The sequence below is a fragment of the Eretmochelys imbricata genome, chromosome 1, assembly GCF_965152235.1.
Source record: "Eretmochelys imbricata isolate rEreImb1 chromosome 1, rEreImb1.hap1, whole genome shotgun sequence".
Classification (NCBI taxonomy): Eukaryota; Metazoa; Chordata; order Testudines; family Cheloniidae; genus Eretmochelys; species Eretmochelys imbricata.
This window is the reverse complement of record NC_135572.1, coordinates 242,480,003-242,552,091: the sequence shown is the minus strand read 5'-3', so window position 1 is coordinate 242,552,091 and position 72,089 is coordinate 242,480,003. Positions and strand designations below refer to the sequence as shown.

The 72,089-nt window shown below is 43.1% G+C and overlaps 1 protein-coding gene across 3 annotated transcripts; it reads left to right on the top strand.

The window, feature by feature from the left end:
- Positions 1-29,895: 29,895 nt before the first annotated feature.
- PYROXD1 (pyridine nucleotide-disulphide oxidoreductase domain 1) lies at positions 29,896-70,878 on the top strand. Of its 3 annotated transcripts, none has more exons than XM_077826547.1 (12): positions 29,896-29,996; positions 43,126-43,206; positions 45,240-45,359; positions 47,950-48,078; positions 49,275-49,348; positions 51,054-51,214; positions 52,160-52,260; positions 56,796-56,934; positions 63,674-63,786; positions 67,698-67,820; positions 68,087-68,224; positions 69,204-70,878. In XM_077826547.1, the coding sequence occupies exons 1-12, from the start codon at positions 29,919-29,921 to the stop codon at positions 69,450-69,452; spliced, it is 1,506 nt and encodes a 501-aa protein (XP_077682673.1). In that variant the 5' UTR covers positions 29,896-29,918; the 3' UTR covers positions 69,453-70,878. The 3 variants fall into 3 exon arrangements, with proteins under 3 accessions (XP_077682673.1, XP_077682682.1, XP_077682692.1); XM_077826566.1 differs by having other exon boundaries at positions 29,978-29,996; positions 43,136-43,206; XM_077826556.1 differs by lacking the exon at positions 47,950-48,078.
- Positions 70,879-72,089: the final 1,211 nt, after the last annotated feature.

Sequence of the window (72,089 nt, the reverse complement as noted above, 5' to 3'; positions counted from 1 at the left end):
GATTTCATTCCTACATGCCCGAGCAATATTTTTATACTCTTCCCTGGTCATATGTCCAACCTTCCACTTCTTGTAAGCTTCTTTTTTATGTTTAAGATCCGCTAGGATTTCACCGTTAAGCCAAGCTGGTCGCCTGCCATATTTACTATTCTTTCGACTCATTGGGATGGTTTGTCCCTGTAACCTCAACAGGGATTCCTTGAAATACAGCCAGCTCTCCTGGACTCCTTTCCCCTTCAAGTTAGTCCCCCAGGGGATCCTGGCCATCCCTTCCCTGAGGGAGTCGAAGTCTGCTTTCCTGAAGTCCAGGGTCCGTATCCTGCTGCTTACCTTTCTTCCCTGTGTCAGGATCCTGAACTCAACCAACTCATGGTCACTGCCTCCCAGATTCCCATCCACTTTTGCTTCCCCCACTAATTCTACCCGGTTTGTGAGCAGCAGGTCAAGAAAAGCGCCCCCCCTAGTTGGCTCCTCTAGCACTTGCGCCAGGAAATTGTCCCCTACGCTTTCCAAAAACTTCCTGGATTGTCTATGCACCGCAGTATTGCTCTCCCAGCAGATATCAGGAAAATTAAAGTCACCCATGAGAATCAGGGCATGCGATCTAGTAGCTTCCGTGAGCTGCCGGAAGAGAGCCTCATCTACCTCATCCCCCTGGTCCGGTGGTCTATAGCAGACTCCCACCACTACATCACTCTTGTTGCACACACTTCTAAACTTAATCCAGAGACACTCAGGTTTTTCTACAGTTTCGTACCGGAGCTCTGAGCAGTCATACTGCTCCCTTACATACAGTGCTACTCCCCCACCTTTTCTGCCCTGCCTGTCCTTCCTGAACAGTTTATAACCATCCATGACAGTACTCCAGTCATGTGAGTTATCCCACCAAGTCTCTGTGATTCCAATCACATCATAGTTCCTTGACATCACCAGGACCTCCAGTTCTCCCTGCTTGTTTCCAAGGCTTTGTGCATTCGTATATAAGCACTTGAGATAACCTGTTGATCGCCCCTCATTCCCAGTATGAGGCAGGAGCCCTCCCCTCACAGACATTTCTGCCTGTGCTTCCTCCCGGTATCCCGCTTTCCCACTTACCTCAGGGCTTTGGTCTCCTTCCCCCGGTGAACCTAGTTTAAAGCCCTGGTGTTTAAAGACATGGTGTTCCACACTTAAGGGCAGCAGGGAGGAAGGCATGAGTAGAAGAAAAACAGAAGGGGTATTGCGGGTAGCATCAATAACAGAGATATTTGCACCTTTTTACATTGACTAATGGTGAAATTCATCCCTCCGAACTCACCGAGCACAAGACCTATTTACCACTTCAGTCCTCAACATAGGGTTTAAATTGAATATAAGCCTTTCATGGGTCCCCTGCACAAGGGTGAATTACATCCTTCAGAACCAAATTTTGCAGTCCTTACTAAATCCTTACTCCCAGTGGGAATTTTGGCTGAGTAAGGAGTGCAGGATTTGGCCCACTGATACTATACTTCATATTCACAGGGAAGAATGAGAATTTTATATTTTGGATGGAATCATTTTCTGTAACATATTCATAAACATAAGCAGGAGACTCCAGCTAGGTCAAACAATGCCCATCAGTTTTGATGCTCGCATGCTACATTCCATATATATATGTAGCACTTTCATTACAGTTATTTATATGGCATCAAAGGAACAGGAAGATTGGGTACATCTGACTAATGCTAAGGTTGTAAACTTCACACAGAAGAAATCAAAAACTAACTGTGAACCTCCCCCTCCTCATCCAAATGCATCCATCACTTTCTAATAATTTCAAGTGCAGTTCTAATCAAAAACCTACACCCGTCTCAGTCCACATATCTGCTCCCTGTATCTATTTATTGACAAGAATAACCTTGTAGTATTTTTAAACACACACACACACACACACAAACACACACCCCTTTGTTAACTCTGCAGAGCCAACAAGATCAGAGTGAGCAACCTGGACTCCCTTTTGGCTCATGCATCATACAAAAAAAATAAATAACCTATAAGGTTTCCACAGTTGCATCTTGTCTACACTTCACTTGACATCAAAAGTTGCACAGGTGGGCTGCATAGGGTTTTGTCCTGTTACTTTTGTATGATTAGTGCCAGCTTGAGCTCCAGAATCTCAGCTTTCATTTTATAACTATAATAGTAAATCTCTAATCTTTATGATTGTGAAAAGACCCCACTGAAGAAGTAAAATCTGCCTGAGTCTGGAAATTGACTGAAACCACAGTCCTGAGAGAAGTGTGAATGGCCCTCATTTATCGCTAAGGCTGTTAACCCTGACCCCTAATGATTGTAGCTCAAATGTGAACATTGTTAACTATTTCACTGCTTATACAAGCACGCAAGAACAAGGGAAAATCATATTATGATCTGCACAATCTGCAGTTTGGTGTCACAAACAGAAGAAGCTCAGATTGTTGGTAGAGCTTGAAAAAGTATTACTTTTTATTACAGGCAGCAGTTATGTTAGAAAAAAAATAAGACACCTCACTTGGTTAGGGTTACTGGCAAGGATGTGAGTGCCACAAAGAACAGTCTGACTTTTCAGTTATCAAGGGGAATTTGTAATGCTGGCAGGCAGAAGGAGAAAACTCCCTAACTTTGTAAATAGAGCATGTTAAGTCACTGAGAGCCAATAAACATGGAACCCCATTATGACATTTGTCCAGAGTCACTTTTCAGAGCAGAATTGCACTTTAGGGTCCCAGGTCGGGGGGGGGGGGTCGGGGGGAGGGATAGAAGCTGAATTTTAAGCATAGGCTTAAATCCAAATGAAGTCAAGTTCAGCATGCACTTAAGTGCTTTGCTGATTCATGGCCAGAAAAAGGTGAGGAGATTAAAAGTTAAAGTTCAGTTTTCTGTGTATTAAAAGTTGGTCCATGTAGAACAATGATAAATTTGGTTTCTCTCTTATCTTGTTTTTTAAGAAGCAAACTGTCCTATGCAAAATAAATAAATTAGGCCTCAACTGAGGAAACTACTTCAGCACATACTTAAGACTGTTTTTATTTAAAAAATTCACACATATGCACATGCTCTAACATACCCTTAAATATCACTGACATCAATGGAATTTAAGGACATGGTTAAGCATGAGGTTTAAGTATGTGTTTAAATTAAGCATGAGAATGGTACAGACCTCCTTTGTAAAGTGCTTCATTACTGGGATGATTTAGTTTGTGTTGGTCCTGCTTTGAGCAGGGGGGTGGACTAGATGACCTCCTGAGGTCTCTTCCAACCCTAATCTTCTATGATTCTATGATTACCAAAAGCTTTACTGAATTGGGACCTAAATGAATAAATAAATCATAGTTCAGAAAAAATTCACAATGGGATGATTATCAATAAACAAATAAGAGTATGAGAGTCTTCCTGGAATACAAAACTATTGTTCATAGGCCACTCTTTTGCTAACATTCCCTATTTCTGAGTACCAAGCAGCCTGTCCTTTATATTAATATTGCTTGCAAATAGCCTCTGCCAGGAATGTCTTGAATTCAAATGACTTTTTTCTTCATATAAATATTATATAAAGCTCAATCTTTCTGAACATATATATGGTTCCATTTGACAGAACAAGTTCCCATTACTGTCTGAACTTACTTTGTTCAGAGACTGAGGGTCACAAATATGCAGTTCAGTAGAATGAATCTATAGGGCCACATCTACCTTTAAAAGAAAGCACAATGTTACTACACATTACTTCTTCCAACTGTTTAATCCTGACATTAAAAAAAACCTTCTCCCACAGTGAACTGAAGTTTGAAAAGTGGCTAAACTCCCCCCACCCCAATGCAGACATGCAGTTCAATTTGAATAAAAGTAATAACTTCTTCAGTTAAATCCTTCTTATGATATCAAAATGTAAGTAGATGAATATGTCCTGTGGGCCAAAGTCTATTGTCTTCAGTGAACTTAGTGAGCATTCAGGATAAATTACATCCACTAATTTCAACTATTTCTATAAAGTCTGATTAAAGTCTAAGATGACAATTTATTTAGGAATGAATTTATTTAAACTAAATGGCATAAGAAGTATGTTAACATAGAGTTAAGGTTGCTTGGTGGTGTGTTGTCCCCTGGCAGAACAATGAACTGGCAAAACTCAAACTTCTGAAAACCAGGAAATGCAGTTAAGTTTGCCAATGTAACCTTAACTCTGCCCTCTTTCAGCAATGTCCCAATATGCCCTCTTAACACACAAACGTGTACTCTGCCAGCCCCACTTAATACTTCCTAAATACTAAAATGCACAATCTCTTCAAATCCTTTCACAATCCATTTATTCTCACCCATCGGATTCCATGCAACACTAAAGAGAAAAATTAAAAAGTTGCCCACGCCACCTTCCCTCTGTTCCCCTGGAGTTGGCAGTAGCCAATAGGAATTATTTGGATACACTCCCAGTGCAGCCAGTGTTTTAGGTGTACCTACAATAAATGGGAGAAGAAGAAGTTGGGCCGACATACCACCAAGCAACCTTAACTGTGTTGTCATTTTTTACCATTGAATTTCCTAGTTTTTTTGAACAGAAGAAGAAAGATACGTTTGTTGTAGGAGTTAGTTGTTATTTAGGTAGTTGTACATATTATGTCCTCATTTTGCATACCAAGCCAGGCAGTCCTGTCCCACCCACTCCACACCAGATAGGACCCTCCAGCCCGGCTTCAGCACATCTCCCCAACCACGCCTCTGAGCCATTCACTGTGTTCCCCCTTTCAGCCTGAGCCCCTCCTCACTACTGTACCTAGGCTCCCCAGACACAAGCAGAGAACACTTCTCCACTAAGTCTTCACCCCCTGGAGTACAAAAGTTTCTTTTGCATTTACTATGGTCCCACCCCACAACCCAACTCACGTGCAATGCCTTGAGTGAATGACAGCTATGTTACAATGGAATGGTGTTCCTGGTCATGTTTCGGAATGGTTCGAGTGTGCAGTATGTGTCAGGGCAGGTGAGAGAAATCAGACAGGGTTTCTGTTCCAAAATACTGACAACTTTATGTTGAGAAAGACCTTCTGGCCCTGTCCAACAAAGGTACCTCATCTCCAAGAAACAATGAGGTGTTAGAGCATGTTTCTATGCTTCACAGTACACATTTTCTGGTCAGCCAGGAACCCTCCAACACTTAATAGCTTGATTATTGTCACTAAACCAATTATTCGGACAGTCAGCCAAATCAGAGAAAGCTATCACTGACACAAATCTGAGGCAGTCCAAATCTGCTTTCATAGACCAGGACTAAGGGCCAGATCATTGCCACCCAAATGAATTACCATAATATCTGGTAGCCTGCAACTTCTTCAGTCACAGGTTAGACACTGAGGAGTGGAAAACCATGATGCCAGTGCAGGCCACCTCCCTCCATCCAAATCAGCCTGTAGTCGGCAGCCTTCATGTCATGGTGCACTCCTTGCTCTCTCACCATCAAATTTAGGCCTGAATAAAGACTGGGAGTGGATGGGTCATTACAAAACTTAATTTCCCCATACTAATTTCCCCTTACTGTTACTCACACCTTCTTGTCAACTGTTTGAAATGGGCCACCCTCATTACCACTACAAAAGTGATTTTTCCTTCCTTGGTATTCTACTGTTGAGAATAGCCTATTTCCACTTTAATTGAATTGTCTCGTTAGCACTGACCCCCTCACTTGGCAAGGCAACTCCCATCTTTTCATGTACTGTGTATATATACCTGCTACTGTATTTTCCACTCCATGCATCTGATGAAGTCGGTTTTAGCCCACGAAAGTTTATGCCCAAATAAATTTGTTAGTCTCTAAGGTGCCACAAGGACTCCTCGTTGTTTTCGTTGATACAGACTAACACGACTACCACTCTGAAACCTGTCACCAGGGAGATTAGAGAGGTTATTAAAATAAAAAACTCAATAATAATGGGGGATTTCAGCTATCCCCATACTGACTAGTAGGGCTGGCCTCACCATGAGGCGAACTGAGGCGGCCGCCTCAGGTGCCAGACTGTGGGGGGGAGGGGCGCCACTAGGACCCAGAGTGTAGAAAATTGTGTCTGCTGCTGGTGCATATGTATTCTCTCTGTTCTTAGATGCACAGAGATGGTGGAGTGCTGTGCTGGAGGAAGGAGGGCATGAGAGATGTAAACAGGCAGGCAGGAGAAAAGGTGAGAGGCAATAACAGAAAGCAGCAGGAGCTGCAGGGAGAGAGAGGAGAAGGAGCCTCTTACGTACCTCTCTAGCACCCCAGGAGCCTGGATTGATTAACACCAGCTTCTCAGGGAGCTTCCTGTTTCCTGCTGCTTTCCTGAACCCACTTGAGGAGAACAGGCAGTCAACTGAAGTAGTAGGAACTAGTTAGGCCTTTAAGACGCTGATATCTTCCCTCACTCAGGCCCTGCTACCAGTCTGCTTATTTGTCCCCTTCAACTGAGTGTTGAGAGTCACTATAGCTGGCACAGAACAGCAGTCATGAGTGAAAGAAGAAAATGCCCCTCTGGGGCAGCATTCAGAAAAAGAAAGAAAAGAAAAGCATCAGAGTCTCTTTACTGGCAAAATGTTCTGAAAAGGCTCATTGCCATTGTGAGAATGCTTGCTACCCAAAACCTAGCACTGCGTGGAACTTCAGATCAGTTGTATGTGCCAAACAATGGAAATGTCCTTAAAAATGTGGAGCTGATGGCTGAGTTTGATGCTGTACTGCAGGAGCATCTAAGAAGAGTCACCACCCAAGAAATGTACACACACCCTACCTTGGAAAAAACAATTCCAAATGAGATCATACAGTTACTGGCAACAAAAGTCAAATAAAAAGAAAAGGAGTACTTGTGGCACCTTAGAGACTAACCAATTTATTTGAGCATGAGCTTTCGTGAGCTACAGCTCATTTCATCGGATGCATACCGTGGAAACTGCAGCAGACATTATATACACACAGAGATCATGAAACAATACCTCCTCCCACCCCACTGTCCTGCTGGTAATAGCTTATCTAAAGTGATCATCAAGTTGGGCCATTTCCAGCACAAATCCAGGTTTTCTCACCCTCCACCCCCCCACACACAAACTCACTCTCCTGCTGGTAATAGCCCATCCAAAGTGACAACTCTCTTCACTTTGGTTAGTCTCTAAGGTGCCACAAGTACTCCTTTTCTCTTCACAATGTGTATGATAATCAAGGTGGGCCATTTCCTGCACAAATCCAGGTTCTCTCACCCCCTCACCCCCCTCCAAAAACCACACACACAAACTCACTCTCCTGCTGGTAATAGCTTATCCAAAATGACCACTCTCCCTACAATGTGCATAATAATCAAGGTGGGCCATTTCCAGCACAAATCCAGGTTTTCTCACCTCCCCACCCCCATACACACACAAACTCACTCTCCTGCTGGTAATAGCTCATCCAAAGTGACCACTCTCCCTACAATGTGCATGGTAATCAAGGTGGGCCATTTCCAGCACAAATCCAGGCTTTCTCACCCCTCACCCCCCGCTTTTCCGGGGACACACACACACATACAAACTCACTCTCCTGCTGGCAATAGCTCATCCAAACTGACCACTCTCCAAGTTTAAATCCAAGTTTAACCAGAACGTCTGGGGTGGGGGGGTAGGAAAAAACAAGGGGAAATAGGCTACCTTGGTAAAAGGTTAGTCTCTAAGGTGCCACAAGTACTCCTTTTCTTTTTGCGAATACAGACTAACACGGCTGTTACTCTGAAAAAAGTCAAATAGAAGATTGTGGCAGATCTGAAGTCAGCAAGATATTACTCTGTTATTCTGGACTGCACATCTGACATCGGCCATATGGAACAAATTACTTTAATGGTGCATTTTGTAACAACAACAGAACCTAGTGAAAATGTCCCTGCAATGGTGACTGTCAAAGAGCATTTTCTAGAATTAATTGACGCTGATGATACTACAGGAGCTGGTATGACAAATGTGTTTCTTAAAAAGCTGGAAGATACGGGAATTGCGATAGCTGACATGAGAGGTTAGGGCTACGATAATGGTGCCAACATGAGAGGAAAGAACAGAGGAGTGCAGACACGGATCCGAGAGTTAAACCCTTGAGCTTTTTCTGTCCCATGCAGTTCTCATTCATTGAACTTGGTGGTCAATGATGCAGTATCAGCTTCTAGTGAGACTGCTGAATTTTTTAATGTAATTCAAAGGAGCTATGTATTTTTCTCTGAATCAACTCATCAATGGCAAATTTTGAAGCAACATCTGGGAACATCCTCTCTGACACTGAAACCACTGAGTGCCACAATGGGAAAGTTGAGTGGAGGCGATAAAGCCTATCAAACACCAAATTGGGAAGACAGATGATGCCAGAGTTGCCTTTATGGAGGATAATGCTATGATCGGAACTGTTCGTGGGAGGACAGTGGCAGAGGGAAATGGAATCACCAGAAACATACATAACTTCAAATTTCTGTGTGGCTTAGTGTTGTGGCATGACCTACTGTTTCAAATAAATGTTATAAGCAAGAGACTCCAAGGTGTTGACCTTGATATATCTGGAGCAATGGAACAACTGGATAAAGCAAAGTCATGCCTACAGTCTTACCGGTCAGATGACGGATTTCAAAAAGTTCTGAAGAGTGCACAGAAGTTGGCAGAGGAACTTCACACTGAAGCTATTTTCCCACCCATTCAAGAATACAAGAGTCACCGAAGAAGAAGACATTTTGATTATGAGGCCCGGGATAATCCCATAAAAGACACAAAACAACAATTCAAAGTTGAATTCTTTAACCAGGTGCTAGATTGTGCAATACAGTCAGTTGAAAAACATTTCATGCAGGTCAAGGAACACAGCAGTATATTTGGGATGTTGTATGATATTCCAAAACTCCTCACTATAACTGAAGAAGAACTACACCAGCAATGCAAGGCACTAGAGACAGTGTCGACACATGATGACATGCGCAATATTGATGCGAGTGATTTAGGTGATGAACTGAAAGCCCTTTCAAGATACATTTCAGCAGGATCAACTCCAAAGGCTGTTCTGGAATATATGTGCACAAATAAGATGACCACCCTCTTTCCAAATGCTTTTGTTGCTCTGCGCATACGTCTAACACTTCCTGTAACAGTTGCCAGTGGAGAACGCAGCTTCTCCAAGCTGAAGTTAATAAAAACACATTTACGCTCCGCAATGACACAGGAGAGGCTGGTCGGCCTTGCAAGCATTTCAATAGAGCATGAGTGGGCCCAGACTGTGGACCTTCAGGAAGCAGTTCAAATCTTTGCAATCAAGAAGGCACGGAAAGTACCACTTTGATTATTCAAACAGATAAAAATGCCAGTGTTTACTATGCAGACAAGAAAAGTTAGTTCTCCTTTATTGGAGTAGGTAGCAGAGGGAAGCGATCCTTTCCCCGCACTCACCAGCGGCAGAGTAGAGCGGGCTGGGGCCGGGCTGCTCCACTTCCTGACGCAGCTGGTGAGTATGGGGTCACTGGGAGAAGAGGTGGAATGGGGACAGGCTGGGGGCAGAGCAGGGGGGAAGGGTAAGAGGTGGGGTGGAGGGAATTGTCTGGGGCCCCATACTCCCCTAGGGACAGCCCTACCCCTTGCAGTGGGCGCAGCTCGCGGGAGGGCCAGCTGAGGGATAGGGCTGGTTGCTGGGGCTGGGGCTGCCCGTATGCCTAAGGAGGCCCTGCCCACATTTTGACTACAGCGGGGAGATGCGGTCACCCCATCTCAAAAAAGGTATATTGGAATTGGAAAAGGTTCAGAAAAGGGCAACAAAAATTATTAGGGGTATGGAACGGCTGCCATATGAGGAAAGATTAATAAGACTGGGACTTTTCAGCTTGGAGAAGAGACAACTAAGGTGGGATGTGATAGAGGTCTATAAAATCATGACCAGTGTGGAGAAAGTAAATAAGGAAGTGTTATTTACTCCTCATAACACAAGAACTAGGGGTCACCAAATGAAATTAATAGGCAGCAGATTTAAAATAAACAAAAGGAAGTATTTTTTCACACAACACACAGTCCACCTGTGGAACTCCTTGCCAGAGGATGTTGTGAAGACCAAGACTATAACAGGGTTCAAAAAAGAACTAGATAAGTTCCTGGAGAATAGGTCCATGGCCATTAGCCAGGATGGACAGGGATGGTGTCCCTAGCCTCTGGTTTGCCAGAAGCTGGGAATGGATGACAGGCGATGGATCACTTGTTGATTACCTGTTCTGTTCATTCCCTCTGGGCCACCTGGCATTGGCCACTGTCAAAAGACAGCCTACTGGGCTAGATGGACCTTTGGTCTGACCCAGTATGGCCGTTCTTATGTACTAACTAATGAATCTTTTTGAGACTGTTTATTTCAAGACTTAATGCATTTTAGGTTCTTCATCTGCGTATATACTTCACACATCCCTAGTACATGTTGGTCTTTTATTCCATTCAGCTACTGAGGCTGATTCCTTTTAAATGGACAACATACTAGGTCTTGTCACTGATAATAATGGGACTATGGTCACTGTGACCAATAATCTCAGGTGACACTCCCCCTTTTCCTCCTCCTATAGATACTGGGACACTGTAGTTTAATTACCTGACACAAGTGTTAACTATATGACCTTAGAACGTGAGTGTTCACAGCATTTTTACTAGGGTAAACAATAAGAATGAGCAAGCAATGAAGAAGTCTAACTGATGTTACTTCCTGCTGCAAGGACAAACTGATCTCTAAAAGTTTGGATACCTCTGAAGATGTAGGTTGCTGCAAGCATTTGGAGCAGGTGCTGTGGGTGCCACTGGCCTTAGGCACCTAAATAAGCAAAGCATTTAAGCACATGAGTAATCCCACCCTATTCAGCAAAGGACTTGACTAATTTATCTTTAACCATGTTCTTAAATATCATTGAAGTCAAAGTCATACTAAAGTGTTTTGCTGACTAAGAATGACTAACGCATATGCTTAAATTAAACGTGCTTAAATGCTTTGCTTAATAAATCTAAATATGGATTTCGATACGTAACTTCAGGCACTTGAAAGCATTAGCCAGTGACTTGCCCTAGATTACATAGCAAGTCTTTGGCAAAGCTGGGTAAAGAGCCTTGATATCTTGTGTAAATATGGGTAAACTATTAATAACAAGTGATTTATTCAACAAATTTAACCTTTTTATCCTTTGTGAATTATTTTCACAAAACCAAATTCAATTTGTTGTTTTAATTTTTTCATGAACATTTTGTACAAATATATTTCTGCCTATCAGATATTTACAAGTGATTAACTTGGAATAGATCCTCAGCTATTCACCATTTGAATAACGGTCATCTATATCTCATGGCATTGCTTCCGCTCCCTATTCAGGAGACAAACTTTTAAAAGCAGGAGGAGGGAAAACAGACTTCGAGAGGACAGAATGAATGCGTACTTATGCGACTATTGCCAAGCATTTGACTTTCCACGAACATATTTGCAAACAAAGAGTCACTTAACATGACTATTATCAGAAAATAAATAAAAAGATTCATGTTGAAGCTGTGGTTTGCATACAGATAAGAACATAAGAACGGCCATACTGGGTCAGACCAAAGGTATAGCCCAGTATCCTGTCTTCCAACGGTGGCCAATGCCAGGTGCCGCAGAGGGAATGAACAGAACAGGTAATCATTAAGTGATCCATCCCCCGTCGACCATTCCCAATGATCAATGTCAAAGTACAATTTTTTGCAGTGACCACACGCTTCTCAACTCCCATGCTTCCTTCTGTTAAGTAGCATTGCTGCAAGCTATCTAAAGGTTACTTTTCTCCCAGAAGTGGCTACTTTTAGGTGATGGAGGAAGTGATTCCTGGACACAGAGAGAAAGAGAGAGCTCACCCACACCTACAATCACTTTGTAGAGTTTGTTGAGTGCACAGGGATTTTTGGATTAAAAAAATGCTAGACAAAGGCTTGTTGAGACATCAGAGCAGCTCCACCCAAGGAATTGCAACTCAGAGTCTCTAGCCAATCCGTTACTAGGAATATATTAGGCACTTGGGCTCTTCTAAGTTTAATTTTTACCATTCCTCTACCTTCAAAAGCAAGCCTCACAGCAGGAAGCCTCCCTGTGGCCACACTGCATTACACACACCCTAAATGTTTGACCCTAAATGTCATTATTACAGTATTGCCAACTTCAAGCATTCAAAATCATGACCTATGGTTCTCAAAACAGGAGATTTTTTATAAAAAATGGGTCAGAGGGGGTTCTTTTCTTTGCTTTCTGGTTTGAGTGTTTAGGAGAAAACTCACTTTACATAACCGAGCTTTTCTCTACAACCACAGGGTCTAGGAACTTAGATTTATTTATTCTTTAAGTAAAGCTAAGATTCATAAAGTCTCTTTGTTGCAGCAGGTAGGGCTTTAAGAAAAACACCAAATATCATGAGACTCCTGATAAAATTTCACAATAACAGAGTTGCTTATAATTGCAAAGTACCGTAAGGAACAGACCGGTACAGAGGCCAAGTTGGGCACCACTCTGCGTGGCGTTTCATGCAAGTTATTCAGTGAGCTAGCTGGTATATTTAAATATGATTTGCATATAACTATAAACTTACTCTTATGGTCAAACACACCCTGCCCCAAGCACAGGTGGAGGTAGGACAGAGCTAAACAGAATGGTGACTGGGTAGATGGGAGCTTGTGGGGGTAATCTGGGGGCAGGTGGGTAAGTGGCTGCTGCAGGGTACAGGGCTCCTGGGTGCTGGAACAGGAAGCTCCTGGGAGGGGTGAGGTTGCTGGAGCTCATAGGATGCAGGGGGTAAGAGGCTCCTGGGACATCTGGGTACCAAGTCTACTAATATGAAGGTGTTTTGGGATAAAGGGTGCTAGGGTGGGGCATGGGGTCACTGAACATCTACAGCTGGATGTTGGTAAGTGCTGGGGCGGCTGGAGGTGTAGTGTCTGGGGGGGAGCCTAGTGTACTTGAGGGAGGGGAACCTGAGGCTACCGTTAGAATCTCACCTTGTGCTGTTGCTGCTACCACCACCACCTGAGTGCTCCTTTCGAGCTGGGAATGGAGGGATCCAGCAGCTGCAGCAGCAAAAGAAGAGGCACCTTCCTGCCTGCTCAACAGTGCCACAGCAGCTCTGGTGACCAAACGGTAGAACTGCAGACAAAAGCCTGTGGCCTTCCCACAGCTCAGGAAAACCAGGAGATTGTGGCTGAGGTGCAGGAATGCAGACATGGCTCCCACATGAGTGACTGCCATGTGTGAAACAGATGATACTGGGCAACCCTGAATCTGATGGAAATGGGGCATGACCCTTGAGCACACCTCCTTGTGGCTCTGCAGGTACACAGCCCTCAGCTCCCTCCAGTCTTTAAAAATAGTATTCCCCCTCTCTTGGAATCCAATTTACTTAGTCCAATCAGTTCAGAGCTCCACCTTTAGGTTCAGGGGACTTCCTAGCCCTCCTTCTTAGGGCTGAAGGAATTTCCTGTCAGGGTGTTTTTAAATCAGGAGTTCTCAGCGCTCCTCCTGGAGCTGAGTTATCTCATGCTTACCAGATGAGGAGTCCAAAACTCTCTTTCTGGAGCTGGTTTACATTTCAGGATTACATTACAATCCGTCCTCCCGCCTCCCCACTCCACCCCCAAATTGATAAAGTCACGGTGATTTGATATGTACTGAAAATATTCTGTCAACTTCTCTCCCAGCTGGTCCCCAGTGCTGTAACTAAACATTTTAGTGCCTGGGGTGAGCAATCATATTTGCGCCCTCTGCTAGAGCCCTGAATGGGACTATTTTTTTAATCCCACTCCCATCCTGCCCCGCAATTCCCACTCCCATCTGCTCCTGCATTGCTTGTTGGTTTTTTTTCCATCTACCTGGAACACCTGGTCAGAAAGGGACCCTGGTGGCTCCAGTCAGCACTGCTGACAGGGCTGTTAAAAGTCCAGTCAGCAGTGCAGTGGGGCTAAGGCAGGCTCCCTGCCTACCCTGGCTCTGCACAGCTCCCCAGAAGAGGCCGGCATGTCCCTGTGGCCCATAGGCGCAGGGGCGATAAGGGAAGTTCCACATGCTTTCCCGCCCCCAGCACTGGCTCCACAGCTCCCATTGGCCGGGAACCATGGCCAATGGGAGCTGAAGGGGCGATGCCCGCGGGCACGGACAGCACACACTGCTCAGAGCCACCTGGCTGTGCCTCTGCCTAGGCTGCTTCCAGGAGCAGCATGGAGCCAGGGCAGGCAGGAAGCCTACCTTCGCCCTGCTGTACTGCCGACCGAGAGCCGCCTGAGGTAAGCGCCGTGCAGCCGGAGCACGCACCCCGAACCTCCTCCTGCACCCAACCCTCCCATTCCAGGTCAGAACCCGTTCCCGCACCCTAACTCCCTCCCGACCCCACACTCCAACCTGCACCCCAAACTCCTGCCCCAGGTCAGAACCCCCTCCCGTATCCAAACTCCCTCCCAGAGCCCACATACTGCAACCCCTACTGCACCCCAACCCCCTGCCCCAGTCCACAGCCCACTCCTGGAATCCACACCTCTTCCCACACTCCAACCCCCTACCCCAGCCCTGAGCCCCCTCCTACACCCCAAATCCCTCATGCCCAGCCCCTTCTGCAATATTTAACCACATCACCCACCCTCCTGCTACCCACCCTGAGACTTCCATTTATAAAATGATTTATATATTTATTTTACGAATTTGATTTCTATAGTACCCAGCATATGTCTGTGGGATATTATACAGTATAAATATATGAAAACAATTGTAAAAAAATGGAACAGACAGCTAGACTGATGAAAACAAATGGAATGGGCAGAAGGAAAGATAAAACTTAAGGTATAACTGTTGAAAAAAAGGGAGCAGCATGCTCAGCTATCAGATGCTTCCCGGAGCTTTGAAAGGGGAGGGACGCATGCCTGCAGGGCAGCAGAGATCAAAACAATGAGCAGAGCGGTCACGACAGGCATTGTGGGATACTGGCAGAAGCCAGTTCTGTTGACAAAACAAACAGCAGTGTCTACACTGACACTGTGTCTCTTTAACGTTCTGGCAAGAGGCTTGATGCCTCTCATTGAGGTGGTTTTATTTTGTCGGCAAAACAGCAGAGTTTTGCTACCAAAAGTAGCTTTGCAGTGTGGACACCTCCCCTGTTTTGCTGGCAAAAGGCAGCCTTTGCTGACAAAACTTTGTAGTGTAGACAAGGCCTTAGCCTTTCCTTGCCGTTTTAAGCTCTCACTTGACCCAAGCACACCCCAGTATGGGGGACTGTGAAGATAAGACTGCACTCTTGTAATTCCTGATGGTCGGACCTCCAGTCTCCCACTGCATGTCTCCATCAGGTCACAGCCTGTGTTTTACCCTTGCCTACAGACAGCCCTCCAACCTGAAGCAAATACTCACCAGCAACTACATACCACACAACAGAACCACTAACCCAGGAACCTATCCTTGCAACAAAGCCCATTGCCAACTGTGCCCACATATCTATTCAGGGGACACCATCACAGGGCCTAATCACATCAGCCACACTATCAGAGGCTCGTTCACCTGTACATCTACCAATGTGATATATGCCATCATGTGCCAGCAATGCCCCTCTGCCATGTACATTGGTCAGACTGGACAGTCTCTACGTAAAAGAATAAATAGACACAAATCAGATGTCAAGAATTATAACATTCATAAACCAGTCGGAGAACACTTCAATCTCTCTGGTCACGTGATTACAGACATGAAAGTTGTGATATTACAACAAAAAAACTTCAAAACCAGACTCCAGGGAGAGACTGTTGAATTGGAATTCATTTGCAAATTGGATACAATTAATTTAGGCTTGAATAGAGACTGGGAGTAGCTAAGTCATTATGCAAGGTAACCTATTTCCCCTTGTTTATTCCTTCCTCTCCCCGCCCCCCCAGACATTCTTGTTAAACCCTGGATTTGTGCTGGAAATGGCCCACCTTGATTATCATACACAATGTAAGGAGAGTGATTACTTTAGATAAGCTATTACCAGCAGGAGAGTGGGGTGGGGGGAGAGAAAACCTTTTGTAGTGGTAAACACCCATTTTTTCATGCTTTGTGTGTATGAAAAGATCTTCTATACTTTCCACAGTATGCATCCGATGAAGTGAGCTATAGCTCACGAAAGCTTATGCTCAAATAAATTGATTAGTCTCTAACCAAGACTCTAACCAAGTGCCACAAGTACTCCTTTTCTTTTTGCGAATACAGACTAACACGGCTGTTACTCTGAAACTTGTTAAACCCTGGATTTATGCTGGAAATGACCCACCTTGATTATCATACACATTGTAAGGAGAGTGATCACTTTAGATAAGCTATTACCAGCAGGAGAGTGGGGTGGGGGGAGAAAAAACCTTTTGAAGTGGTAAACACCCATTTTTTCATGCTTTGTGTGTATAAAAAGATCTTCTATACTTTCCACAGTATGCATCTGATGAAGTGAGCTGTAGCTCACGAAAGCTTATGATCAAATAAATTGGTTAGTCTCTAAGGTGCCACAAGTACTCCTTTTCTTTTTTTAACAAACACAAACACACTTATCTTAGCCAGTGATATTTGTAAGTCAGTTATTCTTGTTCTCCCAGCATGAAAATGTTTGGATAACCTGGGATATCACTATCCAAAGTTTGATTATTTCCTCCTCAAAAGGATTTGTCTCTGTAATATATGCCCTAGTGCAGTCAACTTTAGTCTTCCTGTTGACTTAGTGGGCTTTGCACAAGGCTGTAGATTCACCTTTCCTTCTCCACACTCCCATGGACATAGAGATGCACATTGGGAGAATGTATTGTTTGTTGAATGTATCAGTGGAGCGTTAATATCAGATAGTAAAGTCTTGCCTTTTATCTCAAATGTTAAACTTATTTACCAAAAAATTCCTTGGCGGGAAAGGATTATTCATCATTGTGTATGAGCAAGAAAAAGGTCAAGGGCCAGATTCTGATAGCCTTACTCATTCTGAATAACCTCATGGTTAAATGGAACTACTTGTAAAGTAAACTCTTACTCAGGGTGAGTAATGCTTTCAGAATCTGTCCCCAGATGAGGACTGATTTAGTTCTTAAATAGAATCCAGAAGGACAATAAAGAAAATTTACAGAATATTAATGGACCAGATCTTCAGATGATTTAAGCTGATGTATTGCCATTGAAGTCAATGGATCAATGCTGATTTACACAAGCTAAGGGTCTGGCCCAATCCTCCCTCCCGCCTCTCCACTCCACCCCCAAATTGTTAAAGTCACCGGGATGTGATATATACTGAAAATATTCTTCAAAAAATGTTAAAAACAAACACACTAAGATAGGCATTACTTGAAGCATGGTGATTTAAATCAAGAACTTGGAAGATAATGTCCTTTTTATCTTTCATAAGGCTGCATTTTTCAGATCGCAGTAAAAAGGTATTGCTAAGGACACTGTCATCCTGCCAAAGCAAATTTTGATTTTATACTTCGATTAACATATTTGTAGAATTTTACATATTCTGCCCAGAAGGTAGAGTCATGCTGACCTTTTCAGAAGAATTACACTATGGAGGAGAAACCACTTCTGATAGCTTGATGCTATTGAAAAAGTTTTAACAAATGTCCCAAAAGCTTGAGATCAAGTTGAGACCATGCATCACTGACGGAGCCTATATTCAGATGAACCTTGCAAAGGGACTAATGACAAACCATTGCAGCTCAGTCAATCTCTCTACAAATGATTCATAACTCTAATCTTAGAGCAGAAATTAAAAAGTGGGTGAAGGTGGGTGGTAGTGCAGTTAGTGGTTGGGTCCCAGGGATCACAGCAGCTTTCTTTGAGTACCCCTTGCTGGCTTTTCACTGATGTGGATGCAGAGGAAACAACTACATCATATTCTCACAAACTAAAATGTAGTACACTATGATGATTGTTACTGAACCATGTGATAAATTGCATTTTACAATCACCTTTGTCTCCTTCGCCTCCACCTTGCCTAATGATCAGTCTCCACTGGAGCACATTCTGATGTTCCAAACCTCAGAGATTGGCGTCCAACAGCTACTTAAACCAAATTGTTTATGCAATTTGTTCTTGGTTACTTCTAAAGCTTTTTGTTTTGCTGTTCTAATGTCAGCTGGCCTGCCAAGCAATGGTGTAATATTGTACTTTTCCAATACATGTGTAAAAATAAAGGTTTTTATTTTATAAAGAAATTTTATTGCCATCCCTGCTATAGATCATATAATGTGTATTTCAAATAATAAAGGTAAACTCATGATCAGGGACAACTGAGAGGTTGTACACAAAACCCATTGTCTCAGTACAGCTATATACATCAATCCGTACATCAGTTATTTACATCAATCCATACTGTTGTCCCCTCTCCCCATTTCATAAGTGGTCACGTCATTCAAATTATTATGCAGGTAATCAACCTCCTCCAAGCAATCAATGCCCTCCCTTTGGCTTTACAAAGATTGTGAAGAGGACAGCAAGACACAGTAATGAACACAGCACTGAGGACGCAAACTGGTCTGTAGACACCTCCAATGGGATTTAAATCTGCCAAATGTACATTCAGTCACCATGCTACACCTGCGGAGAGTACAGTTAAACCTTCCTTTGTCAGGACCTCTGAGATCAGGGTGCATTTTCATAAGCAAAGGCACAAGGGGCTACATGGTGTTGCCCAGAATAACATTGGGGACAGTAACTCTGTATGACAATGTCATGTAGTGTGAATAGAGTCCCAGCCTGTCCATGAATGTAGACCCCCCCAATTGTTGCAAAATCCGGCATCATGAACTTTTCCAATGCTGCCAACTCTGACATTCATAAATCAGCCTTTGTGGTCCAAGAGGGCCTCCAAAATTATGGAATATTACCCTTTGTGGTTTATGTACCCATGTGCTCCTTCAGGAGGGCAAACTATGGGCACAAGTCCCATCAATGGCCCCAGTGCAGTCTTCAAGAATATATTTTATGCCGGCCATCTTGGGGTAAACCACACACCTGATTGCCTCAGAAAGGTCAGCCACCACTTTATCCACAGTTGACTTTCCAACACGAAACTGGCTGGCAGTGAACCTGTAACAGTTTGGGATAATCAGCTTCCAGATGGTTATGGCAACCTGCTTCTGGACTGGCATTACCACCCTCTTGCATATGTCTTTATGCTGGAGGGTAGGGGCGAATTGCTCACAAAGCTCCAGAGACCTAGCTTTCTTGGTGTGAAAGGTCTGGATCCTCTGTGGGTCATCCCATGTCTGCATGATGATGTGGTCCCACCAGTCCATGCTTGTTGCCCTCCTCCAGCAGTGCCTGTCTATATAGGGCATCAGCAGCTATATGGAGTGTCACGAACAGCATCAGCCAGTTTCATTCTGCTATATCTGTGTCCTCCTCCTACTACTACGCTGTCATTAGCTCTGTCAGGTGCCTTTGGTGGGTCAGACAATGCTGCTGAACTGTTCATCAGCATCTCATGGAAGCTCTGCCCATGTCCTGAAGCAGGAGTGAAACCCAAGCAAAAGAAGGTCTTGAAATGGTGACTTCCGCACATCGCTGGCTCCAGCTGCTGGGAACACGCAGACCAAAATGGCAGCGCGGCAGGATGTGTTGGCAGGCTGTTCAAACGTCCCGTAATATGCAGGGTAGACAGTCAAGGTTTTCCACACCATGAATAAAGGGCTAGAGTGGCCACATTTTGGGAGGGTGCCAGGAAGTCTGGGATATGAGTGGTTGGACTCAGGTCTGTGTACTACAGTGTGGCCACCAGAATCACAGGGCTCACACCTGAGTTAAAAAATTCTTAACCAAGAGTTGACAACCAGCGTAGATACTCACTCTCTGGGATCTCAAACTCAAGTTCTACTAACCCTGGGCTTACATTGCCGTGCAGACATACCCTAAGTGTTGTCTCTTTACCAGGCCCTGGCCTAAAGCCTAACCGAGGAGGAGCTGGTTCTAGTCCCATGTCTACAACAGCAAATCATGGAACCATTCTGTGCCACAGTTTACCCATCTGTAAAATGGGAATAAAATATTTCCCTATTTTACTGGGGTGCTGTGGGGAAAATCAACTAATGTTTATAACGCATTTTGAATTCCTCATATGGAAGCTGCTACAATATACAAGTGTGAAATATTATTTTTATTTTCACTGCATTAATTAAAAATGTACTTAATTCACATAAAAAGTACAGTTGAATATCTAGCTAGCTAGCTACAGCATATATCAAATAGCATTGAGTTATATGTATATTGAGTCATGTAATTTAATATAACAGATTTAAGAACATACGATATTTAAAAATAGATAGCCTGTACATACTGTAATGGCAACAGCAAGTCATCTGTGAAAACCAGAAAAGGAAACAAATCCATACTGACAAACATCAATATCTGTGTTGGACATTACAGTTGTTCATCATGAGGCTTTGGGAAAATGATAGTAAAATGGAGGAGGTTACAAAGGAAGTTTCTGTCTCTACTCTGATGGTTTCATTTGTCAACAGATGAATTTAGCTCCATGACAAGACAACATTAAGGGAACTATTAAGCAACAGATGTGACCAAATGTTATTTGTTTAAAAAATCAAAACTTATTATTGTCAGAGCCACTGGCAACATGACAGGCTTGGAGAGAGAGAATCAAAAGGCTGGTTGCTTTTTAAACTATAATTTGTAAAAAATGCAGTTAACAGACATAAAAGTCTGAGAAAACTTTTTCTTACCATATCTGCCTTGATGAGATACTTCTAGAAGAAAACCAAACCAACAAATGCAAAGGTAAATCTTGATTTTATATATAATGGGGGGGGAGGGAGAATTATACATGTAGGTTCAAATCTCTGATGAACAGTTTACAGCCTGTCCATTTTATGGATGTGGTCATGCCCCAAAGCTGGCTGACCATACCCACATGAGGTCATAGAGTGTTATTAGGAAAGTTAGCTGTGACTGAATTATAGAAATCTGATGTTTGCAGCTCCTCCCAATTTAGCATCATCTGCAAAATTAAACAATATGGCATTTATTTCCTCCTCCAGATCATTAGTGAGTCTGTCATTATAAAATGAATTAAGAGTCTCAGTCCAAAGGTAGGTGGACAACTGGTATCTTTGTTCATGATCTCAACAGAGAAGCCAAGAACTGAATGCTAGAGCTGGTTGGGAATTTTCTGTCAATATGACTTCTTTATGGAAAATGCAGTTTCTGAAAACTGACATTTTCTGCATCACAGTTTTGATTTTACTGATTTTTGAAAAAAAATATTTATTTACTTAGATTTTCCATTAGGAAAATCTAATCAAAACATTTCACTTTGGTGTGTTGAACCAAATAATTTTTTTTTTAATTTCCAGTCAGTCTGACGTTAAGCTGTATCTGCCTAAAGTGATGCAGTGCCTCATGGGAAGTTGTAGTTCAGGTGCCTTCATGCCTGTATTCCTTCCTATGAACCAGGCTCTTTGGCCTGCCTACATCTCCCATGATGCATTACAGCCTCCCCTCTGACCAAGCCACATGGTGCATCCTGGAAGTAAAACACTCTGCAGTGCAACATTCAAAACATAATTCTGCCAGGAAGCCTGGCTTATAGGGAAGAATGAGGGAATGAAGCACTTGAACAACAACTCCCATGTGGCACTGAGGAACATACAGCTTAATATCTAACTGCCTGGAAATTAAAAAATTTTATTTGGTTCAACACACCCAAATGAAATGTTTTAATTTAGGGAATGTTGGAATGTTTCATTTCAATGGAAAATGTTGAAACAAATCATTTTGACACCTCCAAATTGAAAATTTTCAGAACTTTTTGCTACATGAACATTTTTTGATATTTCAACTTTTCTTCACAATTTGGGGCAAAAACAAATGTTGAACTATTGGAATTTCCTGTGGGATGGAAATTCTGATTTTTGCATAGCTCTACTAAATGATTATGAAGACTAAAGAGGCGGTTATTCTAGGTCGGAGGTAAGGCACATTGGCAGGTTATTGTGATGAAGCATATGCTGCTGCTACCCATGCCTTACCTGTTCTGTGAATAGACATTTTTAGTTTCCATGACATTCAATTTAGCACCTCTCAGGAGCAATACAATTAAACAAAACATTTTCTTAAAAAATCAACTTCATCTCCAAAGGTGAAATGCGGCATGCTCTCCACTTCCAATGAGCAGGATTGGGCCCACAAGAAGGGCTTGTTCAATTGTTTATAATTTATCCATCTTCAAACTAAAGTATTTCTACATGCTTTAAAGAGAACAGAATTTTAGGAAACTAGTTCAGACAGACTATTTGTTCTGAAAGCATGACTTCTAAGTGCCCAGTTCAATAGGAAGGCATCAGGAGAGATGCCACTTACAATCTAGATGATGATGAGGGGGGGAAATTCACATAGAAACCAAAGCTATATAAAATGAAAAGAAATAAAAATGTTGTTTCCTGAAAGCAAATCACTTTCCCTGGCTGAATTACAAGCCAGTCAATTTGCTTAGATGGCCCCTTGCTTGACGTGGTTCAGGCCTTGCTGCTGCACAGCAATCACACTCCATCCACGTATAGAAAGAGTGTCAAATAGAAGACAATGGCTGGCAAACAGAACAATGTCAGAACCCCCGATACTGTAAATTTTACCAGCAGGACTAATTTGGACTGTCATGGACAGGCACAATTAACGTGAAGTGACACCACTGTGGTCTGATGATGAGGTAACAAAATAGAACTGTCAGGGTGCTTCTCTGTGCAATGATAAATGATGTCATCTCCACTTCAGAACGTTTCAGATGAAAGGAAAGCTTAACCACACAAATCATGGAGTGAGAATGACAGGAGAGTATTACATCCAACTCCAAGAATGGAAAAATAGCTTAGATTGCCCGATTCAACTTGATGTAGACACAGCGGCAAAATGAGGACAGACACATGCATGGAATTAAGCCACAGGCCACAACTTTCATTAAACTTTAACACAGGGGAGGGGTGCTACTCACCCATCACCCACACTCTCCTATGCCAGGCATTTAATTGGTTCCAGTGCGGGAGTTGCCATATAACCCATAACTAGCACCAGAGTTACAAGGCTCCTTTCCAGATAACCCATACCATGGGGTAAACTCTCCTTAGCCTGCCCCCCAGGACTCAGTTCTCTTTGACTCCTACCACTCTTCCCCCTATGAGAGGGACAGAGGGTGCTGCAGGGTGGGGAATGGAGCCAAAAGAGGAGCCTTTTAGCCCCCAGGTTAAATCTGGGGAGCTGGGGAATGCTGGCCAATCAGTACCTCTCTACACCACCTGGCCAATGGGTGCCCGAGACTCCGAGGGGGAAAAGCTACCTATTGTCCCTTTGCAAGTGTCTCCCTCCCTTGATGCTGGGACTGTCCCCCTTTCACCACCAGCCCCGTCAAGTTCCCCCACCTGTTGATACAAGAACTCTGCATTTGGTTCTGGGTAGATGTTGACAACTTGGTGAGCAGCAAAAATACCTAAGGATCCAGAAGGATTGGCTTGTGAGGCATGATTAAAAATACTAATGGCCAGATTCTGCCTGACCTTTACACAGGTGAACATTATAGGGTGTAAGGAGTTTCTCCTGTTCTCACAACTGCTCCAGAGGTGTATGACAATGGGATATTGAGTAGGCAAAGTCATGACTCCACCCTCAGATGCAAGCCAACAGAGCTACCAGCCACCCAGATGAGGGGAGCATGTTGCACCTCACAAAGGGGTAGTAGCAATGTGCATGCCTAAACTACTAGTGAGTGTGTGTTACTTATAGGTCCCCCTCTGTGCCCAAGCTGCAGAAGATATGGCTCTGTTACAGCTCCACTTAGAGAGCCTTGGCTTTTTAATTCAAGCTAAAGTGGCTCACAGTTTTAGCCCTGGGATGTCCCTGTTTCAATCCCCAGTGTATCTCCAAGATGATTGCTGTCACACAGGCTTCTCCTGCTCAACGGGGAAGCTGCAGGAGGAATGATAGCTCCCTATGGCAAAAAGTCTCCTGGGTGCTTCCTCTAAGGCAGTGAAGCTCTGTACCACCCCCAAAGCAGAGTTGTGCCTAAAGAGCACAAACAATCCCTAACTGACTGATGAATACATTTTGCCTCTTTCAATGAATGTACTCATGGAGAAAGATACTGTTTAACATCGGTAAGGAGGCTTACATTTTTCAGTCTTCTTATTTAAAATAAAATAAAATTGAGGTTAAAGGACGAATTACAGCATCACTAGGGCAAACCAAGGGTAACTCCATTGTCTTCTCTGAAAGAAATCTATATTTACACCTATGTAAATGAGATCAGAATGTGGGCAAGTTGTTTTCACCCATCAATCATGGAATCTTGTTTGCTAACTGCTTTACTTGTAACTAATGAAATTATTATGACAAGATTAAACATTTGTTTGGCTGGTGTTTAATGATCTATCTGTTAATTTCTTTGCAAGTCTAATGTGTCAAGCAAAATTATAATATCCATCAGACAGATGTTTCCTAGCAAAAAAACTCAGAGGGTTAATCTTCTTGAAAACAAAGAATCAAACAATCACTGGTTATTATGTTTCAGGACATATCAAAACAAGCTAAAACATTTAAAGTGTTTAACAGAGCATTGAAATTACAGTACAGCAAACTAGTCTATTTTAAATTCCAGGCAGACTAATAAATAGCCAGAAGCGAGATCATATTTTTAAAAGTCATTCATGTTAGCCAGCTTGAAAATATTACATCCTCTGTCCTTTAAGTGATCCAAGTGTTAACTGACAAGGAATTTCTTCTTGGAATCTCAGCATATGTAACATTTTATGCTGTTTTAATGCCATTATCACTTCTCTGGCCCTCTTCCAAAGGGTCCTCAAATACAAAATAATTTTCAGTTCCTCTTCATCATGCCACAATGGGTGGAAGATCCTTTTTTACCACTGCTTTTTCTCTCTGAACAATCTTTCTACCTGCATGAGGAAGGGAAGAGAGAGAAATTTATGATAATGTATGGTGCTATAGCAGTTTTATTGTCATGAGCTGGAGATTAATTCATTATTAGCTGAAAGCATGTGATGTTACACAGGGCTAATTTGTAAAGTGTATAAAAGCTGAAAATGGCTGAGAACTTAAAAATTGGATCGTAACAGACCATAAATCACAATGGTGATTGAACCTGGTGATATTCTAGACAAAAAGAGCTCTCAACCATGCTTGTAGGTGTGTCCATCACTTCACACTGACTCAACAGACATTCTAGGCTTCAGAGTGACACACAGACAGAGTGACAATCCTGGAACCTTACTTTATAGATTCATGAGTGGTGCATTACTCATATTCCTGGATGAATGTTGCTGTCTCCTCTTCAGCCATGGAGGGCCCTGACTCAGATGAAGTGCCTTGCTACCACTACAGCAAGTATGGGGAAGGGATCCAAGATTGCAGAACCCCATGCAAGGGATGTGGACTACCTTGTATCATGTAGCTGTGTTCTCCAGAGGTTCACTGTAGAGGCGTTTTAGTAGATGGTACAGAATTGGAGCAGGGCTAGTGGATCATCTGTGTCTATATGTATCTGCTAGTCATTCCTTCCCGCAAACTAAGGGCACAAAACCTGTAGGGGCTTTGCAGCCACTCTGTGGTATGTTGAGGTGGATTTCTTCCCATTTCCCTTGTAGATCTTCCCAGTTCACCTCCCAATTAACCTGTTCACTAGAGCCAGGATTTGGCCCTCTCTGAATAGGGCTATTACATTTCACTCTTATGGTTAGATCATGACTATTAGGCAAAGCCCTTCACTGAAGATGGTGCACTGACACCCTACCCCAGGGAGTACTGTAAGGCAGAGTGCCTTCCAGAGCTCCCCAGGGCATGTGGAGAATTCATCTGCTGCTGCACCTCTTTACTGGATGCTGTTTACTCTTCTGGCACCACACCCTCTCCATCCCATGTGCCTGGGTGGGGTGGTACAGTGAATTTCTGTTTGTTTACAATCAATGCTGAGACTGACGCTAAACTCATGAAATTGTTTAAAGAATTGTTTTTAAATACTTTTATAAAAACATTATTAATATGGAAATATGCTCATCGAGCTACATTAATCTTTCACGGTTGCTGTCGATTAGGGGCCAGATTCAGTTATAGTGTGAGTGTGTGCAATTCCATTGATGCCCATGGTGTTGAACCCATTTTCACCAGGTCTGATTTTGGTCCAGATAGTTTAGTAAAGTCTTTATTCAACCAATTTTGTAAATGGTGACAGTAATGAAACAGTTAACATGCATGAGCAAATACACCAAGTTAAAAGAGAAAAGAAAATTTCTTTTCATCTTGCTGTCATATGCCAGTGATAAAAATGTGGGAAGTGTATTTATATCTGATGACACAAGCCTATCCAATTTATTGCATTATTTAGGTTAGGTCATTTATTCAGGTAATTACTGTAGGACAGACTGTGTATGGAAGACAGCATTTAGTTTATGACCAAAATTGCCAGCAATTGTCTGGATTGCGAAATTACCTACAGCACTGGAAAAAAATGTTACTTCTTAAAAACGACAAAGTCAAAACAAAAAAATATTTATTACTAACAACCAGCAGGTAGTCACTGCTTCCAAGACCAAGACTAATTTCCTGACGTCTGAAAATGCATCAGTCGCTAGATAGTTTCAGTATCTGGGTGATGAAATGCATGTCACTGGTATCTCTCACAGGTAAGGTGACCAGATGTCCCGATTTTATAGGGACAGTCCCAATTTTTGGGTCTTTTTCTTATATCGGCTCCTATTACCCTCTATCCCCGTCCCGATTTTTCACACTTGCTGTCTGGTCACCCTACTCACAGGAAATCTGTTTGGGAAGGAGCCTAGTATAGACTAGCATTTAAAGGTAGATGCTAGAACATGTTAGTTATTAAATGAACTCAGAGGTGCTGACTTTCTAATGTGCCGGGGGGTGCTCAACTCTGCCGGATCTGCTCAAGGCCCCGCCCCCATTCCAACCCTTCCCCTATGCCCCCACCCCTTCCCCACCTCTTCCCGTCCTCGTTCTGCCCCCTCCCCCGAGCGTGACCAGTCCTTGCTGCTCCCCCTGACTCCCCAGTGCCTCCTGCATGCTGTGGAACAGCTGATCCTTGGCAGGTGGGAGGCGCTGGGAGGGAGGGGAAGGCGCTGTTTGAAGGGGTGCCGGTGGCTGGGAGGTGCTGGGAGAGGGGAGATGGTTGCCAGTGGGTGCTCAGCACACACCATTTTTTCCCCAGGGATGCTTCAGCCCTGGAGCACCCACCGAGTCGTTGCCTATGCATGAACTAACATTTGAAAAGTCTAGTGTAGACAAGGCAGTGCATATTTCAATACATGCTGAGCTGGTCGAATTAAAAATAAGGCTTCCCTCCAGGCTTTAATTCAACCATTTAATCACATGTTAAAGTTAATGTGCCTTGTCTATACTAGACTTTTCAAACACGTTAAAACACATTCACGTTCTAATAATATACTTTTTATTCTAGTCTACGAAAGACCAAGTAACTGTCAGAGCCAGCTGGTCTAGTCACTAAAGAGTAGTAATAAGTATTTTACATCAAACATTTATATAGTACATTGTATCTGCTAAGATCCCAAAGCACTTTACAAATGTAAATTCCAATCCTGCAGTGTGATGCAGTGAACAGACACTTATACCTATGTGGAACCACTTGCATGACATGTAATTTCAGATGGGTACAACAGCTAACATGATTTTAAAGGTGTTAAACTGTATTTACAGTAGGTGCTAAGTGGAGTGTCAAATAATATTAGTTAACTTGTATTAGCTAACTTGATTTTTAAAAAAACAAACCAACACCATTTTTCCTAGTCTAGACAGATCCTAAGGAAGGGCTGGTGTTAGAACATGACAAATCTTAAAGAGTCACAGCAACTAACGTGATGTTAAACAAAACTTGCTGTCAGTGTAGACAGGGACAAACTGTATCCTATCAGCTGTTTGCAATTAAACCTCTGGTTCCAGTAGGACAAGTCATGAGCAGCTGGCATAGTGTCAAGTCTTGCCCCATCTACATTGAATACAAAGTCATATTTAATGTCATGTTCATTAACATGACATTTCAAGGTCATGGTCCAACACAAGCTAATTTTCTAGTGAAGACAAACCCCACTGCATATCTACACTACAAGCACTACAGCAGCCCAGCTAATGTGCTGCATATTCGCCACTGTAGGGCAGACACTTCCTATATCGATGGAAGAGGTTTTTTTTGTCAATGTAGTTAATCCCCCCTTCTGAGAAGCAGTAGCTAGATTGATGAAATTATTCTTCTATCAACCTATCTGCATCAAAAGTGGGGGTTAAGTCGACCTATGAATCATGCTCAGAGCACAACATTTTTCACAGCCCTGAGCACTGTATCTAATTTTTAAGTAAAAAAACCGAGGAGTACTTGTGGTACCTTTAGAGACTAACAAATTTATTTGGGCATAAGCTTTCGTGGGCTAAAACTCACTTCATCAGATGTATGCAGTGGAATCCAGGCCTGAGAGGGATGTAAACAGAATGTCTTCCTCCAGTTTTAAATAATCAAACAAGAGTTTCCTTAGAACAAAGACCTCGTCTATTACCATTTGGAAGGTGCTCGCCTAATGTAGATAAAGACAAAATATGTTCTCTTGAAAACACAAGATCACTCTCTGGCTATTTATGGCCATTTCTTCTTAGAAGTACATGAAGAACTAAATTGTATATTTAGTAGCACTAGGTGAGGCAAACCCACAGTCAGACCAGGGTTGCTCACTCAGGTGCTCTGATTTATCCCTCCAGCAGAGCCTATAGACATACTGGCCTCAGCCCTCAGGCATACTGCAGCAGCCTTATTCCTGGGCTGGGCCCAGATCAGATGATTAATTTTTTGATGAGCTATTAAGATGTAATCAACTTCAGCCTTATTTATTACAGGGCCTTTTAAGGCTCTCTTGACAAAATGGGGCAAACATGATTAATTCAGTATCTCTTCTACACATAGCACAATTGGTATATAGCTTGGCTGGATTTTGCTGACTGACAAGGAAGCTGAGTCATAGAATATCGGGGTTGGAAGGGACCTCAGGAGGTCATCTAGTCCAACCCCCTGCTCAAATCAGGACCAATCCCCAACTAAATCATCCCAGCCAGGGCTTTGTCAAGCCTATCCAGTAATATCAAGTTGATAAACACAATTAGGAGGGTATCAGTTAGTTTCCTGTAGAGACCAAAAATGTCAATAACAGAGGCCTGGTTTTCCCCAGTATGGGGCAGCAGTGACACTTTTTAAGCAGTGCTTTTGTATCACATAAACATTTTCACTCAATCTGGAGATACAAGAGGGGCCTGCTACTTTGTCAGGCGTATTACAGGCAACCCAGCCGGAGTGGTGGGGGGTTGCTGTTTCTTGTGGTTTGATCACTAGTCTCATGACAGTTGATATTTTCCTGAGCAGCCTCACTTTTCTTTCTTGAATACCCCTGGGGTCCTGTGGGTGCATACGTCTCTCCCTCCGCTTTTCTTTCTTTCTCGTGCTCAAGGCTGTGGAGGTGGACACCGGAGCTTCAATGGGTTGAAAACCAGAAGGCAAAAGCCCCACATTAGATACATGGGGTGACTGGGGGTTTTTTAGGTCTCAGGATTATTTTGGGAGTGGGGTGACTCATGGGCATTTTTTAACTCCCGGGGTTGAAACTACTGTGACCCTGCCCGCGCTGCAAACAACGGGGGAGCGTTGCCTCTGACGCCGTTCCGGGGCAGGATTCAGCAGACTCCAGCCTCGAACCCCGGCCCTCGCTCACGCCTGACCCTACCCCCCGCAGCGGGCTCCGCCTCCAAACTGCCGTCAACGTCACGTAACGCGAAGGGACAAAGTTTGAGCTCCGCCGCGCACCGTACCTAGAACTTCCCCCTCCCACTGTTATTGCTAGATCCAGGCGTCGAAATGGCGGCTCCCGTCCCTGTGCGGGGCCGGTTTGTGGTGGTGGGAGGGGGGATTGCAGGAGTCACCTGCGCCGAGCGGGTAGGTACCGCTCCGCGAGCGACACCCAACCCTTTCCCCGGGCCCCCAACCGGCCAGTCAGTGCGGCGCGCGCGACACCCTTCCACCCCCCTCAGCCGTGCACGCGGCCCCTCTCAATTCTACACCCCCCTCCCCCTGGCACCCGCCTCAGCCGTGCACGCGGCCCCTCTCACCTCTACTCCCCCTTCCCCTGGGCACCCCCCTCAGCCGTGCACACGGCCCCTCTCAATTCTACACCCCCTCCCCCTGGCACCCGCCTCAGCCGTGCACGCGGCCCCTCTCACCTCTACTCCCCCTTCCCCTGGGCACCCCCCTCAGCCGTGCACACGGCCCCTCTCACCTCTACACCCCCCTTCCCCTGGGCACCCCCCTCAGCCGTGCACACGGCCCCTCTCACCTCTACACCCCCCTTCCCCTGGGCACCCCCCTCAGCCGTGCACACAGCCCCTCTCACCTCTACACCCCCCTTCCCCTGGGCACCCCCCTCAGCCGTGCACACGGCCCCTCTCACCTCTACACCCCCCTTCCCCTGGGCACCCCCCTCAGCCGTGCACACGGCCCCTCTCACCTCTACACCCCCCTTCCCCTGGGCACCCCCCTCAGCCGTGCACACAGCCCCTCTCACCTCTACACCCCCCTTCCCCTGGGCACCCCCCTCAGCCGTGCACACGGCCCCTCTCAATTCTACACCCCCTCCCCCTGGCACCCCCCTCAGCCGTGCACACGGCCCCTCTCACCTCTACACCCCCCTTCCCCTGGGCACCCCCCTCAGCCGTGCACACAGCCCCTCTCACCTCTACACCCCCCTTCCCCTGGGCACCCCCCTCAGCCGTGCACACGGCCCCTCTCACCTCTACACCCCCCTTCCCCTGGGCACCCCCCTCAGCCGTGCACACGGCCCCTCTCAATTCTACACCCACCTTCCCCTGGGCACCCCCCTCAGCCGTGCACACGGCCCCTCTCAATTCTACACCCCCTCCCCCTGGCACCCCCCTCAGCCGTGCACACGGCCCCTCTCACCTCTACACCCCCCTTCCCCTGGGCACCCCCCTCAGCCGTGCACACAGCCCCTCTCACCTCTACACCCCCCTTCCCCTGGGCACCCCCCTCAGCCGTGCACACGGCCCCTCTCACCTCTACACCCCCCTTCCCCTGGGCACCCCCCTCAGCCGTGCACACGGCCCCTCTCACCTCTACACCCCCCTTCCCCTGGGCACCCCCCTCAGCCGTGCACACGGCCCCTCTCACCTCTACACCCCCCTTCCCCTGGGCACCCCCCTCAGCCGTGCACACGGCCCCTCTCAATTCTACACCCACCTTCCCCTGGGCACCCCCCTCAGCCGTGCACACGGCCCCTCTCAATTCTACACCCCCTCCCCCTGGCACCCCCCTCAGCCGTGCACACGGCCCCTCTCACCTCTACACCCCCCTTCCCCTGGGCACCCCCCTCAGCCGTGCACGCGGCCCCTCTCAATTCTACACCCCCTCCCCCTGGCACCCCCCTCAGCCGTGCACACAGCCCCTCTCACCTCTACACCCCCCTTCCCCTGGCCACCCCCCTCAGCCGTGCACACGGCCCCTCTCACCTCTACACCCCCCTTCCCCTGGGCACCCCCCTCAGCCGTGCACACGGCCCCTCTCACCTCTACACCCCCCTTCCCCTGGGCACCCCCCTCAGCCGTGCACACAGCCCCTCTCACCTCTACACCCCCCTTCCCCTGGGCACCCCCCTCAGCCGTGCACACGGCCCCTCTCAATTCTACACCCACCTTCCCCTGGGCACCCCCCTCAGCCGTGCACACGGCCCCTCTCAATTCTACACCCCCTCCCCCTGGCACCCCCCTCAGCCGTGCACACGGCCCCTCTCACCTCTACACCCCCCTTCCCCTGGGCACCCCCCTCAGCCGTGCACGCGGCCCCTCTCAATTCTACACCCCCTCCCCCTGGCACCCCCCTCAGCCGTGCACACAGCCCCTCTCACCTCTACACCCCCCTTCCCCTGGCCACCCCCCTCAGCCGTGCACACGGCCCCTCTCACCTCTACACCCCCCTTCTCCTGGGCACCCCCCTCAGCCGTGCACACGGCCCCTCTCACCTCTACACCCCCCTTCTCCTGGGCACCCCCCTCAGCCGTGCACACGGCCCCTCTCACCTCTACACCCCCCTTTCCCTGGGCACCCCTCTCAGCCGTGCACACGGCCCCTCTCACCTCTACACCCCCATTCTCCTGGGCACCCCTCTCAGCCGTGCACACGGCCCCTCTCACCTCTACACCCCCATTCTCCTGGGCACCCCCCTCAGCCGTGCACACGGCCCCTCTCACCTCTACACCCCCCTTCCCCTGGGCACCCCTCTCAGCCGTGCACACGGCCCCTCTCACCTCTACACCCCCCTTCCCCTGGGCACCCCCCTCAGCCGTGCACGCGGCCCCTCTCAATTCTACACCCCCTCCCCCTGGCACCCCCCTCAGCCGTGCACACAGCCCCTCTCACCTCTACACCCCCCTTCCCCTGGCCACCCCCTTCAGCCGTGCACACGGCCCCTCTCACCTCTACACCCCCCTTCCCCTGGCACCCCCCTCAGCCGTGCACACGGCCCCTCTCACCTCTACACCCCCCTTCCCCTGGGCACCCCCCTCAGCCGTGCACGCGGCCCCTCTCAATTCTACACCCCATCCCCCTGGCACCCCCCTCAGCCGTGCACACAGCCCCTCTCACCTCTACACCCCCCTTCCCCTGGCCACCCCCTTCAGCCGTGCACACGGCCCCTCTCACCTCTACACCCCCCTTCTCCTGGGCACCCCCCTCAGCCGTGCACACGGCCCCTCTCACCTCTACACCCCCCTTCTCCTGGGCACCCCCCTCAGCCGTGCACACGGCCCCTCTCACCTCTACACCCCCCTTTCCCTGGGCACCCCTCTCAGCCGTGCACACGGCCCCTCTCACCTCTACACCCCCATTCTCCTGGGCACCCCTCTCAGCCGTGCACACGGCCCCTCTCACCTCTACACCCCCATTCTCCTGGGCACCCCCCTCAGCCGTGCACACGGCCCCTCTCACCTCTACACCCCCCTTCTCCTGGGCACCCCCCTCAGCCGTGCACACAGCCCTTCTCACCTCTAAACCCCCCTTTTCCTGGGCACCCCCTTCGGCCGTGCACGCGGCCCTTCTCACCTCTAAACCCCCCTTCCCCTGGGCACCCCTCTCACCTCTACACCCCCCTCCCCCTGGCACCCCCCTCAGCCGTGCACACAGCCCCTCTCACCTCTACTCCCCCTTCCCCTGGGCACCTGCCTCAGCCGTGCACACGGCCCTTCTCACCTCTAAACCCCCCTTCCCCTGGGCACCCCCCTCAGCCGTGCACACGGCCCCTCTCACCTCTACTCCCCCTTCCCCTGGGCACCCCCCTCGGCCGTGCACACAGCCCCTCTCACCTCTACACCCCCCTTTCCCTGGGCACCCCCCTCAGCCGTGCACACGGCCCCTCTCACCTCTACACCCCCCTTTCCCTGGGCACCCCCCTCAGCCGTGCACATGGCCCCTCTCACCTCTACACCCCCCTTCTCCTGGGCACCCCTCTCAGCCGTGCACACAGCCCTTCTCACCTCTAAACCCCCCTTCTCCTGGGCACCCCTCTCAGCCGTGCACACAGCCCTTCTCACCTCTAAACCCCCCTTTTCCTGGGCACCCCCTTCGGCCGTGCACGCGGCCCTTCTCACCTCTAAACCCCCCTTCCCCTGGGTACCCCTCTCACCTCTACACCCCCCTCCCCCTGGCACCCCCCTCAGCCGTGCACACAGCCCTTCTCACCTCTAAACCCCCCTTCCCCTGGGCACCTGCCTCAGCCGTGCACATGGCCCTTCTCACCTCTAAACCCCCCTTCCCCTGGGCACCCCCCTCAGCCGTGCACACGGCCCCTCTCACCTCTACTCCCCCTTCCCCTGGGCACCCCCTTCGGCCGTGCACACGGCCCCTCTCACCTCTACACCCCCCTTCTCCTGGGCACCCCCTTCGGCCGTGCACACGGCCCTTCTCACCTCTACACCCCCCTTCTCCTGGGCACCCCCTTCGGCCGCGCACACGGCCCTTCTCACCTCTACACCCCCCTTCCTCCGGGCACCCCCTCAGCCGCACACACAGCCCCTCTCACTTGTACACGCCCCTTCCTCTGGGCACCCCTCTCGGCCGTGCACGCAACCCCTTTCCCCACTGCACCCTCCTTCCTTTGTGCAACCCCCTTGGCTGTGCACGCAGCCCCTCTCACCTGTACACCCCCCTTCCCCTGGGCACCCCCCTCGGCCGTGCACCCAGCACCTCTCACCTTTACACCCCCCTTCCCCTGGGCACCCGCCTCGGCTGCGCACACAGTCCCTCTCACCTGTACAGGCCCCTTCCTCTGGGCACCCCCCTCGACCGTGCACGTGGCCCCTCTCACCTCTACACCCCTCTTCCTCCGGGCACCCCCTCAGCCGCGCACACAGCCCCTCTCACCTGTACGCGCCCCTTTCCCTGGGCACCCCCTTTGGCCGTGCACACGGCCCCTCTCACCTCTACACCCCCCTTCCTCCGGGCACCCCCTCAGCCGCACACACGGCCCCTCTCACCTGTACACGCCCCTCTCTCCTCCGGGCACCCGCCTCGGCCGTGCACGCAGCCCCTCTCTCCTCCGGGCACCCGCCTCGGCCGTGCACACATCCTCCGTCACCAGTGTACAGACCCCATCTGAGCAAACCCACAGATGTGCATACAGCCCTCCTCCATCTGTGCAACCCCCACTGTTATCCATACCCTCCCACCCATCTGTGCACAGCCCATCTGTGCACCCTCTACACAGCTGTGCACACAGTCTCCCTCGCTTGTGCACCCCCACAGCTGTTCATACTGCCCCCACACTTGTGTCCCAAAATGATTTTGCTTTTTTTGCTATGGTGTTTTTTATTGTTGACTCATATTAATTTTATGATCTACTGTAGCCCCCAGATCCTTTTCTGCAGTACTCTTACCAGTCATTTCCTATTTTGTACTTGTGCAGTTGATTATTCCTGTCTAAGTGTAGTACTTTGAATTTGACCTTCCTAAATTTCATCCTGTTTGTTTCAGATAATTTTTTCCAGTTTGTCAAAATGATTTTAAATTCTAATCCTATCCTCAAAAGCACTTGCAGCTCCTCCCAGCTTGGTATTGTACACACACTTTATAAGTGTACCCTCTATGCCGTTATCCAAATCATTTTATGAATATATTGAATAGTGTGGGATCTAGGACAGGGCCCTACAGGACCCCACTCTATATGCTCCTCCAGCTTGACTCTGAACCATTGACTATTACTTTCTGAGTATGGTTTTCCAACCAGTTCTGCACCCACCTTATTATAAGTTTATCTAGGCTATATTTCCCTACTTTGTTTATCAGAACATCACGTGAGACAGTATCAAAAGCCTTACTAAAGTTCAGATATAAACATCTACAGCTTTCTCCCATATGCAAGGCTTGTTACCTTCTCAAAAAAGGATAGTAGGTTGGTTTGATATGATTTGTTATTGACAAATCCAGGTTGACTGTTACTTATCACCTCTCTGAAAACATCTACTCATTGTGCAGCAGCAGTTTAAAAAAAAAAAAAAGTTACCCTGAGGAAAGGGTTAGAAAATAAGACAGAAAATATCATAATGCCACTATATAAATCCATGGTACAGCCACACCTTGAATACTGTGTGCAGTTCTGATCTCCCCATCTCAGAAAGATATTAGAATTGGAAAAAGTTCAGAGAAAGACAATAAAAATGATTAGGGGTATGGAACAACTTCCATATAGGGAGAGAGTAGAAAGGTTGGCACTGTTCAGCTTAGAAAAGAGATGACTAAGGGAGATAAGATAGATATGTAAAATCACAAATGGTGTGGAGAAAGTGAAAAAGGAAGTGTTATTTAACGCTTCATATAACACAAGAACAAGGCATCACCCAATGAAATTAATAGGCAGCAGGTTTAAAACTAACACAAGGAAGTACTTTTGCATATAACACACAGTCAGTATGTGGAACTCGTTGCCAGGAGATGTGAAGGCCAAAAGTGTAGGTGGGTTCAAAAAAGAAATAGATGAGTTCATGGAGGATAGGTCCATCCATGGCTATTAGGAAGATGATCAGGGATGCAGCCCCATTCTCTGGGTGACCCTAAGTCTCTGACTTCCAGAAGCTGGGACAGGATGAGACTTGCCAATTGCCTTGTTCGCTTCATTCCCTCTGAAGCACCTGGCAGCGACCACTGTCAGAAGACAGGATACTGGTCTAGATAGTCCATTGGTCTGATCCAGAATGACCATTTTTATGTTTTTATTATCTTCTAGTTGCTTTCAAACTGATTGTTTGTTTTGATTATTTGCTTCATTAACTTTCTGAGTACCAAAGTTAAACTGACTGGTCTGTAATTCTCTGGGTTGTCCTTATTCCCCTTTTTATAGGTAGGTACTATATTTGCTCTTTTCCAGTCCTCTAGGATCTCTCCCGTCCTGTTCTCAGACATAATCATTAATGGCTCAGAGATCTCTTCAGATAGTTTCTTAAGTATTCTAAGATGTATTTCGTCAGATTTGAAATCATCTAACTTGTCTAAGTAATTCTTAACTTATTCTTTCTCTTTTAATGTAAGAGACCATTTACATATAAAATATTTATATTAATGGGGAATTAATTAATTCCTGGCAATGTACATGCAAAGTCTCATCCCGCTCAAGAAGACAAGAAAATCATTGCTCCAAAAATTGTCATGTAGAGTCAACATCTTTTAATTATTGAAGCAAAAGAATTTGTAAGAGTTATTTAATTGTAAAAGACTGTTTTAAGAACTAAAAACTTTTGTATAAAGAACAGGAGTGTTTGGACTTTTTGAAAACAGAATTTCATTTCCTGTGGAACTCTAATAAAATTGAAAGAATATCTCAGAAAATGGGCTGAATAAAAAGCAGGAGTTAGTTTTAACTTTAAAAGTTATCTGGATCTTTCCTGCCACAAGAAAAACAAAGGCAATTAAATAAAAAGAAAAGGAGTACTTGTGGCACCTTAGAGACTAACCTTAGTCTCTAAGGTGCCACAAGTACTCCTTTTCTTTTTGCGAATACAGACTAACACGGCTGTTACTCTGAAACCTGTAATTAAATAAACGTTATGTATTTATTAAGCAGTGCATATTCAGGAGCTGAAAATGCCACTTAAGCCAGCTCTGAATTCACAAAGCTAATGAGAGTGATGGCAAGCAAGTTGAGTCTAAATGAGCCTGAAATAGATGTGTTTTCCTATAATTTCTTGAAAATAGGAAGGTGAATGGTATAAAAGACTCTGAAGTGAGCACCTCAGATGCTTCCATCCGCTAGTCTGGTTAGACAGCAATCATTCCACAGCTCATCCTGTCCATCTCCACAAGCAAGGTGCCACATGCAAACAAGAAAAATAGAGAAGACTCAAGAAGAAACCTACCAACCCAAGGAAAACCTTCCCAAAACTTCAGCATGAATTCACGAGACAAAGTTAACTACGACTTTGCCAAAGGATTAGATTCACAATTCTTGTAATGATTTTGTTGGAAGATTGAAATGCTGTTATTATTTAAAATACTAACAGTTTCTCCTGATAAATACAAAATGGTTGGACCATGTATTAATGGAGAAAAGATGGGGCTAAACATTGGTAAACCAAGGCCATATCTACACTGCAGAGTTAAGTTGACTTAAGTTTTGTCTACAATCGTAAGATGCTTTAATAACATCGGTGGAGCATGTCCACACAACGCTCCTTGTGATGGCTGAGCACATCCTCAGTCATTGCTCTTGCATCAACAGAGAGCTTTGCATTGTGGGTAGCTATCCCACTGTGCAACTCACCATCCTTTGTCACCCTCTGCTGCTGGGAGCTCTGGGAACGGATCACTGTGCATCATGGTGATGTGCTCGCCGTTCTGTGATGCATTTCTTTCCATCCCATCATTCCATGGACTTCCTACTTCATTTTGTGCCATTTTTCAACAGCCCTTGTAAACTGTGTGCTTGCCATCTGTGCCTGACAGCATGGATCCTGAGCTGCTGATCATTCTAGTGATGAGCGTTATGAACACAATGCAGCTAGTCCTGCAGTATTTCATGAGCTGCGAAACAGAGTGAGCTGGTGATGCTTGCCCTGCTGTCTGCCATGGAAATAAATAATTCAAGATTGCTGCTGGCATTCACAGACCAGCTTGCCACAGTGGACCATCGATATTCAGATTGGGAAACAAGCACCGAGTGGCAGGATCGCATTGTGATGCACGTATGGGATGATGAGCAGTGGCCGCAGAACTTTCGGATGCGCAAAGTCACCTTTCTGGAACTGTGTGCGGAGCTCGCCCCAGCACTACAGCTCAAGAATACCAGAATGAGAGTTGCTCTGACTGCGGAAAAGCAAGTGCAATTGCTGTTTGGAAGTTGGCAACTCCAGACTGCTACCAATCAGCTGCGAATCAGTTTGGAGTTGGAAAGTCCACCGTGGGGGCTGCACTGATGCAAGTGTGCAGGGCCATTAATCGCCTCCTGCTACGAAGGACTGTGACTTTTGATAATGTCCAGGAAATAATTGGTGGCTTTGAGGTAACGGGATTCCCTAACTGCGGCGAGGCAATAGAACACATATCCCCGATCATCTTGCAACAGAGTACATCCACCAAAAGGGCTACTTCTCCATGGTCTTGGTGGTGCTGGTGGATCACCGGAGCCATTTCACTGACATCAGTGCGGGGTGGTCAGGGAAAGTGCATGATGTATGCATCTTTCAGAACACTGGACTATATAGAAAGCTGCATGCTGGGACTTTCTTTCCAGACCAGAAGGTTCCAGTGGGGAATATGCAAATGCCCATAGTGATCCTTGGACATCCTGCATACCCCTTGCTCCCGTGGCTCATGAAGCCTTACACCAAAAACCTAGACAGCAGCAAGGAGCAATTCAACAATAGGCTTAGCAGGTGCTGAATGACCATTGCATGTGCCTTTGGCCAATTAAAAGGTCACTGGTGCTGTCTTTTTTCCAGTTACACCTCAATAAGGAAAATATTCTGATGGTCATTGCGGCCTGCTGTACTCTCCATAATTGTGAATTGAAGGGAAAAAAGTTTCCCCGGGGTGGGCCACTGAGGCTGATCAACTGGCTGCTGATTTTGAACAGCCAGATAGAAGGGCAATCAGAAGGGTGCAACGGGAGGCTATTCAAATCAGGGAGGTATTAAAGGAGCTTTTGACAATGATTGTTAGTAATATGTCTGTCTGTGATACATGCAGCCAGGCAATGTTTACTTTCCCTGGTAGTGCTTGCTTCTGGAGCATTTACTGCAAGGAGCAAATATTCCTACCTATAGCCTCTGTGGTTTCAGCGTTAGCAGTGAGTGATGTATATATGTCACAAAGACTCATCTTATTAAGACTCAAGTTTAATAACGGGATAAAACACAAACTTTTGGACAAACAGGGAACATAGAAATCAAAACAGTCTTGCGGTTAGGGCTCTCATAGCTGGGTGTAATTCCAGTTTTCATTGGAAAACCATTCCCCAAGCATGGCTTGCACAGGTTACTGTGAGAGACCGGAAACATGCAATAACTGTGGTAGGGGAGTTGCGGGAGGGCAAGGACCAAGTAGGGCAAGTTCTGTAGAGGCTGGAGGGGGAGTCAGGCATGGATTTGCTCAGATTTTGCTCTGATTGCTCTGAGGGACTTCAACATCTCTGTCTGGTCCTCCAGGAGGTTTATCATCTGCTCCTGCCTGTGTCCCTTCCTGGCTATCCAGCCTCAGTCTTTCATTAATTGTTTCACTATGTGCTACATCTGTTGACTGCAGCACTTCTTGAAACATATCCTCCTTATTCCTCCTGGGTTGCCTTATCTGATGGAGGTGCTCTGCCAGTGTGGAGGAGTGTGTTCTTAAGGGCACATGTGCAGAAGGCAAAGAAACAATGAACAGAGATGGCATTGTGAGTGCGCTCACAGACATGAATCACAAAAGTTACACACACCTCTTTCTCACTGTCCTTTGGATAGCACGCAGGTGGCCGCGAGTCCCAATTATGGTGAGTTCGCGGTGGGAGGGGAGGAAAGGACAAGAAAATACAAAGGATGCTTTTCGAAGGGGTTACTATTAGCGGCTAGTGAGCCTATTCCGAATACTGGTACCCTTTTGCACAGGCAAGGGTAATTGAACCCGATATCTAACTCCTCGTGGTAATTCAGGATGCAAGGGAGCATCTCCTGCATGTAGTTTCAGACCGGCTCTGTATGCTGCTTGCCTGTGTGCCACTCTGGTTCCTGCAGAAATAGTTGTCGGGTGGCGCTGCAAAGTTTCCTAGAGTGGGGGTAGAAACGAAGGAGCACTGGCAAGGAACCTTGCAGAGTACTTACAGGAAAGTTTTCTAGAGATCGCTATGGAGGATTCCAGAGACATCCCCATGTACATGAAAAAACTTTTCTGCTGTGGCCCCACTATGTAGATGGACAGGCTCTGTTGTTAATTTCTGTTCCTTATCCCACCTCTACCATATAACAAACTACATCAGAGATCAATCTCCTGTCACCATGCAGTATGAAAGCAAAATGAGTACTTACCAGAGCTCCCCTCTCCTGCATCCTCGCCAAAGTCAGAGTGCTCGGATTAGCTAAACCCTTCCAGAGTGGAAAAGAGGTGCTGACTCACTGTGCCACTTGATGACCCTGCCTTGTGCTCCACATCGTCCTCCACCACTTCCTCCCTGAAGTTGAGTCTTCTGGCCGCTGCCTCTGTGCCCCCGAAGTATCCATGGGGCTCTTGGCGGTGGAGATGGGGTCGCCGCTGAGAATGGCATGCAGCTCCTTACAGAAGCAGCATATCTTTGGCCCTCCACCAGAGCGACGGTTGGCCTCCCTTGCCTTCTGGTACGACTGTCTCAGCTCCTTGATTTTAGCATGACGCTGCTGCGTGTCCCTTGTGTGCCCCTTCTCCTGCATGCCAATAGCAATCAGCCTGTAGGTATTGAAATTCCTACAGTTGGTACAAAGCTGTGACTGCACAGCTTCCTCTCCCCATATATTCAGCAGATCCAACAGCTCCAGTGTGTTCCACATGGGTGCGCATCTGTTGCGTAAAGCTGGCATGGTCAGCTGTTTGAACTGTGCATGCCGAGCAAACAGGAAGAGGAATTTCAAAATTTCCTGGGCCTTTAAATGGGGAAGGAGTGCATATCTATGTATCTTCAGGGCAGCAGAGTTCAAACTGCTGACCAGAGCAGTCATGATGGGTATTGTGGGACACTTTCTGGAGGCCGATTAGGGTGACATAACCAAGTAAGTTGTCTACACTGCCGCTGTGTTGCTCTAACTACATCGCAAAAAAGCTCTATGTTGCTTGTTGAGATGGTTTTATTAGGTCAGCATAGCAGGAGAGTTGCATCCACGGGAGGAGCATTTCAGTATGTATACCGCCAGTGTTTTGTCTATGAAATCTGACTTTTGTCAACAAAACTGTGTAGTGTAGACAAGGCCCAAGAAATAGTGTGATTTAATATTCTTAATGTTGGTTAATTGGCCTGTCTCAAGACAGCTCCTTAACTGGCTTTTTCTGATTGATTTAATTTTTCTTATTTCATAGGATGTGGTTAGGATTGCCTGCTTTGCGAACTATAAACTGGTTGTTTGTTTATTAATACCCAACAAGTCCACCTTCCATGAGACTAAATTATAAAACGTTCGTAGGTATCTAAACAGTGGATGCACAATAATTTTGGGAAACCAAATACTTGAGTCTTATCTTACCAGGACAAAAGTATCCACCAGAGGCTGTTTTCTCTTAAAAGTGTGATTCCTGTCAAAAGCTCTCTACAAAGAGACATACAGAAGAAGTTGTAATGGAAGTAACCGGTTTATCATTTGTGTTTGGTCATTTGTGGTGTTTAATATTTCCTTTTTTTTAATATTAAAATATCGCTGGTTAATAACCGTGATTATTTTGCTTAGTCTTGCTCATGGAGCCCTTAACGTACCTGTGACTAAATATTGGGAGCCACACCGCTAAGTTGACAGTAAGAGAAACAAATAATAAGAGTTGGCCCACCATTTTTTATTTCTTGAAACTAAATAATTGTAGTAATCTTTAAAATAAAATTACTTAGCATCCAACAATTTAAAATTATCCCTTTCAACCCTACCTGCCCTTAGTCAATAATAAACGTAGTGAATTGCATGAGAATTTATACTGCACTTAGAAGAGGTGAGATCTGAACATCGGGGTTCCTTGCTAAGGGAACTGTCCCCAACGTAAGCAAGCCCATGTGCCTCTCCCTCTCTTTGTAACAGGCCACATTCTTGCTGCGGCACAGGCTTTGTCATCAAATTAAAAATCTGTGTTTCAGATGAATGCACAAACTTGCTGTTACCACTTTAAAGTACTTTAATTTAAAAACTTGCCATTTCACTTACCCAAAGATCATATTCTTGGACCCTGTGTTACGGAAACAATGATGTATGGAAATTTAAACCAGATCTGTGATTGTATCTTTCTGCTAGAGGGACTACAGAAGGCAGTGAGGCTCTCCCTGGCAAAAATAACCAAAACATGAATTTTTAAACAGCTTAATTATATAACCAGTACATCAAAAAATCCATAATTAGCCAAAGATTAATCCATTTTTCATAAAACTCACTCAGATTCCAGGTATTCACCGTTCTTTCTACTGTCAAAAGTGTTTAACTGAGTTACCACTGCCCACTAATAATTGGACTCCATGCATACGGGCTCTTCAGATCTCAGTTTGTGTGACTTTACACCTCCCAATTTGGCTAGTGTGATGGTATGAAGGATCGCCTTGTGGTTAGGCATTCATGCCATGATGTGAGTCTTATGGAAATGTCTGTAAATAAATAAAACCCTGGACCTGGGAGTCAGGTTCACTTCCATTATATCACCCAAGCTAAGTTTACCCTTCTGTAAAATGGAGGTAATATTTGCCTACGTCTCTGGGTTTTACAAGACTAAAATCCTTAATATGATAACTTTTGGGTTTTTTTGTACTGTTATTGTCTTATTTAAAGTCAGATTCCACTGACAGCTGTGTTCACTCATCATGTTCTCTCTTTCTTTCCAAGCTGGCTACAGAATTTCCATCAGAAGATATTGTCTTAGTAACTGCTTCTCCAGTTATAAAAGCAGTAACAAATTTCAGACAGGTAAGAGAGTCGTAATTTTTGTTGTGTGTAGACGTCTATAAAAGTTACTAAAGCATTTACTCAGTGGAGATAATTTAGGGCCTGACTCTGCAAATGCTTATGCATATGGTTTCAGTCTCTTGCCCTTTTCCCCCTCTCTCCCTGGCTCCCAGTCCCAGTCTGCTTGTCCGACCTATTCCAGCTTCCTTCTCGAGCTCCCAATCTCAGACTCCATTCCCCCATCCTGGCTCCGTGTCACCATCTCTGTGCCCAGCCAGTCTCAGTTTCTCTCCCCTGTGCTCTTCTAGGCGCAGTCTCACCAGACTCCTTTCCCAATCTACTACTTTCCCACCCCCTGGTCTGGCTTTTGCCTCCTCTGCATTTGAATCAGATGGCACCAGGGCAGCGTGGAGGAAGAAGCTAACAGCGGAGACCGCGCACCCCAGCTCGGAGCAGTCATGACAGGGAAAGTCTGACTTCACCCCCTAGCCCTGGGCTGGAGCATACTCAGTTGCTTTGTGGGAATAGATTATGCAGATTTTGGTCACAGGTAGGAGCTATGAGAGAATGGATTATGCTCAGTTGCTGTGTGGAGATGGCATGAATGTTAGACCAGTCTGCGCTAGGAGCTGTGAAAGACTCAAGCATGCTCAGTGAAGATGGAATCTTCAGAGATTTTAGCTGTGGATCTCTAAGAAGTCTCTCCTGAATACATGTATGAACTGGGATTTTTCATTCACTTTTATCACTTGGCCAAATTTGGGCATGTTTTCACAGCAAAATGCATATCCCTGACACAAAGGCCACCCCCTGCCGAATTTCAAGTCCCTGCTCACAGCATAGGGGTCATAGATCTGTTCAAAAAGAAGGTCACCAGAATTTTTTAACGTGGGCAGAACAGCATATTTTTTTTCTAGCCTTGTTCTTAAAAACAACTGAACTGGCTAAAAATTTTCCAAATAAATTTAGGCTAAGGCCCTGCATGGATTGTTGCAGCCCAAATGAATTTAGTTTTGCAAAGTTATAAGTAATTGGAAACAGTCTTAAAATGATAGGTTTCAGAGTAGCGGCCGTGTTAGTCTGTATTAGCAAAAAGAAAAGGAGTACTTGTGGCACCTTAGAGACTAACAGATTTTATTTGAGCATAAGCTTTCGTGAGCTCACTTCATCGGATGCATTCAGTGGAAAATACAGTGGGGAGATTTATATGCACAGAGAACATGAAACAATGGGTGTTACCATACACACTATTAAGAGAGTGATCACTTAAGATGAGCTATTACCAGCAGGAGAGGGGAGGAGGGGGAAACCTCTTAAATGGAAAGCATAAGGCTACCTTAATAATAGACGGTTCTACCAGCCCCACTTATAATAATAGAACTTAGATATGGGAAAGACCTGTTTGATTGTCTAGTCCAATGGTTCCCCAGCCTTTCTTGTGGGAATAGCGTATTGCTATTCCCAGAAGACTGTGGCGGGCGCCGCACGCTCTGCTGCCGAAATGCTGCCGAGAAGCAGCAGCGGCAAGAAGCGTTGCTGCCGAAATGCCACCGAGAAACAGCAATGCTTCTCGGTGGCATTTTGGTGGGCGGTTCTCTGGTGGGCGCGCTTGGCAGCAGCATTTCGGCAACAGGGTGTCCTGCAGGCACACAAAAAGGCCCTGGCGGGCGCCACGGTTCCCACAGGTACTGTGCTGGGAACCACTGGTCTAGTTAATCCTCCAAGGGGCAAATATAGTCTCAGGTGCTTCATCTAGTGTAAATTTAAATTTCTCAAGATAGGGATTTAGAAGTCCAAGTTCCATTTTGAGTAGTAACGTACTACTGAGAGCCTTTCTCAGGAATATTTATTAACAGATTATGTACCTAATTGCTTAATTTTAACAGCAACTTTCTAACTTGGTTGAAAGAATTTGCTGTGGGTCTGATGCTTTAAGTTTACAAACTGGGAATGAACATCATCTATTTTCCAATCTAAATTGAAAACTTAATAAAAGAAGAAAAACAATTAAAACATAAATGATTTCTTTCTCTCTCTCTCTCTTTAAACTATAGGTCTCCAAAACACTAGAGGAGTTTGATGTTGAAGAACAACCAAGCACTATGTTAGAAAAACGGTATCCCAACATTAAAGTTATAGAGTCTGGAGTGAAAGAGTTGAAAAGTCAGGAGCATGTAAGAGAATTTTTGTTTTGCCTAATTTTCTAGGGATCCTGAAATTGAATGGGTTTAAGAAGGGATCCATTTTTCACATGAAATATGTTATTAAAATGGAATTTCTAATGATTTAAATTAATTTACCAAGATTTAGAACAGAAAAGAAATGTCACAGTTCACTTATAGTGCACTTTTAGAAGAAAGGTAGGCAATGGGGTAAAAAGCAATCATAGGTCATAATTCATTAGAAAAATTCAGTTGTTAGGATGGTTAGATCAAGACTCCTGATTCCTCTAATATATTGCATGGATCTTTAGAGCAGCGTAACAAAGAGATTGATCATGAAGCCAGATATAGTAGAACTAAGATTCCTGAAAAATTCTTAAATCATTAATCGGCACTCTCTGTGAACTGTAACTTGGTTTGTTGCCAAAGAGAAACCAAAAATAGTATTAACTTTATAAATTTATAATAAATACCTACTTTTAATTCTCAGGAGAACAAAATAAATAAACCCCTACACTTTTTTCTCCGTTCTACAGCAAAAATATAGTACACACAGTCTCTCTAATTCTTGTTCAGTGTCTTATTTACAGAGTAAAGTTGGAAGGCTTTGTTTTTCACCTCAGTATTATTTGTTTACCCACACTGGCGTCAAGTCTGTGTTTTTGCTTCTATTATATGTAACTGGTATACCAGTAATTAATTCACTGTACTTAGGGTAAGGTAGTATACTCGTATTCTATATCTGTTAGGCTGATGTATGTTCTCAGGTATAATACATTATTAAGACTGTTGTGTGTCCGGTTTATTAATATGTTGTGGGTTTTGTTTTAGGGATGTCCCCTGGGATGGCCATTGTGACATTTTGGGGACCATTCAGGCCAGTAATGGATTCGGTAACCCCTGCCCTGTAACCTTGGTTGGCTTTTGTGATATGCTGCTATAGCTCAGAGCCCTGACACCAGTAGCCAGACCACAGGCATAAAGGTCTCACCGTCGCTTTCACCAGCCTAGTTACTCCTTATAGGGTGACCCCAACAGCCCTTCTGGTCCTGAGTCTCCCCAAATCCATCCTTCCTGAATTCTTAACTATCAGATCGTTTGACTTTGCACAGTGTCAAAGACAGGGGTCTATCTGTGAATGCTGGATCCCCCTGCTTGGGTTAGGGAGCACTGTGAGAAACTGTTTAAAAGCAATAGGTAATTTTTATTAGAAAAAGGAGTTTGTCTAATATGGAAGTGCAAAGCCAGAAGTTGTATTTTTATGTTTGTTTTCTGTGTAACTTGTATGTGTTTGCTTTTCCTTACTATTTCATCTTTGAATCTATGATTTTTCTATTATATAAACTTTTTGTTTATTTTTACAAGAACCAGTTCTCTGGTGTGCAAATTGTTTGGAGTGTATATGCTAAAATGAACTGATAATGGGGGGATGGGGGCTGTTTTCGCACCTTCAGGGGTGATGAACTAGAGGGAAAATATCTGAGTGTCTGGTAGTTAAGAACTTGGGGTGGGCGGATTTGTGGAAACTGAGAATTGGAAGGGCTGATAGTCACCCTGCAAGGAGTAATAAGGCAGATGGAAGCCAGGGTGAGACTTTTATGCTTGTGGGCTGGCTATTAGTGTCAGGGCTCTGAGCCCATATATTTTAGCATTTAGGCACTCAAGATTACAAGGCAGGTGGTGACGGATCCTTTTAAGGTCTGGGTAATCCCCCAAAAGTCTCAGCCATATTGCATGTGTACATCATCTTTCATCTCAAAGGACCCCAACGCTTTCTACAAGATGTACAGAACCATTGTAATATAGCAGTCTCTGAGGTGGAGAACAGCAAATAAGCTCAGAAAATGTTGCATTTTAAATGTTCTATGCTGCAGCTTGTTGTGGCTTCTTCCAGAACCTGACAATGTTGCTCTTTTAGAATTTGATCCAGTGTCTGTTGAAGTCAGTGGCACCCTTTCCATCGACTTTAATGAACTTTGGGTCAGACATTTGGTTGACCAGATGTGGCAATATGTAGAGTTGCATCCATGGCACTTATATTCTTTGAAAGACCTGGGGGAAAAAAACATTATTTTGAACACAGACCCGCAAAAGCAACTATTTATACCTCAGGCTCCCCCAACAGAATTCTGTGTACATACAAGTAAATTAGTCACAGAGTTCCATTCTATAAAATACAGAAGTAATCTCCAATATAAAAAATAGCACTTGGACAAGGAAAGCAGTGTAGGTTTTGCCATGATATACAAGCTAGTAAAAAACAGTCCACTGTGCAAAACAAACTCTTCCCTCAACAGCATAACAAAATACAGCATGCCACCAAGAGGCAAGCTTTATATTTTGTCTTGTAATCTTATTGAGTTTACTATATGCAGTTTCCATTTTGCTGATTTAAGAACTCACATAGCACTGTCGTGAGCGTAGTATAAACTGCTAGATATTTAATCAGTTAGAGAGAGAGAGGACTTGTTTAGTTTTTTTTTACTTTTTCCCATAGCCGGTTACAGATTTTGATACCAGCAAAATACTCTGATTTTAAGGTGTACCCTGGGTTTTCTTAGTTGACCTATATAGATGGTTTTCCTTTTTAATCTTTTAACAGAAAATTTTCACAGAAGATGGCAAACAGTGTATATATGAAAAACTTTGCCTATGTGCAGGAGCAAAACCTAAGTTAATTTTTGAAGAAAACCCATATGTATTAGGAATTCGGGATACTGACAGTGCTCAGGTAACATATTTTCATGGTTCATAAACATGTTAACATTTTGCATCCTAACCACGCACATGTGGTTAGTCACAGTATAGCTTAAAAATTATTGTGGAATGAAATGGATAAACAAGATGTTATTCTAATATCAGAAATAAATAATAGAAACCATTGTTATACATTTTTAGAAGCAAAGTAGCAGCTCTGAAATGCCATTTAAAAATTTATTTATCTTATTTAAAAAATAAGATCTTTATTTTCAAAAACAGCTCATGAATGGATAGAGAGGGTTCCCATCATGAGACCCTTCAGAATAAGCAAAATAGTAGTTTATTTTGTGCTGGTGACAGTGCCAGATTGAAAATAGGGAGCAAGCTTCCCCATATTTTCTTGCTTACTACAGTATAGATAGGGCTACACTGTACATTTTTTAGCCAGATTGTCATGACTCTTGGTCACCGCTGATCTGGACCAGATTCAAATAAATAGTTTAAAATGTAATGGCTTTCTGTGCAATGAGCTATTCAGTCCCAGTGGATGCAGATTTTTGTTTAAAATATAGTGTCCCAAGTGGGGATGATATGTTACAAAATACTGTCTTGTATTTTTTGTTTTCTGAATAGCAGCATCTCTTGTTCATTATAAGTTATGCAATTCAAGGACTTAATTAAATTTTCTTTTTCAAAATCTTTTCCAGGCAAACAAAACTGTCTGTGGCAAATCTAAGAACCTTACTGTTAAATCAATGTTATAAATGCAAAACAGTCTCCTTATCCTGGTCCATTTTGACTTTTTACAAGATATTGAGAGAAATAAAATTGGTCTCAAACAGAACATGATTTCAATGTTGGCTTTTAAATACATTATAAAATATGGGAAGAAATGTGCTTTAGTGGTTAGGACAAGGGAGAGACTCCTGGATTCCATTACAAGCTCTGCCATTTAGTCTTAACTAAATCATTTACCTTTCCCCTCCTCAGTTTCTTTATCTATAAAAGCAATATAGTAAAGGCACACTGTGACATCCTAACAGAGCTATAGTGTCTTAATTAACTTCAATAAAATGCCTTAACATAATTAGATGTATATCATTCATAATCATTAATATAATAATTATTAAAATTATACATTTGAGAATTTGAGAAATATTAAATTATGTAAATTGATCAAGTTTGAGTGACTAAAAGACTGTAAGCTGTCCTTTTTTCTCAATATAGGTCTTTCAGAATCATTTGGCTAAAGCTAAAAGAATAGCAGTTGTGGGAAATGGTGGCATTGCACTCGAATTAGTGTAAGTAAATTATTTTCTTAAGTTATTGAGAAATGTGTGCAAATAAAGACTAGAACAACTGGGCTATCCAAGTGTGTGTTATCTTAAGATTTTTTTAAAAAAGCTTTATAATAAAGTTATAATTAGTGTTTGTTTATATTTAGTAAGGGTATTGATAAAAGGAAATACTTTCACACAACATATAATTGGACTGTGGAACTCATTATCACAGAAAATCATTGAGGCCAAAAATTCAGCAAGATTCAAAAAGGGATTGGACATTTATATGGATAACATCCGGAGTTAAACTAATGTAAAAATAATTGAAAGGGATGTTAAAGCTTGTGCTTTAGGGTTTAAGCTATTCTCTAACTACTAGAGATTAGAATGAGACCTAATGTGGGAGTATGGAGCAGATCTGCCTACTGTGTGGTTCTTACACCTTCCTCTGAAGTCCTTTTAATACCAGGATTGGTGTTGGAATGAGGATAATGTGCTGGAGGGATTCTTGCCCCCTAGTCTGAATTGAGGCTGAAGTGGTGGGGGATGCTGCAGGGATCACCAAATTGGAGGATCCAGGATAGTCTTGCTTATGGTTTTTCTCTCATCAGGCAAAGACTTTCTTTAGGTACTGTAGTGGATGTGACCGGGTTGTGGGAGAGGGGGGGTCTTGTCATGATGCTCTAGGTTCTTGGATCCATTAGTGACGTTTAGTACTGTATACGTATATGTAGATTTGCCTCATAAAAAGGGGGATAACATGTAATCTCCATAACCAGTACTAAAGGACATGAAAATAGGATGCACAGAACTTCTTCTTTCACCAGGGAGGCATTAACTTTGTTTCCAGGTTTAGGAATGAAAGCCCCTGCCCTTCTTTAATCTAGATCAGCGTTTCTCAAACTGTGGTCTGCAGACTCCAACCCAGGGGATCCGCGGGTCCCGCTGCTCAACTCCTCCCCTTCCCTCCCTCTCTCCCTCCCTCCCTCATAGTCAGGCTCCCTACCTGCCCTTGTTCTGTGCAGCTCCTGGAAGTGGCCGCCAGTTCCCTGTTGACCCGAGGCACAGGGGCAGCCAGAGAGGCTCTGTGCACTGCCCCCGTCTGAGTGCCGGCTCCACAGCTTCCATTGGCCAGGAACCGTGACCAATGGCAGCTGTGGGGGTGGCGTCTGCAGGTCCGAGGGCAACGCACAGAGCCTTACTGGCCACGCATCCGCCTAGGGGCCATAGGAACCTGGTGGCTGCTTCCTGGGAGCCACAGTAAACGCTACCGGGACCCCGCACCCCTCCCCCGCCCGCCACCTCTGCCCCAGCCCAGAGTCCCCTCCTGGACCCAAACTCCCTCTCAGAGCCCTCAGCCCGGAGTCTTCTCCCGCACTCCAAACCCCTTATCCCCAGCCCCACCCCAAGGCCTGCACCCCCAGCCAGAGCTCTCACCCCCTTTCCGCATCCCAACTCCCTGCCATGGCCTGGTGAAAGCGAGTGAGGGTGGGGGAGAGCAAGCAACAGAGGAAGGGGGGATGGAGCGAGTGGAGGGCAGGGGCTTGGAGAAGAGGTGGGGCCTCGGTGAAGGGGCAGGGCAAAGGGGGTCCCCAAAAATTTTTAAATCGAAATGGGGGGCCTCCGGTTGCTAAAGTTTGAGAACCGCTGATCTAGATCACTCATAAACAAAGATTTCCTCTGTGGCAACCCATAATTTTATCCATTGTTGAAATGTGCTTTCCAGGTATGAAATTGAAGGATGTGAAGTAATTTGGGCCATCAAAGACAAAGCCATTGGGAATACTTTCTTTGATGCGGGAGCAGCTGAATTCCTTATTCCAAAGCTAACTGCTGAGAAATTAGAGACTGCAATTGCATGTAAAAGAACCAAATATACGACAGACGGTACTGTGCAAACAGTAAAATACACTCCTTGCTTTAGTGTACTAGCATATTAGTTGGCACTTGAATTTAAAGCAACATCCAAAATCATACGTAAATCTGAGATCAGCTGAATTAGCAATGTTCAGAAAAGCTTCACTGTTCAAAATAGCATTCCCTCTTTACAAAAACAAACATAAAAAGGATTTTAATTATTATACTGCTAAAATGTTTGTGTAATATTGTTCTCTAAAGATTATTTAATTTATATACTGGTATGTAGGCATGTATCTCTGTCTCTATCTGATGATGTTGCATGTTATATAATTGGCCAAGTGCTGCAGGAAGTAATACTGGTAATTGGAAGCGCTCTACCCTCTTAGTCAGTACTGAACTAATGCCCCTGCAGAGTGCTAGGAGATGCTACTGCTCGATACAATTTCTTTTGGATAAGGCACAAAACTAAGATTTCTAGCTGATTGTGGTCATTAAAGATCTCATTACGCTAGATGCTTTTTAAAATTCCCCCATCTGTTTTAATTTAGATATTAATATTTTTTCTGTGTTACAGTGAGGGGCTGCAGTTCTCTATTCACATGAGTAGCCCCATTGATTCATGTGAGTAAGGGTCTGCTGGAACAGCTCCTTTAATCTGTTGTACTGTAGCTGTGTGCTTTCACACCACAGTTACTTTTTACTCTATATCTGGTTGCATGTGAGTGGTGGCTAAGGGGTGAAAGGTGTTCTTAAGAATATCAAATAATAAGATTACAATCCTGAAGTATGATGTGTTCTAGAAGTAGTGAAGTGTTTTGACTCCAGCACATTGTTATCCTCCTTTCCCACCACAAGGTCGCACTACTCTCTTAGTTCAGAATCCTTTGGAGTTGTGAGGATTGTATAATAGTGTATAAGGTCTTTACATTGTGTACATGTTGAGTCTGATATTCTCCACATCCTTGACTTCAGGAAGCGAGAAGGAAGAGGGAAGTGTGGCAGCAGCTGACAAACTTGGCAGTGCCTTAGGCCCTGATTGGCATGAGGGCCTACATCTTAAAGGAACTAAAGAGGTAAGGCTGACATCATCCTAACTATATTTGTTTAGATGCTAGTTTAAGTATGTGGGAATGCACTGGCAGTATAGTGCCACACAGTGTTTCTAGGAATAAAACCAGAATGCACATGAACTGATTCTCCTCCTACACCAAATTTACATTTGTAAATCCAGTAACTTCAGTACAGTTCCTTCTGACTTTCACTGATGTGAGGAGAATTGGATCTACTGCTGTGCTTTTGCTCCTTCATCTTCAGATATAAGCTCAAATGTTTGTTTCCACATTTCTGTGGGATTGGGCCTGATTGTAGTTTTAATAAAGGGCAACAAAAGCTATTTGCATACTCTCTAACTTCAGCTGCTTCAAATAAAGTTTTTAATCTCAGAGAGAGAGGATAATGAAACTCACCCAAAGGTACAGCGCACAACAGTCACTTATCACTACAGATATTGATGTTTCTTTTTCTAATGAAATAATATGAATAAATTTTTAAAACCCCTGGAAGCAGGGTTGTGAGGACCTTTTTTATTTGTTTTTTTCAAACAAAAATCAACTGAGTGGACATTTCTATGTTTTTATCAGATTTTCATTTTTTGAACTTTTTGGTCACTCTGAAGTATTTATTTGAATATAACATATATTTGAAAGATTTTTATATGAGAAATATTAGCCTCAAATTTCAATTTTGAGTTACATTTTTAACTATTCTAAAACATTAGAAAGAAAGGAATGGGCATGTCAAAGTTGTTGTGGTGCCTCTCAAAATAATCATAGAATCGTAGGACTGGAAGGGACCTCAAGAGGTCTTCTAGTCCACTCCCCTGCACCCAAGGCAGGACTAAGTATTATCTAGACTATCCCTGACAGGTGTTTGTCTAACCTGCTCTTAAAAATCTCCAATGATGGAGATTCCACAACCTCCCTAGGCAATTTATTCCAGTGTTTAACCACCCTGACAGTTAGGAAGTTTTTCCTAATGTCCAACCTGAACTGCCGTTGCTGCAATTTAAGGCCATTAGCTCTTGTCCTGTCCTCAGAGGTTAATGAGAACACATTTCCTTATAACAAGTTTTTATGTACTTGACAACTGTTACCATGTCCCCCCTCAGTCATCTTTTCTCCAGACTAAACGGACCTAGTTTTTTCAATCTTCCTTCATAAGTCATGTTTTCTAGACCTTTAGTCATTTTTTGTTGCTTTTCTCTGGACTTTTTCCAGTTTGTGCACATGTTTCCTGAAATGTGGTGCTCAGAACTGGACATGATAGTCCAGTTGAGGCCTAATCAGTATGGAGAAGAGCGGAAGAATTACTTCTTGTGTCTTGCTTACAACACTCCTGCTAATACATCCCAGAATTATGTTTGCTATTTTCTCAATAAGTGTTTCACTGTTGACTCATATTTAGCTTGTGATCCACTATGATCCCCAGATCCCTTCCCACAGTACTCCTTCTTAGACAGTCATTTTCCATTTTGTATGCGTGCAACTGATTGTTCCTTCCTAAGTGGAATACTTTGCATTTGTCTTTATTGAATTTCATCCTGTTTACTTCAGACTTCTAGTTTGTCCAGATCATTTTGAATTTTAATCCTACCCTCCAAAACAGTTGAAACCCCTCCCAGCTTGGTATCGGCCGCAAACGTCATAAATTTACTCTCTCTGCCATTATCTAAATCACTGATGAAGCTATTGAACAGAACAGGACTCAGAACAGATCCCTGTGGGACTCCATTTGATATGCCCGTCCAGCTTGATGATGAACCACTGATAATTACTCTCTCTCTGGGAACAGTTTTCCAACCAGTTATGCACCCACCTTATAGTAGCTCCATGTAGGTTGTATTTCCCTAGTTTGTTTATGAGAGGGTCATGCAAGACAGTATCAAAAGCCTTACTAAAGTCAAGAATGCCACATCTACTGCTTCTCCTCATCCACAAGGCTTGTACCTTGTCAAAGAAAGCTGTTAGCTTGGTTTGACATGATTTGTTCTTGACAAATTCATGCTGACTGTAAATTACCACCTTATTATCATCTAGATATTTGCAAATTGATTGCTTAATATTTGCACCGCTGTCTTTTCGGGTACTGAAGGGGTTTAGCTGTCTGGTCTAGAATTCCCCAGGTTGTTCTTATTCCCTTTTTTTATAAATTGGCACTATATTTGCCCTTTTCCAGTCCTCTGGAATCTCATTCGCCTTCCATGACTTTTCAAAGATAATCGCTAATGGCTCAGATATCTCCTCAGTCAGCTCCTTGAGTATTCTAGGATGTATTTCATCAGACCCTGGTGACTTAAAGACATCTAATGTGTCTAAGTAATTTTTAACTTGTTCTTTCCCTATTTAGTCTCTGATCCTATCTCATTTTCACTGGCGTTCAATGTTAGATGTCCAGTTGCTACTAAACTTTTTGGTGAAAACTGAAACAAAAAATCATTTAGTACTTCTGCCATTTCCACAATTTTTGTTATTGTTTTTCCCCCCTCATTGAGTAAACGGCCTTTCCTGTCCTTGGTCTTCCTCTTGCTTGTAATGCAGGGATTCTCAACCTTTTTCCTTCTGAGTGCTCCCACCCAATATGCTATGTTGTGTCACTGAAACGGTTTTTCAGTAGATTAATAGCCAGGGCTAGTGTTAGGGGTAACAAGCAGATCAGTTCCCAGGACCTCATGCCACAGGGTGCCCCTCGAAGCTAAGTTGCTCAGGCTTTGGCTTCAGTCCAGAGCAGCGGGGCTCAGGATTCGGCTTTCTGCCCTGGGCCCCAGGGAGTCTAACGCTGGCCCTGCTCTGTGGTTTATTTTGGCGGACCCCATCAAACCTGCTCGTGGCCCCCTAGGGGCCCACAGAGCCCTGGTTGAGAACTGCTGTTCTAATATATTTGTAAAATGTTTTCTTGTTATCATTTATGTCTCTAGGTAGTTTAATCTCGTTTTGTGCCTTGGTCTTTCTTAATATTGTCCTACATGCTTGTGTTTGTTTATATTCATCCTTTGTAATTTACCTAGTTTCCACTTTTTGTAGGATTCTTTTTTTGAGTTTCAGATTATTGAAGATCTCCTAGTTAAGCCAGGGTGGTCTCTTGTCATACTTCCTGTCTTTCCTGCGCAGTGGGATAGTTTGCTCTTGTGCCCTAATAACGTCTTTTTGAAAAACTGCCAACTAACTTGAACTGTTTTTCCCCTTAGACTTGCTTCCCATGGGATCTTACCTGCCAACTCCCTGAGTTTGCTAACGTCTGCCTTCTTGAAATCCATTATCTATAATGTGCTGTTTTCCCTCTTACCATTCCTTAGAATCATGAATTCTATCATTTCATGATCACTTTCATCCAAGCTCCCTTCCACTTTCAAATTCTCAACCAGTTCCTCCCTATTTGTCAAAATCAAATCTAGAGCAGCCTCTTCCCTAGTAACTTTCTCCATCTTCTGAATTAAAAAATTGTCTCCAATACATTCGAATAACCTGTTGGCTAATCCATACCCTGCTGTCTTATTTTCCCAACAGATGTCTCGGTAGTTGAAGGCCCCTATGACCACCAAGTCCTGTGCCTTGGATGATTTTAGTAGTTGTTTATAAAAAGCCTCATCCACCTCTTCTTCCTGGTTAGGTGGTCTGTAGTAGACCCCTACCATGACATCACCCTTGGTTTTTTAGCCCTTTTATCCTTATCTAGATACTTTCAACAAGTCTGTCTCCTATTTCGATCTCAATCTCAGTCCAAATGTATACACTTTTGATATATAAGGCAACACTTCCTCCACTTTGATACCACTGTTGTCAACAAAATGTAGCTGTGATTTGTTGAAATTTGTACTGAGCCATGAGGAAGAGTATGATCAAAACATAACATGCAGGGAGGCACTAAACTTACAAAAGCAATTGAAGGAAGTTTCAGAGACTTGACAGATTGGAGAGTGGTGATAGTACTGTGCAGTCTGTGGACATTTGGTTTGCTGTAATCAATATCAAAGAATGAGAATTGCGCAAGGATTGAATCATAAAATGATTCAGAAAAACTATGGCACATCTGCATGACTAACATGACTGATCCCAAATGTTAGTCATAGATTGAGCTCAGAACTGGAATAAGTTGAAATGTGGCGGATGAAACATAAGAGAGAAGGAAGGAACTCAACAAATCCAAATCTATGTATGTTGTCATAAGAGGTAGTCACAGTTCATTTAATCAAAATGGTGAAAAATCATGGAATTGAAATCCTGAAAGAGAGGATAGTTGAATTCAGATTTATCAATTTTTTAAAAATCTGCACTCTTCTCTAGACAACTCAGTGTCAGTTGAGAATGTCTTTAGCACATTAAGATTGTTTTAGTTAAAACTCTGTGACAGATGAGGTGATGAGAAAGCAGGTAAGTACTGATAATGAAGGGCAGTAACAAAAGGGACTCAACTAATGTGTCAGATTTCAACATTTGGGACATTCGTTTTCATCTTACTAATATTTAATTCAGGGGAAAGTTTTCTATCCTGTATAATAGTATTGTTATTGCTAATTGTTGTATATCTTGTAACTATCAGTTTTCTTACTTAGTTTTCTCACAAAGTTCACATTGAAACCCTGTGTGAAATAAAGAAAATATACCTTCAGCAAGAATTCAAGCAGCTGCAGAAGACCTCTTTGTCTTTTCCTAAAGATAATTCAGATAACCAGAATGCACACCTGGAGGAAGGTCAGTATCATAGAAGAAACAATATACAGATACTGATTTGAAACCCTCCTTGAGGGTGCAAGCATAGCAGAAGTACAATATATTTGTATTATTTGTTTCAAAGCAAATAAAATAGGTGGGGGCAGATCATCTGTTTCCGTAAGTTAGCATAGCTCCGTTAAGTCAGTGAAGCTATGAAAACTTATACCAGCTGAGGATCTAACCTATGGGCTCCAAACCAACAAATAAAGTTGCCCAGACTTAAGCCCGCTGGAATCACCAGGACAGTGTGCTAATAATGGGGATAGTCCGATAAAGGCACATACCTCTTACCACAGTAAAAATAGGGGGGAAAAAGTTCTTTATTTGAATGCCTGTGAGAATATGAAAGGGATAATCCTGAGATGGTAGGGGAATTGACTAAGACCACCTTGTTTCCAGCTTCAACTTTTGATCCTATACAGACGATTCCTATTATAATTTCATAAGAATGTAAGAATAGTCATACTAAATTAAATCAATGGTCCATCTAGCCCAGCATCCTATCTTCTGACAGTGGTTAGATGCTTCACAGGGAGTGATCCATCCTGACATCCAGTCCCAGCTTCTGGTAATCAGTGGTTTAGGGACACCCAGAGCATGGGGTTGCGTCCCTGACCATTTTGGCTAATAGCTATTGATGGACCTATCCTCCGTGAATTTACCTAATTATTTTTTAATCCAATTATACTTTTGGCCTTCACAACATCCCCTGGCAATGGGTACCACAGATTGAGGGGGTCTGATGTGTGAAGAAGTACTTGCTTACGTTTCTTTTAAAACTGCTGCCTATTAATTTCATTGGGAGACCCCTGGTTCTTGTGTTATGCAAAGGAGTAAATAACACTTCCTTTTTCACTTTCTCCAAACCAGTCATGATTTCATAGACCTCTATCATATCCCCCCTTAGCCTTCTCTTTTCTGAGCTGAACAGTCCCAGTCTTTTTAATATATCCTTATGTGGAAGCTGTTTCATACATTTTCAGTCATTTTTGTTGCCCTTCTCTGTACCTTTTCTAATTGTTCTATATCTTTTTTGAGATGGAGTGACCAGAACTGTACGCAGTATTCAGTATGTGGGCATACCATAGATTTATATAGTGGCATTATGATATTTGCTGCCTTACTATCTGCCCCTTTCCTAATGGTTCTTAACATTCTGTTAACCTTTTTTGACTGTTGTGGCACATTAAGTGGATGTTTTCAGAGAGATATCCATGATGACTGCAAGAGCTCTTTCTTGAGAGTAATAGCTAAGTTAAAACCCACCATTTTGTATATATAATTGGGATTGTGTTTTCCAATGTGCATTACTTTGCACTTATCGACTTTGAATTACATCTGCCATTTTGTTTCCCAGTCACCCAGTTTTGTGAGATTGCTTCATAACTCTTCACAATCAGCTTTGGACTTAATTATCTTGAGTAATTTTGTATCATCAGCAAACCTTGCTACCACACTGTTTACCCCACTTTCTATATCATTTATGAATATGTAGAACAGCACAGGTTTCAATACAGATCCTGTACTAGGACGAGTGCTAGTAATAATAATAGGGCTCAGATTTTCCTAGATGCGATAGCTGATGGATTCCTTCAGCAAGTAGTTGCTGAACCGACTAGAGGGGATGCTATTTTAGATTTGGTCTTGGTGAGTAATGAGGACCTCATAGAGGAAATGGTTGTAGGGGATAATCTTGGCTCAAGTGATCATGAGCTAATTCAGTTCAAACTGAATGGAAGGATTAACAAAAATAAATCTGCAACTAAGGTTTTTGATTTCAAAAGGGCTGACTTTCAAAAATTAAGGAAATTAGTTAGGGAAGTGGATTGGACTGAAGAATTTATGGGTTTAAAGGTAGAGGAGGCCTGGGATTATTTTAAATTAAAGCTGCAGAAGCTATCGGAAGCCTGCATCCCAAGAAAGGGGAAAAAATTCATAGGCAGGAGTTGTAGACCAAGCTGGATGAGCAAGCATCTTAGAGAGGTAATTAAGAAAAAGCAGAAAGCATATAGGGAGTGGAAGAAGGGAGGGATCAGTAAGGCAAGCTACCTTATTGAGGTCAGAATATGTAGGGATAAAGTGAGACAGGCTAAAAGTCAAGTAGAGTTGGACCTTGCAAAGGGAATTAAAACCAATAGTAAAAGGTTCTATAGTCATATAAATAGGAAGAAAACAAAGAAAGAAGAAGTGGGACCGCTAAAAACTGAGGATGGAGTGGAGGTCAAGGATAATCTAGGCATGGCCCAATATCTAAACAAATACTTTGCCTCAGTCTTTAATAAGACTAAAGAGGATCTTAGGGATAATGGTAGCATGATAAATGGGAATGAGGATATGGAGGTAGACATCACCATATCTGAGGTAGAAGCGAAACTCAAACAGCTTAATGGGACTAAATCGGGGGGCCCAGATAATCTTCATCCAAGAATATTAAAAGAATTGGCACAAGAAATTGCAAGCCCATTAGCAAGAATTTTTAATGAATCTGTAAACTCAGGGGTTGTACCGTATGATTGGAGGATTGCTAACATAGTTCCTATTTTTAAGAAAGGGAAAAAAAGTGATCCAAGTAATTATAGGCCTGTTAGTTTGACATCTGTAGTATGCAAGGTCTTGGAAAAAATTTTGAAGGAGAAGGTAGTTAAGGACATTGAAGTCAATGGTAATTGGGACAAAATACAACATGGTTTTACAAAAGGTAGATCGTGCCAAACCAACCTGATCTCCTTCTTTGAGAAAGTAACAGATTTTTTAGATAAAGGAAACGCAGTGGATCTAATTTTCTTAGATTTTAGTAAGGCGTTTGATACGGTGCCACATGGGGAATTATTAGTTAAACTGGATAAGATGGGCATCAATAGGAATATTGAAAGGTGGATAGGGAATTGGTTAAAGGGGAGACTACAACGGGTCCTACTGAAAGGTGAACTGTCAAGTTGGAGGGAGGTTACCAGTGGAGTTCCTCAGGGATCGGTTTTGGGACCAATCTTATTTAATCTTTTTATTACTGACCTGGGCACAAAAAGTGGGAGTGTGCTAATAAAGTTTGCAGATGATACAAAGCTGGGAGGTATTGCTAATTTAGAGAAGGACAGGGATACCCTACAGGAGGATCTGGATGACCTTGTAAAATGGAGTAATAGGAATAGGATGAAATTTAATAGTGAGAAGTGTAAGGTCATGCATTTAGGGATTAATAACAAGAATTTTAGTTATAAGCTAGGGACGCATCAACTAGAAGTAACGGAGGAGGAAAAGGACCTTGGAGTATTGGTTGATCATAGGATGACTATGAGCTGCCAATGTGATATGGCTGTGAAAAAAGCTAATGTCGTCTTGGGATGCATCAGGAGAGGTATTTCCAGTAGGGATAAGGAGGTTTTAGTACCGTTATATAAGGCACTGGTGAGACCTCACCTGGAGTACTGTGTGCAGTTCTGGTCTCCCATGTTTAAGAAGGATGAATTCAAACTGGAACAGGTACAGAGAAGGGCTACTAGGATGATCCGAGGAATGGAAAACTTGTCTTATGAAAGGAGACTCAGGGAGCTTGGCTTGTTTAGCCTAACTAAAAGAAGGCTGAGGGGAGATATGATTGCTCTCTATAAATATATCAGAGGGATAAATACCAGAGAGGGAGAGGAATTATTTAAACTCAGTACCAATGTGGACACAAGAACAAATGGATATAAACTGGCCACTAGGAAATTTAGATTAGAAATTAGACGAAGGTTTCTAACCATCAGAGGAGTGAAGTTTTGGAATAGCCTTCCGAGGGAAGTAGTGGGGGCAAAAGATCTATCTTGCTTTAAGATTAAACTCGATAAGTTTATGGAGGAGATGGTATGATGGGATAACATGGTTTTGGTAATTAAATATTCATGGTAAATAGGCCCAATGGCCTGTGATGGGTTTTAGATGGGGTAAGATCCAAGTTACCTGGGAAAGAATTTTCCGTAGTATCTGGCTGATGAATCTTGCCCATATGCTCAGGGTTTAGCTGATCGCCATATTTGGGGTCGGGAAGGAATTTTCCTCCAGGGCAGATTGGAAGAGGCCCTGGAGGTTTTTCGCCTTCCTCTGTAGCATGGGGCACGGGTCACTTGCTGGAGGATTCTCTGCTCCTTGAGGTCTTTAAACTACAATTTGAGGACTTCAATAGCACAGATATAGGTGTGAGGTTTTTTTTGTAGGAGTGGTGGGTGAAATTCTGTGGCCTGCGTTGTGCAGGAGGTCAGACTAGATGATCATAATGGTCCCTTCTGACCTAAATATCTATGAATCTATGAATCAGATCCCTTTGGAAAGTGGTAAATAGCAGGGTCCCAATATGAAAAATGATCAGTTGTTCCTACCCTTTGTTTCCTATCTTTCAACCAGTTACTGATCCACGAGAGCACCTTCTCTTTTTATCCCATGAATGCTTAGTTTGCTTAACAGGCTTTGGTGTCAGATTTGGTCAAAAGCTTTCTGAAGGTCCAAGAACACCATATCAGTTGGATTACCCTTGTCCACATTTCTTGACACCCTCAAAGAATTCTAATAGATTGATGAGGCATGATTTTCCTTTAGCCATATTGACTCTTCCCCAACATATGTTAATCTATGTGTCTGATAATTCTGTTCTTTGCTATAGTTTCAAACAATTTGTCTGGCATTCCATTAACTATCCTCCACTTATCTGGTACAGAGGCTGATTTAAGCTGTAGGTGACAGTTAGTAGTTCTGGAATTTCACGTTTGAGTTCCTTCAGAACTCTTGGGTGAATACCATCTACTCCTGACTTGTTACTGTTTAATTTATTAATTTGTTCCAAAATCTCCTCTGTTGAAACCTCTCAGTCTGGGACAGTTCCTCAGATTTGTCACCTAAAAAGAATGGCTCAGATGTGAGACTCTCCCTCATATCCTCTGCAGTGAAGACCAATGCAAAGAATTAATTTAGCTTCTCTGCAATTGCCTTGTCTTCCTTGATCGTCTAGTGAGCCCACTGATTGTTTTGATATACTTTTAAAAAATTGCTGTTAATTTTTGTGTCCTTTGCAAGTTGCTCTTCAAATTATTTTTGGGCGCCTAATTATAATTGTACACTTTACTTGCCAGAGTTTATGCTCCTTTCTGTTTTCCTCAGTAGGATTTGACTTCAGTTTATAAAGGATGCCTTTTTGCCTCTAACCATCTCTTTTACTCTGTTGTTTAGCCATGGTAGCATTTTTTTCCCTCTTTTTTTTTTTTTTTTTTAATTTGACATTTATTTTGAGCCTCTATTACTGTATTTTTAAATCGTTTCAGTTCAGCTTGCAGGTCTTTCGCTCTTGTGACTGTTCCTTCTAATTTCCATTCAGCTAACTTCCTCATTTTTGGGTAGTTCCCCTCTGTGAAGTTAAATGCTATTGTGGTGGATTTCTTTGGTATTTTCCCCTCTAGAAGGATGTTAAATTTAATTACATTATGGTTGTTAACAACAAGTGGTTCAGCTATATTCACCTTTTGGACCAGTGCTCCTCTTAGGACCGAGTCAAGTATTGCCTCTTCCCTTTTGGGTTCTAGCTGCTCCAAGAAACAATCATTAATGGTGTCTAAAAATGTTATCTCTGTACCCTGTCCTGAGGTGACATGTTCCCAGTCAATCTGGGGAGAGTTGAAATCCTCCATCATTGGGTTTTCTGTTCTTGTAGCCTCTCTAATCTCCCTGAGCATTTCACAGTGACTGTCACCATACTGGTCAGGTGGTCAGTCGTATATTCCTAGTGCAAAACTCTTACTATTCAAGCATGGAATTTCTGTCCATAGAGATTCTATGGTACAGTTTGATTCATTTAAGATTTTTACTATATTTGACTCTATGCTTTCTTTTGCATTTAGTGCCCTTCCTGCACCAGCACAATCTACTCTCGTTCTTATATATTTTGTATCCTGATATTACCATGTCCCATTGATTACCATTGTTCCTCCAAGTTTTTGTGATGCCTTTTATATCAATATCCTCATTTAATATGAGGCACTTAAGTTCACCCATCTTAGTATTTAGACCTCTAGCATTTGTATACAAGCACTTATAAAATTTTTCAATATTTAGTTGTCTGCCTTCATATGATGTAATTAAATGGGATTCTTTTCCATTTGACTGTTTCTCTTCAGTTCCTACCTGTACTTTATCATCTTCTATCCTCTCCTTTTTACTAGGATATAGAGTATTCCCTTTAATAAATTCTCCCTAAGGGATATCTCTGTCCGAATCTTGTACTCCTCTACACCTGCTGGTCTCTTAAAATGTACTAATCTTAAAATGTTAGTGCATTAATTCAGTAAAGCATTTTCTGGGTATTACATGTATAGATTTAATAATACTTAGCATTTATATAAGACTTTATATCTTCATAGTACATTACAAACATAATATAATCCACAGAATACCCCAGTGAGGTGGGAGCAGTGGCAAGTAGTAGTATTTCTATTTTACAAATGGGGAAACTGAGGCAGGGTAAATCCAAAAAGGAGTTAATGTCAGAACGAGGATTTGATCTTTGGTGTCTAGGCTCCTAGGCCTATGATTAAAATAAGAAAAGTGGTGGGCAAATTGTGAGAATTATTTTTGCCTCGAATAATAATAAGGTAGGTTGTTTGCAACTAATTCTTATTCCGCGTGTATTTCATGTCTTATTAAAATAATAACATGCATTGGTTGTGTTCTCAGGTTAGAATTTTCACTTTTTCAGAGCTGTGGCCTGTATATATGGAATTAACCAATGGGAAGATATATGGCTGTGATTTCATTGTCAGTGCAACTGGAGTTGTGCCAAATGTTAAGCCATTTCTTGATGGTAATAATGTAAGGGTCATTATTAAATATAACTACTGACTTTCTTCTTTTTAAATTAAAGTTGGTTTTAACTTCAAAACAAAAGAAAATATACTTTGGTAGCTATTTTATGTTACATTTCCTAAGATAAAATGTTGAAAGGTAAGGATTTTGCATGTTGCAAACAAATTTAAAATGAGGTAAATGCTATGAAATTGACTACACTAGAAATTCCTAATATAGTAAAAGATGAATTTCTGTAGAGTTATGGGCTCTTATAGTTAGACCAAATCAATATCAAAGCTGGTATTAAAATTTGAGAATTTCTAGGTCACAATCGCATGTTGAGACCATGAGATCATCATGCTGCTTCCCATACTTATATCTATGTTAAGAGTGGTTTTTGTTTTTTCGTACTTTACGGTATTGGTAAAACACCAGTCCCTGAGGAAAACATACAGCTGATATTACAAAAACATCTTTGTTTCTTACCTAGTGTTCGGTATTGAGGTATGAAATGTAAATTGTGAATTATTGCTACATGTTGACTCGCTTGTGAAGTCACTCATACTCCTTTGTTACATCCCTATGGGATATCAATAAATTTAAAAAAAAAAAAAAAACCCTTGCAAAGATACGCCATGTACTAAAAACAACACTTCATGCTGCCTTGGGGTTCTATGCTATCTGTAACACCAAGGAATTAATATATGCTGATGTGTTACAATGGAGTGTAATCTGGCTGACTTCCACTTCAGGCAATCTTAAATTAAAATAAGTTTAGAATCACAGAAGTACCAGTGACCGTCTTATCAATGCTACATATGGATTTTGGAGTTAGCTCACTTTAAAAGAAAAATATGTGCAGATCACTTGTAAATCACAGCACTGATCTCCATTTTAAACTGTGTTCTAATAGTTTTTATGTGAATATGAACAGCACATATTAATGTGCTCTCTGTGGGACTACAATTTAAAACTACTGTGAAAATTCAGTTTATATTGAATATGCCCAGCTGCTTATTAAACAGATATTCCAACAGAGCACATTACATCTGTAGTCTATACTGATTGCCTGTTTTGGATTGAATTTGAGGTGTTGGATTTTGACCTATAGGTATGAATCCCTAAATAATATGGAGCCTTTCTCTGTGAGAAACTGCCATTGGGTGATTTTGGGAAAAGGGACAAGATTTCTGCTGATGATCAAGCAAAAGGAGGTAGCAGGGAAGTGGAAAGAGAAGAGCATGAGGAAGGCTGGAACAAGACTACATAAGGCTTTTAAAAAGCATAGTCAACAATTTGAACTGGATTCTGAAATGAATGCAGAGCCACAGAAGTAGTTTGAGGATGGGGGTGGTGTGATAGCCCTTCTTTGTATGTGTAGAAAAGTGGGAAGCAGCATGCTGAACATGTTTGATCTTGGTGAAGCCGCAGAAAAGGGAGCTGCCATAGCCAATAGCATCAGGTTTTGATATTGGGCCAGATTAAATTAATTTAGTTGGTAAATTTACAGAAGGGATTAATTTAGTCCATTATATCCAAATGGGATGCTGCTGTACATAAACTAAATAAAATAAATGAGATTGCAGCAGAATAGTGTGGACTTATTCAGGAATGAAGGCTGACTTACAGTACAGGGTAGGGAAAGAATAAGCAGCCTCTAAAAGAAGTCACACCACATGTTTTAACTAATTTATTTTTGCCATTTTGAGTGTCTCTTTATGTTTGAATGATAAAATTGAGTGGTATTGAGAAATTACATTTAGCTCTTGACTATAATATGGAGAAGTGTTTTATTAGCTCAGCCAAAGATGTTTAACCAGGACATACATTGTTGGAAAAGCTGCTTTAATGTGGCCTGCCTCCGGGAACCTATTTTATTCAACTAAAATGAATGTGTTTTCTGTTTTAACAAGACAGTTTCAATTTACAAGCTGCTTTGTGATGATGGTTTCTTCTCCTGACAATTATAAGGAGTCCTATTAGAAGCAGGGCTAAAGGTCACAAATCTGACTAGTTGGCTGTCAATTAATCACATTAACACGTGATTAACTCAGAAAAATTAATCACGATTAAAAATTTAATCACAATTAATCGCATTTATAACAGAATACCAATTGAAATATATTAAATATTTGTGGATGTTTTTCTATATTTTCAATATTGATTTCAATTACAACACAGAATACAAAGTGCACAGTGCTCACTTTATATTATTATTTTTGGTTACAAGTATTTGCACTGTAAAAATGATAAAAGAAATAGTATTTTTAAATGACCTCATACAGGTACTGAAGTGCAATCTCTTTATCGTGAAAGTTTAACTCACAAATGCAGATTTTTTTGGTTACATAACTGCACTCAAAAACAAAACAGTGTAAAACTTTAGAGCCTACAAGTCCATTCAGTCCTACTTCTTATTCTGCCAATCGCGGACAAACCAGTTTGTTTACATTGATGGGAGATATTGCTGCCTGGTTCTTATTTCCAATGTCACCTGAAAGTGAGAACAGGCATTTGCATGGCACTTTTGTAGCCAGCATTGCAAAGTATTTACCTGCCATATATGCTAAACATTCATATGGCTCTTCATGCTTCGACCACCATTCCAGAAGACATGCTTCCATGCTGATGATGCTCGTTAAAAAAATAATACATCAATTAAATTTGTGACCGTACTCCGTGGAGGTGTGGGGGGGGAGAGAATTGTATGTCTCCTGCTCTGTTTTACCCGCATTCTGCATATATTTCATGTTATAGCAGTCTCAGATGATGACCCAGCACAAGTTCATTTTAAGAACACTTTCACAGCAGATTGGTACCTTCTTTGCATTTTGTCAAATGTGAGATTTCTAAAAATAGCTACAGCACTCCACCCAAAATTTAAGACTATGAAGTGCTATCCAAAATTTGAGAGGGACGAGGTGTGGCGCATGCTTTTAGAAGTCTTAAAAGAGCAACACTCGGATGCGGAAACTACAGAACCCAAACCACCAAAAAAGAAAATCAGCGTTCTGCTGGTGACATCTGACTCAGATGATGAAAATGAACATGCGTCAGTCCACACTGCTTTGGATCGTTATCAAGCAGAACCCGTCATCAGCATGGAAGCATGTCCTCTGGAATGGTGCACGAAGGGACATATGAATCTTTAGCACATCTGGCACGTAAATATCTTGCAATGCCAGCTACAACTGTGCAATGCAAACGCCTGTTCTCATTTTCAGGTGACATTGTAAGCAAGAAGCGGGCAGCATTATCTCCTGCAAATTGTAACCAATCTTGTTTGTGTGAGTAATTGGCTGATCAAGAAGTAGGACTGAGTGGACTTGTAGGTGCTAAAGTTTTACATTTGTTTTATTTTTGAGTGCAGTTTTTTTACATAATTCTACATTTGTAAGTTCAACTTTCATGATAGAGATTGCATTACAGTACTTGTATGAGGTGAATTGAAAAATACATTTTTTTGTTTTTTACAATGCAAATATTTGTAATCAAAAATATATAACGTGAGCACTGTACACTTTGTATTCTGTGTTGTAATTGAAATTAATATATTTGAAAATGTAAACATCCAAAAATATTTCAAATGGTATTCTATTGTTTAACAGCGCTATTAATTGTACGATTAATCGTGATTAATTTTTTTTAATCGCTTGACAGCCCTACTAATAACGTTAGCCTGTATTGCCCAATAGTAGCCAGGGAACTGCCCTGTTGGATAAGAGATGCCAATGTGGTTTTAAAATTGCACGTTTTGGTTGAATGGAGTTGCTTAATGTGGCAGAGACGTGTGAAATGATGGACAGCTTTAAGACAAATACTATGTAAATAAGATGGGCACTTAACCAGGATGAATTTAAACCTCCTGGGGCATTCCAATTAAATGGCTTTTGATAGGTAGTTTTTCTTCAGTACTGATCCATACAAATACTTAGTTTGCTCTAGGTGAAGATGGCGGTCTGAAAGTGGATAAACATATGCACTCTTCAGTAGCAGATATCTATGCAGCAGGGGATATCTGCACTGCATCGTGGGAACCTAGTCCAGTGTGGCAGCAGGTGAATAAATTTATATGCGCTCTAATCCAAAGGCTAAATAGCACAGTAATTTTTGTACATCTAATGTATGTACATATGAGGCTAATTCAAGTAGTAAATCTCAATAGAGTGTGATGATTCTACCTGGTATCAACGCACCTATAGTTTGTTTCTGAACACCAAGTCACTCCTCATCTCTAGATGGGTGGGGCTACTGAGTATATACAATATGTGAACTGATATGTTCATTACACATAGCATGTCTATTAACCTTGTGTTTTTTTTAGATGAGGCTTTGGACCCAAGCTAGGCAGATGGGATGGTATGCAGCAAAGTGCATGGTAGCAGATTCTTTGGGGGAATCTATTGACATGGACTTCAGTTTTGAACTCTTTGCTCATGTTACAAAATTTTTCAATTATAAGGTAAGTAAACTAATTCTGACACAGTTAGTTTAAAAGCACTGATTAGTTGGTATTGGCATCTGTTGACTTGATCAAACCATCTTGCCACTCAAACGATTTCTTAGTTGGCTAATATTGACAGACACTGATTGTATACTGCATAAAACATTCTGTTAATGTTTCATTCATTGTTTTTGTATTGATGCTAACCTTGAAGGCTAAACACTAGAACTGAATACAGGGCCTACAAACACAACTCAGCTTATGTCAGTGAACTTATCCTCCATCTTTGACACACATTTCTAGCTATATCCTTATGGTGCATTCTGTGGTTATGTTCACTGCCCACTCAACATGGTGGTTGGTTCATTAAATGCTTTGCATCTCAATGGATGATTATGCCTAACCCCAACTCTTGAAATCAGTTGTGTTCCAATGGCAACTTTTTAAAGTAGATTGTCGCTATGTGTCAAAACAATAGTCTGTGTGTTGTGGAAAAATATCCACGGAGATGAGATTTAGATCACCAAACTTGTTTAATCTGAGATCGAAAAGAGATGCAAATTCAGTTTTCCAAAGATGATTAAATATATCTTATTTTGTCATCTGGTTCATAATCCCCCATTTTGTAACTTCTGTGAAATCATTCTACTATAAAATATACACACTGCAGTTCCCCCTGTGGTCAAATCTTAAAGTGCTTTTTAAAGTTAAGTAATTTATTGCTTTTACGGAGAAGGAAATTAAATCACAGGGCGATAGCAGACTGCCCCAAGGTGATATAGTGATGTGGTGTCAGAGTGAGGAATAGAACCTAGGTCTCTTGACACCCAGTTCTCTGCTCCAGATCTTGCTGTCTGTAAGCCAGTGAGAGTTGTTTGCACACATCTGAGAGTAGAATTTCCCATTAACATAAACCCTTTTGAAGTTTGCAGCAAAGCGAAGATTCTGAATCATTGTGTTCCTCTTGTAATATCTTAATTTTTCTCCCCATCTCTAGGTGGTGCTTTTGGGAAAGTACAATGCTCAGGGTTTGGATTTAGACTGTGAACTAATGTTGAGGTGTACCAAAGGGCAAGAATACATCAAAGTGGTGATGCAGAATGGACGAATGATGGGAGCTGTATTGATTGGTGAAACTGATTTAGAAGAAACCTTTGAAAACTTGATTTTAAATCAGATGGATCTTTCAGCATATGGGGAAGATCTCCTAAATCCAAATGTTGACATAGAGGATTATTTTGACTGAAACAAAAACATTGCTTTCCATGATTTTATTTAGAGTTTGAACTTTCAGTGCTGTGGTTTATATAACAGTTTACTCAGAGTTTACAGAAATCAAGTAACCAGCTGTAATTACAATTCTGGAGTGAAGATATAGTGCTGGTGCTGCCAGGCAGTTGGGTGATGGGAGATACATGCTGAAATGGAGCAGCACAAAAAAAAAATTCTTCAGTATATCAGGACGAAGTGTACATAAGTCTACGATAAATCAGATTGGGAGTTATTGTTCCTTTTTTAAAACGGGAATTTTTCACATTTTAGTAATATAGTACTTGAAAACCTTGAACTGTGGCAACCAGATTGGAATTCTATATTGTTTGACAACTGGCTTGTCTTTCCTTGTCATTCTTAACCGAGCATGTTGGGAGTACTGCACTGGCTTGTCCTAGAAGTGCTGCCTAGCAATTTGGGGCTGGTAGAGCACAAAGGCACTTAAAGAAAGGGGTAGCAGTCACACTGCATTTTCAGTATCACCTGCAGGAAGACTTGCATTAACAGGATCCCCTGGAGGAGCCTTACTCTTGGAAACTGCCACATCATGTCAGTTTGGGCATTATACAGATTTTCATCAGCCCATTCCCAAAGGGGAAGTCCAGGGCACGCACTAAGTTCTTTGTGGCCCCTTGTGTCCAAATGTATGTGCAGGTTCATCCCAGGTAACTGACATGGTCATTTAAAAAAGACACTTTTAAAACGGGCTTGTTTTTGCTAAGACTTTTTTGCTCCCTCAGACTTATTTGAACTCTGTTTCCAGGGAGGAGTTTGTGGAGGTATTAAAGCCTAAAACTTGTATTGTAGCAAGTGCCAATTGAATATTTAATTTTGAGCTGCAAAATAATTACGCTTTTATTTCTGCCACTAAAATAAATTTACAATAATAATCTAAGCACCTAGTATAGTGGAACTTATACAAGTGGCATGTTATAAATGGTGACAGTACAAACCAATTCAAATCTCAAGCATTTCCTGCAGCTAGCTTTCAGGATCTGTTAACCCTTGAAAATAAGTGCTCAAAGGAGCCAAGAACTTTAAAGCCATTCCTAAATATCTTCTCTGTATTCTACAGTGCAAGCTATAGCAATGGGATATTTTAACATAAAAGAGCCCAGTATTAATGTCCAAAGCAATATTTTTTTCTTTTTAAAATTACACTAACAGTACAGTGCACTCCACTGAATCAGGATGGCCATTTTCATTGAAACTTCTTCCAGAAAATCCTTTTAGCCTAATTATGTAGTATTCATTGCTGTTCATAAATAAGCAGGAGTGAATTAATTCCACTTAAAGGGAAGCTTTCAGTAAATGGTGTTTAATCCTGTATGAAATTTTAAGCTTTAGTCTTAACACACATTGAAATTACTACAAGAAACAATAAAGATGAATCAAAACAAGTAGTTTTTATGCACTACAAAACTATTTTGGTAGCTGTGGATATTGCTGAAAAAAGTGTCTTAAATGTAACAGTCTAATTTTCCATTTATTGTCAAAACTATACTAGTGCGCAGAGCCAAAAATATTGAAACAAGGAAGTTCAGCATTTTTACAGATGCTCCATCACTGACACCTGCTGTTCAGAGAAGGGGGGGGCAGGGAAGTATGACTGTAAGAGATAAGGATGAAACTTTACCTTTTCTGTGAGGAACTTGGTTTATTTATCATGAAGCACTAGCCTACAAACATATCAGGTGTGACCACCTGCCCTGGCCCCAGCCAAATCAGCAGCAGATAAATGTTTTAACCACCTGGAAAAGCTGTTAGATAAACAGCATGTAAGAATTTTGAAAACTTGAACTAACTTAACAGGTGCCCAAATATAGCTTTATTGTAGGTACCTGGGTTTTTTGAAAATCTTGACAAATGCATATTTATGTAGGTGATTTACCAGAGCATCATGTCTGCACCTATTACATCTACATTTAAGGATGTGAAGTCACTTGCTTATTAAATTCAGCTATAAAAAAAATTTCTTTGGTGAAGGGGAGGGGAGGTTGTACTGCAGAAGAAAAGAGAAGATTTTCTTTGTTGGTATGGACTGTTAATATAGATCTATATGAAGGTTTGGTAAGGGAGCAAAGGAGAGTTAAGGTGATCAAAGCCACACTTTGGAAAGCAGCCTTTTTTCATAGTCATCATGTAATGCCCCAAACCCTGCTCCAGCATTCTGGTATGATGTGTTACGTGCCTGCTGTTTCGGTGCAGCAATTATTTTAAAAAATGTGAACACCACACTTCAAAGAAGTCCATGACCAAAAAGCAGTGACTTCAGTGTTTGAAGGATGAGGCCCAGGGGTAAAAGTATGTATGGCAGGAGAAGGTAGTGATATTCTAAGCTCTGCCTACACAAGTACCATTAACAGCAGTTCAGAATATAGTTAAGTCCTTTTGTGGGGGTTGAATATATCAAGTCCATCAGTTCTCTTGGGCTTCGCTTCCCCTGGTTGAGGTTTGTGTGACCTGCTAGGTTCTTTGGGAGTTCAGACCTGCTAGAGCTCTTCACCTTTGGGGAAGAAAGTGGTGGTACTCTCTCCCACCCACTCATTTAGTATGGCTAAAGCTGCTGTTCCCAATCGATTGATCATTCAGTGGTAAGAGGAAAAACTAT

Excerpts from the sequence above, each read along its gene's own strand:
- PYROXD1 (XM_077826547.1), top strand. The coding sequence starts at position 29,919 with ATGGCGGCTCCCGTCCCTGTGCGGGGCCGGTTTGTGGTGGTGGGAGGG. Across the intron at positions 29,997-43,125 it reads GAGTCACCTGCGCCGAGCGG|CTGGCTACAGAATTTCCATC; the intron begins GTAGGTACCGCT and ends TTTCTTTCCAAG. Across the intron at positions 67,821-68,086 it reads CTAGTCCAGTGTGGCAGCAG|ATGAGGCTTTGGACCCAAGC; the intron begins GTGAATAAATTT and ends TGTTTTTTTTAG.